Source organism: Ipomoea triloba, chromosome 2 (assembly GCF_003576645.1).
Source record: "Ipomoea triloba cultivar NCNSP0323 chromosome 2, ASM357664v1".
NCBI classification, from domain to species: Eukaryota; Viridiplantae; Streptophyta; class Magnoliopsida; order Solanales; family Convolvulaceae; genus Ipomoea; species Ipomoea triloba.
Window position 1 is genome coordinate 23303761 of NC_044917.1, and position 72089 is coordinate 23375849.

The 72089-nt window shown below is 34.5% G+C and overlaps 5 protein-coding genes and 1 long non-coding RNA gene across 8 annotated transcripts in view; 3 read left to right on the forward strand and 3 right to left on the reverse strand.

Annotated features, from left to right (window-relative positions):
- The window catches only part of LOC116010262, a 3408-nt gene extending 911 nt beyond the window's left edge, over window positions 1-2497 (forward strand). For both annotated transcript variants that reach the window (XM_031249581.1, XM_031249582.1), the window contains exons 2-6: window positions 1-96; window positions 186-359; window positions 466-572; window positions 1095-1420; window positions 1601-2497. The exon at window positions 1-96 is cut by the window's left edge. In XM_031249581.1, the coding sequence (XP_031105441.1) occupies window positions 1-96; window positions 186-359; window positions 466-572; window positions 1095-1420; window positions 1601-2226 (1329 nt within the window). In that variant the 3' untranslated portion in view covers window positions 2227-2497. The remainder of the gene's footprint in view (window positions 97-185; window positions 360-465; window positions 573-1094; window positions 1421-1600) is intronic.
- A 4994-nt stretch (window positions 2498-7491) lies between these two features.
- On the forward strand, window positions 7492-8193 carry LOC116010931. The gene is made up of 3 exons (XM_031250424.1): window positions 7492-7503; window positions 7590-7611; window positions 7733-8193. Exons 1-3 carry the CDS (start codon window positions 7492-7494, stop codon window positions 8191-8193), a joined length of 495 nt encoding a protein of 164 aa, XP_031106284.1.
- Window positions 8194-15084: 6891 nt separating this feature from the next.
- On the forward strand, window positions 15085-18201 carry LOC116010263. 2 transcript variants are annotated; one of them, XM_031249584.1, is made up of 6 exons: window positions 15085-15441; window positions 15832-16113; window positions 16204-16377; window positions 16482-16588; window positions 16754-17079; window positions 17283-18201. In XM_031249584.1, exons 1-6 carry the CDS (start codon window positions 15286-15288, stop codon window positions 17906-17908), a joined length of 1671 nt encoding a protein of 556 aa, XP_031105444.1. In that variant the 5' UTR covers window positions 15085-15285; the 3' UTR covers window positions 17909-18201. The 2 variants fall into 2 exon arrangements, with proteins under 2 accessions (XP_031105444.1, XP_031105445.1); XM_031249585.1 differs by having other exon boundaries at window positions 15100-15441; window positions 15850-16113.
- A 6493-nt stretch (window positions 18202-24694) lies between these two features.
- Window positions 24695-31618, reverse strand: LOC116008182. Its single transcript, XM_031248665.1, has 8 exons — window positions 29957-31618; window positions 27773-29122; window positions 27057-27137; window positions 26523-26744; window positions 26057-26125; window positions 25740-25805; window positions 25429-25644; window positions 24695-25215 (listed from the first exon to the last, which is right to left on the reverse strand). The coding sequence occupies exons 2-8, from the start codon at window positions 29106-29108 to the stop codon at window positions 24995-24997; spliced, it is 2211 nt and encodes a 736-aa protein (XP_031104525.1). The 5' UTR covers window positions 29109-29122; window positions 29957-31618; the 3' UTR covers window positions 24695-24994.
- A 196-nt stretch (window positions 31619-31814) lies between these two features.
- On the reverse strand, window positions 31815-35998 carry LOC116008198 (uncharacterized protein C1450.15-like). Its single transcript, XM_031248666.1, has 9 exons — window positions 35822-35998; window positions 35169-35394; window positions 35022-35087; window positions 34882-34924; window positions 34237-34291; window positions 33798-33846; window positions 33582-33649; window positions 33360-33468; window positions 31815-32207 (listed from the first exon to the last, which is right to left on the reverse strand). The coding sequence occupies exons 2-9, from the start codon at window positions 35367-35369 to the stop codon at window positions 32094-32096; spliced, it is 705 nt and encodes a 234-aa protein (XP_031104526.1). The 5' UTR covers window positions 35370-35394; window positions 35822-35998; the 3' UTR covers window positions 31815-32093.
- A 12118-nt stretch (window positions 35999-48116) lies between these two features.
- Window positions 48117-49326, reverse strand: LOC116006397. Its single transcript, XR_004095127.1, has 2 exons — window positions 49168-49326; window positions 48117-48370 (listed from the first exon to the last, which is right to left on the reverse strand). It is a non-coding gene; the product is annotated as an uncharacterized LOC116006397 (long non-coding RNA).
- Window positions 49327-72089: the final 22763 nt, after the last annotated feature.

The window sequence follows — 72089 nt, forward strand, 5'->3', positions numbered from 1 at the left end:
CCTGGTAAAAAGGAACAGAAGCCCAATTCCAGCGCAACAGAGAAGCTAAAGGCGTCTAATTTCCCTGCAACGATTCTCAAAATTGGTAGCTGGGAGGTATTTGCAGTTTTGTTCTCAGATATTTTTAAATAAACGAGGTACATTTGTTGGCGGGGTACTGAGTGGTGGTTGTGTTGTGTGTGCAGTATAAGTCTAGGTATGAAGGGGATTTAGTGGCGAAATGTTACTTTGCAAAGCACAAGCTGGTTTGGGAAGTTCTCGATGGTGGGCTCAAGAATAAGATTGAAATTCAGTGGTCTGACATTATGGGGATAAAGGCAACTTACCCGGATGATGGACCTGGGACGTTGGATGTGGTGGTACGTGGTGTAACTTCAATCTTGTGTTGTTACAAAATAGAAATACAAGTTCCATTATTGATGTTTCTAATATGGTTTTGGTGATTGCTATCCTTTTTTGTTTCAGTTGGCGAGGCAACCACTTTTCTTTAGGGAGACAAATCCCCAACCGAGGAAACACACATTGTGGCAAGCAACTTCAGATTTTACTGGAGGACAGGCTAGCATGAACAGGTAACTAATTGCCTGGATCATTGTGATCATTGTGATTTTGACCAATTTGGCATCTACTACTATATCATGAATGAAAGCGGAATTCAAGTATCTTGTGTGGAATGGATGTTTTTTCTTTGTGTATCCGTCTTGTTGGGCAACAGAATAGATTCTTTAGCCGGTTACCACTCTTTTGATTTAAAGGTTCAATGCAGCACATGGACAGCTGCTTTAATTGATATTAGCATCCTTGGGGGCGTGAATTGGGAATTTGAGAGGCCATTTTTGCATGCTATGAAATTCCAAGTTAACCTAATTTGCTTTTGATTGGAATTTGGAAGGCATCCTTTTTTGACTGCCAAAAAAGAAAAACAAAAGGAAATTAAATGGTGGGTGGTAGGTTGTTGCAGTTGTTTAGAACTCTTGCAGGTTGTAAGCTGCCTACCGGAAATTAGAAGACTTTTAAGAAGAGAGTATCTTTTACTCTTTTTTTTGGTCCTGTTGGTTCTCTTTTTTTCTAAATAGTATTTTCCTTCACCACAGGCGACATTATCTGCAGTGTCCTCAGGGCTTGTTAGGAAAGCATTTTGAAAAGCTTGTTCAATGTGATCCCCGTCTGAACTTTCTAAGTCAACAAGCGGAGATAAAATTAGATTCTCCTTATTTCGAGTCCAAAATATCAATATTTGAAGATCCCGATGAAAGTGATACTGGGACTGATCTGAATGGTGGAGAAAATTCCTCTTTCCTTGATTTGTGTGATGCCAATTCACCTTCGGGGGCTCACTGTTCTTCCTCACGGAGTGAACAAGATCACATTATTCAGCCTTTGGAATCTATTCGGCGTGAAACATCATCACCAAGCTCAGGTACTACATTTATTCACACTTCAAAGTTGTTATTTGGTGTGCTTGCCATGTATGAAATTTCTTCGGAAATGTGAGTTTCTAAATATATGATGTCTTTGGTTGTTAGAATGAAAACTGCTAGAATAGTGCCATTCGGTACTTTCCTTTTCTAGCACTCTAACTTGACATTCTTATTCTTAGTGATGGACACGCGGGTAATTGAAGATATTAAAAGTATTGGAGTAGAAGAATGGAAGGGACTGAGTAACTGGGATCAGATCAGAGTCCCGGGGCTTCATCCTTCTATGTCGATGGGTGATCTTGTTAGTCATCTTGAACAACGCATGTCGGAGCAAAAAACATCCAAAGATTTCAATCTCTCTAGCCAGGAACGACAAAGTTTAGAAATGCTTGAAGAGATAAACCGTTGCTTGTTTAGCGACACTCAGTATATGCCTGCAGCCTCGGATGAAAAGTCTCTCATGTCCCGGGTCAATTCTCTCTGCTGCCTTCTTCAGAAAGACCCTCCTCCGCCCACCGCCCAAAGAAGAGAGAATTATCACGAGACAGCAATGGGGGACAAGGGAGTTGGAGAGTTCAACTTCACTTCTGCATCAATAGTTAGTGAAAGGAATGTAGAGGAAAATCGTTCTCCCACTCCAGATGACGATGAACTACCTGATGATCTCACATGCTCGAAGCAGAAACCATCGATGTCAAGAAAGGACTCAGTTGGGGATCTATTGCTCAACCTTCCTCGAATAACGTCGCTGCCTCAGTTTTTGTTCAATATCGCCGAAGATTCTGATTATCATCAAGCTAGGTAGAGCGGTTTTATTTTCTTCAACTCATCATCATCATCATCAAAGGGATGGTGAGACCTCTCACTGTAAATATAGCCAACTTGTTATAGATGTGTACTAATTTTGTTCAGTTTAGGAATTCAAATTTGGTGTTCATGAAGCGTTGGTTTCTTATGTGCAGATGTTTTCCTTTGTCATCCCCTCTTATTTTATATTGTTGTATCAAAATCCTTAAAAACATGATATTTGTGGTTTAATGTGTATTTGCAAGTGAACTGCTGTATGTGGATATGAAGAACCTGGTTTTGGAGCATGAACTCAGGATTGCGTTCAGGGTCTAGCAAATTTCCAGACCAGTACTCCCTAATTTTTATGTTTTTTGTGTTTTTAGCTACTAGGCTCTGACATTTGAGAATCATGTGACAATAGAAGAAAAATAGAAAGAAAATCATTATTAGTATGAACTAAAGTATTGAATAGTGGAGGTAACGGTGTAATATCATCAAAATGATCAGATTGTTGATTGTCTACGGATAAAGGACCTGAACGAAGCCAAAGGGTCGAGCTTTAGGCTAAACTGTCCCTGGTTGGGAAAAGATGCTTGAGTTGTGGTGTGGGAAGACTAGCAATTGAATCAGTTGTTGCGCTTTGATAGCTATTGTGCGCGAAGAAAGAAAAGCTTTTAGGAGGGCATGAATTATCATTCGATAAGTCCCTCTTAGGTATTGATAACTATAAGGTTATAAGTTTGATTTTTTTTTTTGTTTGAGTTGATCAATTATGAGTAATATTGTCCGTTTTATCTTATTGTAATCCTTTATTGATTAAGGTTACGACTGTAAATTTTTTGTCACTCCCTTAAAAATAGAGTTTTTTTTAGTACTATTGAATCTTTTGCAATGTAGTATTTGTCTATAAAATTTTAAATAGTAAAAATTGTAATATTGAATTGTTAAAGAGAGCTTGAAAAGACAATTTAAAAATGGTCATACTTATAAGACAATGATTGAATTCGTACTACCCTATAACCCATGAATAAACATGCAATTTACTCTAGAGGGTTCCAGACCGGAGTGGAGTGGAGAACATTAATCTAGGTCTGTTTATCCATTGGTTCGACTTCCCCGACCTCATTTTTCAATCAGGTTAGGAATTCTTATAGATCGAGGCTCTTTGTCTTTTTGTCGAATGGCATTCAAGTGCGTGAAATGATGTCTTACGGCCTTTGACGTGGCAAACCTCTGTATAAATAACTTAGCCAACTCAGTAAAATTCTCGATTGACCCTGGCTCTAGTGATTCCAACCGCTTTGCAGCCCTTCCTTTCAAAGTGGAGAAGAATGTCTAGCAAATGACGGCGTCGGAAACTCCCATCATCAGCATATTATCGTAATAGGAGTTGATATGTTCCTGGTCGATCTTGCCGTTGTAATTTTTTATTTCCAGGTACCTGTAAATCTATCGGGTACTCTTCCTGCATAATCTGTATGATGAATGGGGTAGTTAGTAGGGGAGTACTTGGTTAGCTACTCGGGGCATCTACTCCCGTCTCCATCGGTTGAACTTCTTTCTTACTTGATCTAATCGGGAGCTCAGATCTGTCTTCCCCTTGGGGGTTTCTTCGGTGACGGGGTTTCGAGGCGTTGATCACTTTAGAATCACCCTAGCGTTCCGAGGGTGTTTGATCGACGGACATACGTCTTTCCACTCGCACACCCAATCAATCTTGAACGGGAGACTAAATCTTGTTGAATGCACTTCGACAAGGGCTATCATCTACTCGGTTATCTTCCCATGAATCCAACCGAGTCTGATTCCGACCTCGTCGAAGGCGTACGGTCGATGGACATACGTCCTTCCACTCGCACAACCAATCGATCTCGGACGGGAGGCTAAATCTTGTTGAATGCACTTCGACAATGGCTATCATATGCTCGGCTATCCTCTCCTGAATCCAATCAGGTTTAAGCCGACTGGCGAGGTTAAGAGTGTTAGACATGTATGCCCTAGGAGCCAGCATTTATTATTTTGGACATTAATTTCTTATTAAATAAATATAATAAATAATTGTTTTATTTATTTTATTAAGGCTTAGTTAATATTCGATATTATTCCATGAAATCTTCTTAATTCTTCATTCTTTAAGTGTTAAGAATATGAGTGACGAAGAATTAATAATGAAGTATTGTAAAATGTTCTTAGTCATAGGAATTCTAATTGGGCATTAGAATTCCGATAAGACTAGCACATGTCCTTCTTATGGTGAGTCTCATGCCATTCTGTATGAGATACAGAGAGTGGACATGTGAATGATTTTTAGAGAACAAGTCATTGAACATTGACTGACTACAACGTACCGCATGGTGTTTACCTACGTGTCATCTGTATGTTGTATGTTACAAGTATGCAATAATCCTTTGACTTGAGACGACATGGTTGTCTCATACATATGGTGAACTAGTTTTTGCCAGTATGCGCCTTTTGTTCCTTATGGGACTATAAGTATACTTAGTGGCCTAGTTCAGTATTGTACGGAGACATGTGTGCGTTCAATAGAGGATCCACCGCCTTGAGGTAACAATGATGTTCCAGTCTATTCAATAATCATACAACGAGAATCTCTGGCCAGAGTATAATGAAGTTGAACTTCAGGTTAAGATTATTGAATAGACATATTGACCGGGTTTATGGGTTTGACCAAGTTTGACCATGACTTTTATTTGGTTCGGAACAAGTGTTCTATGGAAGGAATGTTGCATGATATTTGTAACGGAAAGCTTCATTATAATATATTAAAATATATTCATTGTCAACTAGGTAGTCATGAAATACTGCTAGGTGCTACTCATGACTTACGAGTTATTTAATAATGAGTTATTAAATATTACTCGTTGCTAGTTTGACTATGAACCTAGAAAGTCACACCTTAATGGTTCGTGGTAATGCTGAGAACTTTAAAAGAAATCGATAAAGAGTTATCGATATTGAATTAATACATTAATAATTGATTAATGGATTAATTCAATATTGGGTAGTTTTGGGCTTTTAAAGGTTAGCACCTTTGGACACAAACCAGGCTATATATATAGCCTTCCCTATTTCTTAAGAAAAACAGAATAGATACAGAGATTAAGTCAGGAAAATAGTTTTCACGTAGAAATCTCTGGGAGTTCTCGCGTGCCCGACCGATGGACGGACTAGAGATCGGACGAGTGGACGATTTTGATTCTGCCAAATCACGCTTCAAGGGTAAACCTTTCTAACTTCCTTTTTAAACATAGAATCATGAAAAAGTTATTTGATACTTCAGCTACGCATGTATGTTTTTTCTAACAGTGGTATAAGAGCCAGGCTTTTTCTACTATTTTATGTTTAGATTAATTTGTGATTTTTTTGGTTTTTATGAGATATATATTAAATTAAAATATTTTTTTATATAATATATATAAGATATATATTAATCCCGAGTAGGCCTGGCTGCGTGTCGTTTCTCCCCGAGAAGGCGATGAAGTGTTCATCGCCGACGACCCTAGCGAGAGCGCACCGGCGGTCTTGTTTTGCGTCACTCTTGGGATGGCGATGATGTAGGCTGCTGGCCAAAGGTGCAGAGGTGGTGGACGGCATTGCTGGCCGGGAAGAATAGCCGGCGTCCATGGCTACAGTTACGTAAATTTTAGAAAGTAAATAAATATATATTACCAATTAAATTATTAGATAATTATGGTAGTATTATATTTTGAAAAATACATATATATGATAATTAGAATTTTTTGTTACCAAATAAAATATGAGATATTTTTGTGGCATTAATTGTTATCATATTTTGAAAATTATAATATATGATAATTGGAATTTATTACCAAAAAAAATATTAGATATTTTAAGTGGTATTAATTGTTATCATATTTGAAAATATTCTATATTGATAATTGAAAATTAATTACTACTAATTTAAATATGAGATATTTTGGTAGTATTAATTTTTATCATATTGATCATTTTCTATAATTGAAAAATTAATATTTTTGGAAGATTGGATGATAATATATTGTTATTACCATATGAAATATGATTTTTATGGTATTAATAATTATATTATTATAATCTTGAAATATTTATTTTGCTTCTTAAATAGTGATTCTTTTATGTGATAATTGAATGCTATTTTAGGTAAGTTTCCATGATTATAATATTTTAGATTAAAATGTTTAATTTAAAATAATATTATAATAGTAATTAATTGATTACATACAAATTAAATTTTGGTATGAAATTAATTAATTAATGGAAAGTTATGATTTGTTATATGGAAATTGGTTTCCATATAAAGTTTTATTTGGATTGGCCCAAGTTTTTATTGGTATAATTGGATTATATCTTATAAAGCCACAAATGAATGTATTATTTATTTTATGCTATGTACGGATTGCTTAGCATGTCGGTTTGGTCATGGACTTAGGACCCGTTGAATAAATGTGATTTATTTTGGATTTTGCATATATAGTTTTTGGTGATTAATTAAAATTGGGGCCTGCGTGCCTCTTATCTATTATTGTAATGTAAATTCCTTCCTGAAATATGTACCTCTTTTCTAGTAGATAGGAATTGTATGTAAAAAGATCCCAAAGACTTCAAGTGAAGACCCGAAGACTTCAAGAGTTGAAGACTTGAAAATGTATGATGGAAGCTTACATGTAATAGATAGGATTTTAATTTTTCACTATTCACTGTGCACGGTCAAAATTAGCTGGCTCAATTTTGACCATTTAGAAGTCCATGACCGATATCGAGTTTATTTTTCATGCACTTTATATATGTGATTTATGTGAAAATGTTGCATGAGTAAAGTGAAACTTAATAATTCTTAAAATCTTCTATATATTAAAATATTACGGAGTAAGTTGTAAACGGTTAGGCCTCAAGAGTTGAGATTACCTAATCGTGGCTCTCCACCATCGTATGAAATCGAGTATTTTTCTTGATACGGTGTCGACTATGCCAACATAGGGGCAACGTGTTAATTGAAAATATTTTGATTTTCTTACTTTAAACATGTGATGTGGTAGCACTTAGAAACTTTGTTTTTCAAGAAACCACTAAAGGTGAGAAAAGTCAAGGTTCAACTCTACTTGTTATCAGGATGGTGGGTTTGACTTAACTGAGTCCATTGGGCTAATATGCCCCTTAAGGTGAGGTTCAATGGGCCATGGAGCCCAAGTTTAATAAAATCGAATCATGCATGAGATGTATTGGCAAGAGTTGGCCACTTACAAAATTTTCAAATTCCAAGATGCCCCTTAAGGTGATGAATGAGATAAATTTGTAAGACCTCGATTACCCATTAGAAATCTTCCAACGGGATTTCTATTTCTTGCTTGGGAAGTGCAGGATTCGAAAAATTTAGAGGGAGGTACTATTTCATTATATAATCGAAAATCAAATAGTTTAATAAAGAATCGTGTCTAATAATTAAATTTATTTTCTGCAGTTATTTTGAAATGACTTTAAATGTTTATCCAAAATACTCGAAGAAAACAAACTTATTAGACCAAATTTCACTGATTGGCTCCGAAATTTGAGAATCGTTCTCAATTTGGAGAAGATCGGTTATGTTTTGATCCAAGATCCTCTATTGATTGGTATCATACCAGATGATGCTGATGTTGATCAGCTTGCTGTTCATAATGCTGATGTTACAGCATTTGATAAGTGGAAGGACGATGATCTGAGGGCTAAGAGTTATATCCTTGCCTCTATGACCAATGAGTTACAACGTCAGCATGAAAAGATGTCTGACGCAAAATCTATGGTCAATCACCTACAAGAGTTGTACGGTGAGTACAATAGGATTGCACGTTATGAGGTTACTAAGGCCTTATTTCGAGCAAAGCTACAAGAAGGAGGAAATGTAGGAGATCATGTCCTAAATATGATTGGCTTATTACAAAGATTGGAAGAATTAAATATCTCCTTGACACTGAGCTTGAAGTAGACTTAATTCTACAGTTTTTTCCAGATTCTTTTGGCCTTTCATAATGAATTTCCACATGAACAAGCTTCATTGTTCCAAATTTGATCTGCACAATATGTTGTGTACTGCTCATGCTACAATGAAGGGTATGAACACTGATATTGTTCTTTTGGCCTCTTTCAAGTCAAAGAAGAAGAGAAAGAACAAGAAGGTTTCTGAAATGAAACCAACTGGGAGAGTGACCAAAACTAAAGGGAAGGTTGCAAGTAAAGAAAAGTGTTTCCATTGCAACAAAGAAGGGCATTGGAAAAGAAATTGCACAGAATACTTAAAGTCTTTGAAGGTCAAGGGCAATGACAAAGCTTCAGAAGGTATGTCTGTTATGCTCATTATTGAGACTATTTTTTCAAATTGGTCTAAATAAATGCTCATTATTGAGACTATTTTTTCAAATTGGTCTAAATAACTACTTCTTAGATAATATATTTTTTCAAATTGGTCTAAATAACTACTTCTTAGATAATATACTCAGAAGCAACTTCACATGTTTGTGTATCATTGTAGGATCTGAGAAGAAGTAGAATGCTCATTATTGAGACTATTTTTTCAAATTGGTCTAAATAACTACTTCTTAGATAATATACTCAGAAGCAACTTCACATGTTTGTGTATCATTGTAGGATCTGAGAAGAAGTAGAGAGTTGACTGAAGATAAGATTGCTCTAAGGATGGGAAATGGAGCAAGAGTTGCTGCATTAGCTGTTGGAGATTTATCTATTCAGTTTTCATTTAATCATATTTTAAAAGACTAATTATGTCATTCTAGTATTTAAAACATTTTTTTTGAGTACTACTGACTCGGTTACAATGTAGTATCTATTCATAAACTACTTTCTCAACCTACTGAAGCACAAAGAGTCAGCACCACCTCCACTGAGGCTCGAACTTGCCCCCTCCAATATGGGATGCAACCGGATGCCACTAGACCACAAGGTCATTGGCAGTATTTAAAACAGTATTTACATTCATGTTAAGAATAATTATGAATTTTTCTTTTCGGAATAATGTTTATTACATTTATTTCAATAATAAATGCGATGGCACTAGAATATCGTTAAATGGTATTTATTGTTTAAATATGATTGATGATTAATAAATGAGCAATTAATACATGTTGATGTATATATGGTCCATTTAATGGATCTTAGATCCTAAATGAAGTTCCATCTAAGTCTGTTTCTAAGACACCATTTGAGATATGGGAAACCTCGTCTTAAGTATGTTAAGATTTGGGTTACACGACTTATATCAAAAGCCTAAAACAGTCAAATTGGAAACAAGATCTGAAAAGGTAGAAAGATATGACTTGACAAAGAGTTTGTTAATAAATCTTCCTAGCCTAATCAAATTTAAGAATCTGTGCAATATGAACCAAGAGTTATGCCTCCTCTTTCGATAAATGTTAGACATAATAAGACATTAGACATATTATAGTTCTCTTCATGGCGTAAAGAGCGTCTTTGTAATTGGAGATAATGTGTCTAGTGACGATCCTATCATCTACAAAGAGGCGATATTAGATATCAATTTTAGAATGTGGAACATATGTTTTGACAAGGTAGTCAAATTGTTTGACCATACTGTAAAACATTAATGATCCATGTGTATAAAATGGTTAGTGGGAGTGATATCACATTTCTTGTATTATATGTAGACGACATACTAATAACAAGAAATGACTTAAGCATGATAACTCCGATAAAAGTTTGATTATCTAAAATTTTCTATATGATAGATTTGAGATAAGCAGCCTATATCCTTGGGATTCGAGTCTATAGAGATAGATCGAAAAGATTAATAAGATTATCTCAAAGTATATACATAAAATATTGAATCTGTTCAATATGTTAGATTCTAAGAAAGGTTTTATTACTTTTCAAGCATGAAATCTATATCTCTAAAGTTTGTGTCCTGACACAACTGAAGAAAGGGATCACATGAGTAAAATACCATACACTTCAGCTATTGGGTATCTTATATATGTGATATTATGTACAAGTTTTGATGTTTCTCATGTAGTGAGTGTCACTTGTAGACATCAATCAAATCCAAGTGAATAACACTGGACATCAGTTAAGTAACTAAGAGTTTAGTCTTAACTGATAGAAAATAAGTATTAACGATTAAAGGATACACATATTCTGATTTTCTGTCAGACCTATATGGTAGAAAGTCTACATCATGTAATAGTGGTGCAATCAGTTGGAAGAGTTCCAAACAGGAAATGATTGCATATTCAACCACTTAAGCCGAATTTGTTACAGCTATCCTTCCCTAAGAGATTTCGTTGGAAAGGGAGATATAACAATGCAGATAATAGCATTTACGAATAACCTACCAGATCCGTTTTCTATATCACTTATTCAAGAGCAGTTAGATCGGCATCTTGAGAAGATAAGGGTTACCGATTGGCTCTAGTGCAAGTGGGAGAGTGTTCGACATGTATGCACTAGGAGCCAACATTTATTATTTTGGGCATTAATTTCTTATTAAATAAATATAATAAATAATTGTTTTATTTATTTTATTAAGGCTTAGTTAATATTTGATATTATTTCATACAATCTTCTTAATTCTTCATTCTTAAGTGTTAAGAATATGAGTGACGAAGAATTAAATAATGAAATATTGTAAAATGTTCCTAGTCATAGGAATTCTAATTGGGCATTAGAATTCCGATAAAACTAGCACATGTCCTTCTTATGGTGAGTCTCATGCCATTCTGTATGAGATACAGAGAGTGGACATGTGAATGATTGTTAGAGAACAAGTCATTGAACATTGACTGACTATAACGTACCGCATGGTGTTTACCTACGTGTCATCGGTATGTTGTATGTTACAAGTATGCAATAATCCTTTGACTTGAGACGACATGGTTGTCTCGTACATATGGTGGACTAGTTTTTGCCAGTATGCGCCTTTTGTTCCTTATGGGACTATAAGTGTACTTAGTGGCCTAGTTCAGTATTGTACGGAGACATGTGTGCGTTCAATAGAGGATCCACCGCCTTGAGGTAACAATGATGTTCCAGTCTATTCAATAATCATACAACGAGAATCTCTGGCCAGAGTATAATGAAGTTGAACTTCAGGTTAAGAATATTGAATAGACATATTGACCGGGTTTATGGGTTTGACCAAGTTTGACCATGACCTTTATCTGATTCGGAACAAGTGTTCTGTGGAAGGAATGTTGCATGATATTTGTAACGGAAAGCTTCATTATAATATATTAAAATATATTCATTGTTAACTAGGTAGTCATGACATACTGCTAGGTGTCACTCATGGCTTACGAGTTATTTAATAATGAGTTATTAAATATTACTCGTTGCTAGTTTGACTATGAACCTAGAAAGTCACACCTTAATGGTCCGTGGTAATGCTGAGAACTTTAAAAGAAATCGATAAAGAGTTATCGATATTGAATTAATACATTAATAATTGATTAATGGATTAATTTAATATTGGTTAGTTTTGGACTTTTAAAGGCTAGCACCTTTGGGCCCAAACCAAGCTATATATATAGCCTTGCCCTAATTCTTCGGAAAAACAGAATAGATACAGAGATTAAGTCAGGAAAATAGTTTTCACGTAGTAATCTCTGGGAGTTCTCGCATGCCCGACTGGTGGACGGACTAGAGGCCGGACGAGTGGACGGTTTTGATTCTGCCAAAACACGCTTCAAGGGTAAACCTTTCTAACTTCCTCTTTAAACATAAAATCATGAAAAAAGCTATTTGATGCTTCCGCTGCGTATATATGATTTTTCTAACAGGGAAGATGGTCTTTCTTTGTCAAATGACGCTCTTTGCCCCAAATTGGCATGGTGACGCTCGAGCCCAACTACCCCGAGCCCACCTGATACCGGTACCTCGGGCACATCGAGGCTACCGTATAGATAAGCTAGGGGTATGCGGCAGTCATCGGTTGGTATGGGTAAGCCGAAGCGTAAAACTTATGAGAGTTTTGACACCATTGAAATGTTGAGTCTTATGCAGGGACATGGGTCGTTGGAAAGGAATACAGAACTTGTCCCGGGATGTCTAGGAAGGCGTACCCCTAGTTTATCATGTTGACGGGTTCTACAGGGGTCGCCCCTTCCATCGGTGCTTGATTGAAGCCAAAATGATATAGTAAATACAACAGGATATATGAATACACCTAAGTATCGTCTAGGGTTCAAGTATACGAACTCGGATAAACATGATAATGAGTCGGACAATCCCAAGTTTATAGTAGGTTTGAATAAAAGTCCAAAAGTCCCTCCTCAAGGCACTTAATGCGACTTATATAGAGGTTGGAAGGGACACATGCCAGGAACTCGGCATGTTAGCCACGTGTCTCATATGCATTTGGAGAGGTCGAAAGGTGTGCTGATACGTCTACATGCTAGGAAATGCCTGGCGAATTCGAATGTGATGTGACCGGGTATAATATAATTAGTTGCACTGGTCCTTTAGCATAAAAGGTTGTCCGATTGGAATAATAGGTCTAGGCATTAAGGTCGGGAGTTCCAACCCGAGCTCAAAGCGAATTGCGTAATCGATAACCATAAAAGAATGTGTTTATCCACTGGCTTGGCTCGGATCAGAACCAGATAGGGTCGAATGCTGTCGGGAAATATCCTTCATAATATACGGAGTACATACTAAGCAAGTATATAGTTATATGCTCGAGGGATATCTCCTATCAAACCCCTTTTTTATTTCTTGCACGCTTTTGATCTTAGAAATTTTTAGTTTTGGTTGATTAATGCTAAATATAAAAGCTTGCATGTAAAGAGAGGAGGGAGGGAGGGAGGGAGAGAGGGAGAGAGAGAGAGAGAGAGAGAGAGAGAGAGAGATTGCATATTTCACTTTAGTACAATAAAGAGCACTTAAAGCCTTAATCACAAAGTCGGCCTCAAGTTTCAAGTTTTTCACAAGTTTAAATTACTTATTATTACTCCACCTCTTTCTACTCCTCTACGTAGAGATTGTTGGTTGATTACACAAAGTTGATGAATCTCCAACTTGATGTAGACTTGGCTTAAGATCTTCTTGACGATTACTAAACTCTTGAGCTTGATCTTGAATTTGTAACTCTTGAGATTTCTCTCTCACTAGTCGTGGGTTTGAACCTATGACTCATTTTGCTTTTCTTCTCCGAAGCATCTAGGATGATGTAAATCATGGTAACTCAACTGAACACAGAGGCTAGACCTTTGCTCACTACGCACAAGAAGTCTCCCTCACTTTGAGAGGTTACTCTCACACTGCCGCTGGTGAGACTCGACCCCTGGTCTCTTCTCCCAAACTTCACCCCTGTGACCAATTTAGTTACCCATACGGGTCTACGACTCATTTTCCCTTGGTGACATTTTGTGTGCAATAACTGACTTTACGAAATTTTACTATTCGTTTAAAGAATGCCCGAACAGTTGATCTGTAAAGATACTTTGACTTCCCATAAGTAACTTTGATCCATAATGTTACTTTGAATAGTTGATTAGTAAAATTCATTCTCTAAATAAATGAACTTTTCATATTTACAGTGAAAATTTTTCTAAGTCTAAAAAATAAAATAATTGGAGACCAAATTATTGTAACTTGTTTGGTATTATCAAAATCTATCTAACACGTGTTCCTAAAAATTTACAAACATTCACCAAATATGTTTTAATATAACAATAAGAACAATGCTAGATGCCCTTACAAAAGGCACTAATTTTTTTTATCACTACATAATGCAACAATTTTTAATAAATTGTGATTTCAAATAAAAAATAATAATCACACAAAAATAACCACATTAATGAATTGCAAACAAAATGTGTGAATTTTGTAGGGATGGGAGGCATTCCCCGAATAATAATAATAACATTATATTTTAAGTGATACTACATTCCCTTCATGATATTTTTTCATAATATTCAGTTTTTTACATGAGAATATATAATTGTCTATGTTTTTCTTTTATTTGATTAATAAACATATTTCTTTTCTTTACGTGGGATGGATTTGATCAATTAATCGTAGCGAATGACTATTAAAAAAAAAAATTTATTGTCATATCATAATATGAATATTAGGATATAAAATAAGCGAAAAATAATATAGATGGTTAAAAAAGACTCATCTACTCTTAATCAAATGTTAATAGATTGATCATTCACCTTAAATAGGGTGTAGCCATTTAGAAGTGTCTATAAAAAAACTACAAGAAAATCAACAAATGTATACTCTTTTAAAAATAATGGTATAACAATATGCGAATGTATAATCATCAAAAATTATATTAAATCCACCATCTTATCCCATGATAATTAAAGAAGATTAGTACTTTATAGTATGGGAATACGAATAACATGTGTCTTAATCTCAAGTGGATAAGATTTTTTTTATTTTTATTTTTACAAGTGGATAAGATTGAGTACAAGGTTGCAGTAGTTGTTGGCATTTATATATTTTATTAATTATTGGAATAATATAATCTCAAGTTGAAATGGCAAATTGGTGAGGTAAAAAAGAAAAGTAGAGGCTGAGAAAGAATACTAAAAGGGAGAGGGACAGGAGGGTCAAACAACTTGAAGAAGAAGCGGGCGATGATGATTGGTGATGGAGATGAAAAGAGGGCGCGTGGGGTTCAGAGCCGCCGGAATACTGTGAAGATGGGGAGGAGAAGCGCGTAGACGACACGGACGCTAGGCGACAAAAGTGCAATGATGGGAAACATTATCCAGAATAGCAGCAGCCCAGGAAGGGCATCCAATTCAACTTCTTACGTGTCACGTCCACCGCCAGGATCCGAACAAGTGGCGCCACGTCGTCCCATCGCAGCCGTTTCTCCACTGAACCGAAAGCCTCCACTACCGGACGAACACGAACCTTCTGGGTCATATAAAACAGCTCGGAGGCCGAGGTTGTCCGGTAGCAGAAGTGGTGAAATCGAACATTGCTTTCTCTTCTCTCTCTCTCTCTCTCTCCACCGTATCTCTTGCTGCGAATCCCGAGTCGACTCAGCGAGCTCCGGCCCCTTTACTTGGTCTGAATTTGAGATATATTTTTGATGGTTTTCTTGATGAAAAGTGGTGAGATGGCGCCGGAAGTGAACTGGCAGAGAGGTAAAGCGGCGCCGGTGAAGCTGGAAGTGGAAGCCGATGATCCTTTGGAGGAAGAACACGGCCCACTCAACAAACGATCCAAGCTTTCTTCTCCTCTTCAGGTATCTATTATCCTCCCTACGGTCTAATATGCTGGATTTTCTGTCCTTTGTATAAGCTGTTAAGGGATTTCTTGCCCCTTTTTTTGAGAAATGTAGTGGCGATGCATCGATATTGAATAGATCTTAGGTAGAGGATTTATTATAAGCAAAAATGAGTAATTATAGTTTGGGGATTTATAGTGAGTCCTGGTTATTGAAAAAAAGGATTAAAGTTCACATTTTTATGAATAGTTTTATTGGTTTACTGATTCCTATAGTTGTGCATTGACTGATGATGATTTTAGACGACTAGCTTTGAATGTTTGAATTAGTGTACTTTCTGGCTTGCCCTTTTAATTTTAATTTTTTTTTTTTAATTTAATCTCTTGTTGTTGATGTATAATTGGCTAGTTTGTTGCTGTTTTGCAGCATCAGGTTGGAATTGGAGTGAGTGATTTCAGGGAACCTCAGGTGGTGCAGTATAACCCGCTAGAGGAGCCAAGTCCATTGGGATTGAGTTTAAGGAAGAGCCCATCACTTTTGGATTTGATCCAAATGAGGCTTTCTCAAGGGAAGATGTCAAAGGATGGAGGAAATCCTGGTAAAAAGGAACAGAAGCCCAATTCCAGCACAACAGAGAAGCTAAAGGCATCTAATTTCCCTGCAACTATTCTCAAAATTGGTAGCTGGGAGGTATTTGCAGTTTTTTTCTCAGAGTATTTTTAAATAAACGAGGTACATTTGTTGGCTGTATACTAAGTGTTGGTTGTGTTGTGTGTGCAGTATAAGTCTAGGTATGAAGGGGATTTAGTGGCGAAATGTTACTTTGCGAAGCACAAGCTGGTTTGGGAAGTCCTCGATGGTGGGCTCAAGAATAAGATTGAAATTCAGTGGTCTGACATTATGGGGATAAAGGCAACTTACCCGGATGATGGACCTGGGACGTTGGATGTGGTGGTAGGTGGCGTAACTTCAATCTTGTGTTGTTACTAAAATAGAAATACTTTGGTGATTGGTGTTTCTAATATGGTTTTGGTGATTGCTATCCCTTTCTATTTCAGTTGGCGAGGCAACCACTTTTCTTTAGGGAGACAAATCCCCAACCAAGGAAACACACATTGTGGCAAGCGACTTCAGATTTTACCGGGGGACAGGCTAGCATGAACAGGTAACTAATTGCCCGGATCATTGTGATTTTGACCAATTCGGCATCTACTGTTATATCATGAATGAATGAAAGCGGAATTCGAGCGTCTTGTGTGGAATGGATGTTTTTCCTTTGTTTAGACTGTAGTTTCTCTGTTTTTCTAAATAGTTTTTTCCTTCACCACAGGCGACATTATCTGCAGTGTCCTCAGGGCTTGTTAGGGAAGCATTTTGAAAAGCTTGTTCAATGTGATCCCCGTCTGAACTTTCTAAGTCAACAAGCGGAGATAAAATTAGATTCTCCTTATTTTGAGTCCAAAATATCAATTTTTGAAGATCCCGATGAAAGTGATACCGGGACTGATCTGAATGGTGGAGAAAATTCCTCTTTCCTTGATTTGTGTGATGCCAATTCACCTTCGGGGGCTCACTGTTCTTCCTCACGGAGTGAACAAGATCACATTAGTCAGCCTTTGGAATCTATTCGGCGTGAAACATCATCACCGAGCTCAGGTACTTAAGTTCGATATAAAGAAAAACTACATTTATTCACACTTCAAAATTGTTATTTAGTGTGCTTGCCATTTACGAAATTTTTTGGAAATGTGAGTTTCTAAATATATGTTGCTATTGGTTGGTAAGAACGAATAATGCTAGAATAGTGCCATTTGGTACTTTCCTTTTCTAGCGTTCTAACTTGAAATTCTTATTCTTAGTGATGGACACACGGGTAATTGAAGATATTAAAAGTATTGGAGTAGAAGAATGGAAGGGACTGAGTAACTGGGATCAGATCAGAGTCCCGGGGCTTCATCCTTCTATGTCGATGGGTGATCTCGTTAGTCATCTTGAACAACGCATGTCGGAGCAAAAAACATCCAAAGATTTCAATCTCTCTAGCCAGGAACGACAGAGTTTAGAAATGCTTGAAGAGATAAACCGTTGCTTGTTTAGCGACACTCAGTATATGCCTGCAGCCTCGGATGAAAAGTCTCTCATGTCCCGGGTCAATTCTCTCTGCTGCCTTCTTCAGAAAGACCCTTCTCCGCCCACCGCCCAAAGACGAGAGAATTATCACGAGACAGCAATGGGGGACAAGGGAGTTGGAGTGTTCAACTTCGCTTCTGCATCAGTAGTGAGTGAAAGGAATGTAGAGGAAAATCGTCCTCCCACGCCAGATAACGATGAACTACCTGATGATCTCACATGCTCGAAGCAGAAGCCATCTATGTCAAGAAAGGACTCAGTTGGGGATCTATTGCTCAACCTTCCTCGAATAACGTCGCTGCCTCAGTTTTTGTTCAATATTGCAGAAGATTCTGATTATCATCAAGCTAGGTAGAGCGGTTTTATGTTCTTCAACTCATCATCATCATCATCAAAGGGATGGTGAGACCCCTCACTGTAAATATAGCCAACTTGTTATAGATGTGTACTAATTTTGTTCAGTTTAGGAATTCAAATTTGGTGTTCATGAAGCGTTGGTTTCTTATGTGCAGATGTTTCCTTTGATCATCCCCTCTTATTTTATATTGTTGTATCAAAATCCTTAAAAACATGATATTTGTGGTTTGATGTGTATTTGCAAGTGAACTGCTGTATGTGGATATGAAGAACCTGGTTTTGGAGCATGAACTCAGGATTGCGTTCAGGGTTTAGTACTCCCTAATTTTTATGTTTTTGTATTTTTAGCCACTAGGCTCTGAAATTTGAGAGTCATATGACAATAGAAGAAAAATAGAAAGTGAAAATCATTATTAGTATGAACTGAAGTATTGAACAGTGGAGGTAACAGTGTAACACCATCAAAATGATCAGATTGTTGATTGTCTACGGAGAAAGGACTTGAATGAACAAAGCCAAAGGGGATCGAGCTTCAGGCAAAACTGTCCCTGGTTGAGAAAAGATGTTTGAATTGTAGCAATTGAATCAGCTGTTGCGCTTTAATAGCTATTGTGCACGAAGAAGTTTTGATAGCTATTGTGCACGAAGAAGCTCTTTGCGGAAGAAGAGCTCTGCATGAATTTTGATAACGCACCAAACCAAATGATGACATAAAGGGAAAGGGAAATCAATCCTCCAATCAAGTAGCAGAATTCCAGAATACAAACAAGGCATAAATCATGGGATTGTAGCAAAGAATCAGGAGAGGATATTATGCTGTTTACTTTTTTATAACAAATATGAGATTATAAATAGGGAGTCTTCCTTAGAGTTTAGGAGGCTGTAGTAATTGGAAAATAAAAGCTAGTATAGCTGGGCAAGAACCATTTCTTGTTGGAGGATATTTTATATATCCTTGTTTCTTGTTTCTTCTTAAATTCAATTCTCCTTTGTTCCTTCCTCAAAGCTCTTATCTCTAACAAATTGGTCTGACTTGTTGTGCAATGACCAATACGCGAATGGATTTGCGTGTTGACGCAATAGAGAAGAGCCAGGAGGAGATGCGTACAGAGATGGAGGAGATGCGTTCTGAGATAAAGGACTATATGGACGGGGTAGAAGGTACGCTTGCGAAGATGTCCGAGTTACTCTTGTCACTACATGGGAAAAGATCGGCAGAATCTAGTTTTTCTCCGGTAGTTGCGGCGGGCGGAAATTCCTCTTCAGATAATATTAATTCTGCACCGGTACCGTTGCAGCAGGTTCCTTCGGTGCAACAGGTTCCTTCGGTCAATCCTCCACTACAGTCTGGCCGGTTGGAAATTCCAACATTTGATGGCACGAATCCAGTAGGATGGCTTGCTCGGGCGGATTAGTTCTTTGCCATTCAATGCACACGTGAGGATTTGAAACTGCCGACGGCCTTCATCAGTATGGAAGGACCAGCATTCCATTGGCTCCGTTGGCTTCAACAGCAACATCCATCTCTCACGTGGAATTAATTTACAATAGAACTTTTGGAAGAATTCGGTGGTGAACTTCCCGGGCCTCCGATCGAACAGTTAGCCGCACTTCGCTAAACCGGTACGGTAGACGACTTTGCGAATATATTTCACGCTCGTGTTGCCCAAATTCCTGGTTTAGCGCCTCAAATTCAACTAGGGTTGTTTCTCAATGGACTTAAACCCGCAATTCGTGTGCGCCTCCGACCAAACAATGTGACAGACTTACGCATAGCGATAAGGGTTGCTCGTGCTGTGGAACAATAATTGGACTTCCTCTCTTCTGGTCGTATTCCTGGGCGAATGGCTGATGAAGATGACAATTCCTATAAAAAGAAGACTTCTGCTGGGTTTGGATGGCATTCTGGGCCTAGTAAAAAAAATTCAGCGCATTATTCAGCCCATTCTTCTGTACCTACTAATCCTACGCCCAAATCATTATCAAACAACCCTCACCAATCAGAAAAAAATCACAGCACTTCATATTATTCCCAGCCGCGTTCTTCCGCTCCTCCTATTCGCAATTCCAGTATGAACACCACAAAAGCAAGCTCGCCAATACTCCCACCGCGAGTATATTGATATGAGAACCAAAGGTCTTTGCTTTCGTTGTTAGCAACCATACAGTCCTATGCATGTATGTCCGAATAAGTCTCTACGAACACTCATTGCTGCAGAAGATGAGGGGGATTGTGCCGGTGACGAATCAGATGACTGGGAACGCATTGACTCCGAGCACTCGCAACCAGATACAGTGCAATATTCATTTTTGGACCTTCCGTTGACAGCCCTAGGAGTAATCGACGGTCCAAAAACCATGAAGTTTAGAGGCCAAGTTGTAGGTACAGAGGTCATCATTATGGTGGACAGCAGTGCTAGCCACAACTTCATCTCCCATCGATTGTCTAGCAAGTTTCAGTATCCATTAGAACCCACACAACAGTTTGGAGTCAAGCTGGGAGACGGTCGTCGGGTTGAATCCAAAGGCAAATATTCACAGTTACCAGTTAATTTGGGTCCGGTCACAATGGCGCTGGATTGCTTTTCTTCCCATTAGGCGGTGTTGATATGATCCTTGGCGTCGCATGGCTTGAAACTCTGGGAAATATCAAGGCAAATTGGGCAAGAATGACTATGACTTTCAAAGTTGGGGATCGCCTTATACAACTTAGTGGTGACCCGTCCCTGTCTCGACTTCCCGTCTCTATCAATGCATTAGAGAACCCAAACGCTGTTGATTTCAGTTGCATATTGTGGGAAATTACTGCTTTGCCTTCGTCAAACCATGAGGCTAGAGAGATTTCTAGTTCACAACACTCTCAACTCAGTGTGTTATTGCAGCAGCACTGCCAAGTTTTTGGTGAACCGAAGGATTTACCTCCTTCTCGGACTAACGATCATCAGATTGTTTTAAAGACAGGGATAACTCCAGTAAGTGTTAAGCCTTACCGCTATGGTCATCATCAGAAAGACGAAATCGAACGACTAGTTGGTGAAATGCTTGCAGCAGGAATTATCCAACCTAGTTCCAGTCCATTTTCCAGCCCAGTGTTATTGGTGAAGAAGAAAGACGGTAGTTGGCGATTTTGTGTTGACTACTGGGAGCTCAATAAGGTAACGGTAGCAAACAAATACCCAATTCCAGTCATACAAGAGATGCTAGATGAACTTCATGGTGCTCAATACTTCTCCAAAATTGATCTTCGTTCTGGATACCGTCAGATTCGGGTTGCAACACAAGATGTGGCTAAAACTGCTTTTCGAACGCACTCCGGGCACTATGAATTTTTAGTAATGCCCTTTGGGTTGACAAACGCACCAGCCACCTTTCAAGCCATTATGAATGATATCTTCCGTCCCCTCCTTCAACAGTTTGTGTTGGTATTTTTCGACAATATACTAATATATAGCACTACTTGGGAAGACTATCTGAATCATATGTCGTTGGTGTTGGGAATACTATCTTCCCACTAGTTGAAAGCAAATGAAAAGAAATGCCAATTTGGCCGGACAACAGTAGAATACTTGGACATATTGTTTCTCAATATGGGGTGGCTATGGATCCAACAAAAATATCCTACGTACTGCGTTGGCCTCAACCCAAGTCACAAAGGCTGTTCGGGTATTCTTGGGTCTCACAGGCTATTACCGTCGATTCATACAAAACTATGGGAAAATAGCCCAGTCGTTGACTGCACTTCTCAAGAAGGATATGGCGGACAAATTTCATTGGCCCAAAGAGGCGCAACTTGCCTTTGATGCATTGAAGGCTGCTGTGACTTCTGCACCAGTTCTAGCAACACCAGATTTTTCATAAACCTTCATTATTGAGTGAAGCACGTCCGATCGCATTCTTTAGCAAAGCCCTCTCGGGTCAAACCTTGGCAAAATCAGCCTATGAGAAGGAATTGATGGCACTGGTTTTAGCCATTCAACATTGGAGACCATATCTTGGAGGAAGAAAGTTTGTGGTTCGCACCGATCATAGTAGTTTACGTCATCTCTTGCAACAGCGAGTTACCACCCCATCGCAACAAAATTGGGATGCTAAGCTGATGGGTTATGACTTTGAGATCACTTACAAGCCGGGTAAAACAAACAAGGCAGTTGATGCTTTATCCAGACAACAAGAAGAGTTAGAGTTCTCAGCAATATCCTTACCTTTTTGGTTGGATTGGGATGCCCTAGCCGCCGAAATTTCACGAGATGCCAATTTAAAACTCATTATGGATCGACTGGAGCAGGACCCTACTAGCCAACCACCATTTCAGCTTGTTAATGGGCGATTGTTTTACAAAGGCGCATTGTTATACCGGCTACCTCACCGTGGATACCAAAACTATTGGAGGAATTCCATTCTACACCTACAGGAGGTCACTCAGGAGCTTATCGCACTTACCGTAGATTGGCTGCGAGTGTATATTGGCAAGGAAGGATGAGACGTGTCCAGCAGTTTGTAGCAGAATATCTCAGTTGCCAGAAAAATAAGTATGACACCTTGGCTCCTGCTGGTTTACTCCATCCGTTACCTATACAATCAGCGACCTAGGAAGATATCGCTATGGATTTCATCACCGGACTACCTCGATCAAATGGGCTGGATTGCATATGGGTGATAATAGATCGCTTCACTAAATATGCCCATTTTGTGGGGCTAAGACACCCGTTCACCGCCAAATCTCTTGCTGACATCTTTATGAAGGAGATTGTTCGCCTACACGGAGTACCACGTTCCATAGTAAGTGATCGAGACTCGGTATTCTTAAGCAATTTCTAGAAGGAATTCTTTGCTAAGCTCGGAACTAAGCTGCGAATGAGCAGTGCCTACCATTCGCAGACAGATGGACAGACCGAGGTCCTTAATCGCTGTCTGGAACAATATTTGCGATGCCTTGCTTCTGTACAACCCAAACAATGGGGAAGATATCTTCGTTGGGCTGAGTATTGGTACAATACTTCGTTTCAAGGGGCTGTCAAGATGTCACCCTTTTTTGCCGTATATTGGCGACCCCTTCCAACTCTGCATCAGTACTTACCAGGAGAGTTCAAGGTGGCAGCAGTGGCTGAGGAACACATTGATAGAAACGAGCTTCTAAGACAACTTCATTACAATTTGGAGCAAGCACAGAACCGTATGATAAAGGTGGCAAATACTAAACGACGCAATATGGAGTTCGAGGAAGGTGACAATGTCCTACTAAAACTTCGGCCACATCACCAATCATCAGTACAACGTCGCATATACCAGAAACTCGCTCCAAGGTACTATGGGTCATACACTATTCAGAAGAAACTAAGTGCAGTAGCTTACAAACTAGCACTTCCAACTTCAGCGAGAATACATCTAGTGTTTCATGTGTCACAACTTAGGCGTGTCACAGGCCACCACCCTGCAATCACCAAGCTTCCAGCAGACATGGTGGTAGAAGAACAAGGGTATATTCTGAAGGATATTCTAGGTACTCGACTCAAGAATGGGGTGCCACAAGTTTTGGTGCAGTGGGAAAATCTGTCCCAGGATGACGCAACTTGGATGGATAATTTAGATTTTCTAGGTCAGTTTTTTCACACTAGCCTTGTGGACAAGGCTACTTCAGGAGCGGGTGGCAATGATAACGCACCAAACCAGTGGATTGTTTACTCAAGGAGAAAGAAAGGAAATCAAGACATAAAGGGAAAGGGAAATCAATCCTCCAATCAAATAGCAGAATTCCAGAATACAAACAAGGCATAAGTCAAGGGATTGCAGCAAAGAATCAGGAAAGGATATTATGTTGTTTACTTTTTTATAACAAATATGAGATTATAAATAGGGAGTCTTCCTTAGAGTTTAGGAGGCAGTAGTAATTGGAAAATAAAAGCTAGTATAGCTAGGCAAGAACCATTTCTTGCTGGAGGATATTTTATATATCCTTGTTTCTTGTTTCTTCTTAAATTCAATTCTCCTTTGTTCCTTCCTCAAAGCTCTTATCTTTAACAAATTCTCATTCGATTAGTCCCCCTTAGGTATTGATAACTACAATGTTATAAGTTCGATTTATTATTTTTTTTTTTGAATTAATTTGATAACTATAAAAGTATAAAGTTATAAGTTTGATTTTTTTTTTTTGTTTGAGTTGATCAATTATGAGTAATATTGTCTGTTTTACCTTATTGTAGTCCTTTATTGATTAGAGTTACATATTTTTTGTCACTCCCTCAAAAATAGAATTTTTTTTAGTACTATTGAATCTTTTGCAATGTAGTATTTGTCCATAAAATTTTGAATAGTAAAAATTGTAATACTGAATTGTTAAAGAGAGCTTGAAAAGACAACTTAAAAATGATCATACTTATAAGACAATGATTGAATTTGTACTACCCTATAACCCATGAATAAACATGCAATTTACTTCTTTTTATTTTTTTAAACAATTATAATGTCAAGAATTATTACTCCCTTTATTTCATTTTTTATAATATTAAAGTTAAAATTAGTATGAAAATATATGTATAATAAAATGAGACCATTTAAATAAAGAATCTAGTAAACATGGTGCCGGGTTACTACTGTAGTCAAGTGGCATTGTTAACTACTTCAAAAGTTCTCCAGAAGTTTTTATTTTCCATTGAAAAAAAATGTTACAGTTGAAGTATAATTCAATTTATAAACATGACCCTAATCAAGCCTGTATAAACATTAAAATATTCTTGGTGGCTTGGTATAATGAACTAACATTCAATTTCTAAGAAAATAGAGAAAATTCCAATAACTAAACCATCATTCTGGTTTTCAAAAAAACTAAACCATCATTCGATGTCAATTGAATGCAAAAAAAGGGGGTGGGGGTTGGGGCTATATTAGCAATTGTAACTTTACAAATTGGGGTTAGTTGCCAAGCCTGCTTAGTTGCACCTTCTGTACAATTCAACTACTATACCTATTCTGCTGTCACCTTTCCCAATATATTCAATCTTTCTATAAAATTGAAGCTGTTTTTGCCAGCCTCCAAAATTAGCCCCCCCAAAAACCTAAACAAAAAGGAGCAGAGCGGAGCGGAGCTTCATGTTTCACCAATGGCACAAGGAATGCATGGAGGATCATTTGATTGGTTTTCAGGCGTGATGATATGCAAGCAATGGTCATGGAATACATGGCCGCAAGGAAGAACTGCGACAGCTGGCGGAATGGAAGGCTGATGCACCGGCCCATCTGGACTGAATGCCACGTCCCTCTTGCACAACAGGCATTTGTGTCCACTGGGTTTTGGAGGTCCATCACAGCCTGCAGTTTTATAAGCCATCAGTGTTAGACCCACTTTCACACACCTATCAGCAATTGGGTCACCATTCCCAGAAAATATTGGGACTTATAGGGATGATTACATGTTGAATCTTGAGATAGTATACTATAGAGGTCATCTGGTTTTATGCTACTTGTTATAAGTACATAAACGCATCTGAGTAATATTCAACAAAGGGAACTGGTAGGAGATACCTTGCCACTTGACGTGAGGCAATGGAAGAGCAGGAGAGGGTGTGGGAAGTCGAGGTCGAAGGCTCTGTCCTGGGGGGCGAGCAACTGGACGCTGGACTATCTTCTTGCGCTGAGAAATTGGAGGGGGTTCATACGCTTTTCTTTTAAGAGATGGTTGGCCATGAGTTTCAGAAGCCTGCGGAATAGCATTGACCTTTGCAGTAGGAATTCCATGACCTGTATATAGTAAATGTTCTCACTAAATTATCAGAAAAAGGTTGTGGAAGTTATAGATGTATGCATAATCAGACAAAGCATATGCAAAATGGTACCAGTGACAAAATCAGGTCCAGAAGGATTCCTGTTTATCTGTATAGGTACACTGACGCTGCTGGGGCCTAGTTTATCATTAAAAGAAAGTGTGTTAGTATGCCAGAATTAGTACTCGCAAGTTACTCATTTGCTGGTAAAATATCCTGCAATGCATTCCACTGAACCTAAATGGAATATTTAAAGAATCTTGAAATAGTAAACATTATTTACAAATATAACATATAGGTAAAAGTAGGTATAAAATACAATTAGCAAGCTATGGAAGAGCAAAATGAAACAGGTAACTGGTACAGGTGAAAATGTTGGCAGTAGATACCCTTAGCAGACACTGTTGGAAGCTGAGCAGGTCTTCTGTTTTGCGACTGATGTAGCTTACCCGAAAGTACTGATCAACAAAACAAGACTATAATTAGATTAAAGTGAAAGTGAAGAATATTAAATGCTTGAAAGATTCAACACCCAAATGCTCATTGTTCCACCCATTACATTTCTTCTGAAAATGTTATCAGCTGCAGGAAATGAATTATCATCTAAGCTAAATATTTGCAGTAAATCAAGCTTTTTCCTTGAAAATCTCTTGCTTTTTAACACTACCACCATTCCCCACAAGTCCACAACCATCAAAAAAAAAAATTAACAAAGTAACAGAAAACAGAGAGAGTGAATTTAACTATAAGATCATCCATCAACATTACAATTTCCCTTGCAGGAGAAATCTTTAGAAAGAAGAGATGATATGTTTATATGCACACCAATTTGGTTTTATATTCAAATGCTCTTACCATTTTGTGGGGCATGCTCTGCTTCCTTATGCAACACCCATTCTTGACCAGCTTGAGAAATAGCATCACCATTAAGTTGTAATCCTAGTCTCTTAGGAAATTGGTTTCCATTGGCAGGCTGCACAACACTGTTTTCTGCAATATGAACTCCAATTCTTTGTGGAAATAGGCCATTTCCTGCAATACTTGGAGAAGTAATTTGCCCACTAGAAGACTGATAACCTGCAGAAATTTATTCCAAATTAGAGTTATAATTTTAAAGAAATCATCATCAATGAGGAAAAATGCAATCAACTAAGAATGAACTACAAAAAAGAAGAGGATTAGATAAACTACAGATGAGAGAACTTCAGGGATCCAACTATTTTATTAGCTTATCCCAAGTGGATAAGTATTATTGCAATAACCAATAGGTCATTTAATTATATGAAAACTGTACCTTGATTACAGCTTCTCTGAAGCTAATATACTGTCTTAGTGTCTTACTATAACTTGCAAAAATAGTCCCAAAAACAATGAGGTAAATGCACTCACCAATGGGTTGAGCACTAAAAGGAAATAGACCATCTTCGACAGTTTGAGTTTGACTAATCCCTGAAGATGGACCAAGTTTTCCTGCGAATAAGATACAAAGAAAGATACTTATGAAATGTTTTTATGTTTGCATGCACTCAAGCTTAATGAGGTTTCTTTGTCAGCATTATCAACAAGAAAGGTTAAAAAAGAGTCATAACAATTGAAATTGAATCGAGTTAGGCAGTTAGCCAACCTGGAAAGAAAAAATGGCCCCAACAAGATATGAACACTCTAAATGAAAGGTGTATATCTTGTATCCTCAGTAAAGGGGGAAACAAACTTTATTGGACCATGTTTAATACTTCTAATTTTGTCTAGATGAGTCTCTAGCACATTTATCACAAACAAAAGTAGCCAAATCAAGCACATGCATGATTTCAAAATCAACATACCGGGAAATATCAACTTATGCATGTTTAAAAATTACAAGCTTTTAAAAAAACAATCTGTACTTGGAAATACATTATAATAACAGTTTACTGATCACTTGAAAGCAATGTTGGAATTTCTATTGCATGCTAGATAAACAAAACATTCCAGTATGAAGCATACAACGAACAGAAATTCCAGAGCTTTTAAACAAAATGTGAAACTTCTATAAAGATAAGACTACAGAGGCTAATGTAAAACTACAGTAGGCAAGAAATAATAGTGAAATACACAGTTAAACTCACCAAAATGATTTGGCCCGACTGATCCTCCTCTAGCCCTGGGAATACAGAAATTCATTGAAGGTTCTGGTGGCATGTTCTTTACACTATTTGGGTAGCTTTGCAGCTGCTCAGACATTATTTTAGGTGTGACGAATTCATTGTTAAAAGATTCCAATGCTATATCAGACAGCTTAGTAGAACCAAGAGGAGAGGAATTGGTATTGTTAACTGTCAATGATGACAGAACCTGATCACCCATAACACCTCCGGCTCTATCCATTGGTATATACATAGAATTAGTTTTACCAACAAAGTCTGAATTTCTACCATTGTTTGCATAAGAAAGAGGCTGGTTAGCACTTAGTGCAGTCAATGGAAAAGGAAATGAATTTGGACTCGGTTCACTGCTGGCGGACATCAAAACTGCATCATCACTAGCAGACACATTACGGTGGCCCATAATGCAGGCAGTACTAGATACTCCATATGCATCACTACCACCAGCAAAGCTGTGAGGTAGACTTGAGGAATTTCTTCTCATCTGTGGAGAAGGAGAATTGTTGAAGTATGGAGAGACTGTTCCATCTAATTTACTGGCAATCTCTTTGGTACTGAAAGCATTTCTTGATCTCTGCTCTGTGTTACCTCCTATCCCAAGTGTCAGGAAACTCCCATCAATTGTTTTTGGAGTGCAAGACTGAGAATTACTGGCCAGGAAAGCTTTTCTAGTTTCTGTTCCTATAATATTTTGAGCATGCTCAAGCCTAGGTATGATATTCCCCATGTTTGGACATACAGCTGTCTTCAATGTTTTTAAACTATTAGACTTTGTTTCCTCCATGATAACATTGCCTCTTGTTTGCAAGAAATTCATGTCCATCCCAGGATTTTGAAAAACATCATAAAAGACATCTTGGTTCATCAAACTATCCATAGAAAGCATATTACAATCATTTACTGGATGGTGTATTCCTCCTGTGTTTCTTGAAGGATCAAGCATTGTAGGTGGGTTGAAGAAAGAGGGTGCAATGGTACTGACATTGATTGAATTTGGGGCAATATGTTGATCATGCAAGCCACTGAATTTCACTCTACTATCCATCTGAATGTCATTGAACTCTGGCATGAAGGGGTATGACTGAAACGGGGCATTGACATTTTCAAGAGGGGAAGGAGTAATAGGAAAAGATGTTAAGGACAGGGAACCAAGGTCTGCCTTTGAACTAAAACCACCATGTATCATTCCATTACACTGCACATCTCCACTTTGCCTAATGGAAAGTGCAAGCTCATCATGCACTTGAAAAGGAGTAGATGCTAGTGGATGCTGTGTATCATTTGGGTTTTGGAATCCCATTGATTAGCTTCAACCTGAGATAGAGCCAAATATAAAAGGGGGAACTTGTAGTCCTTCAGAACTATGCACATACCAGAGAAAAATAGATTATAAAAGGAAAACAAAGCAAAAACCAAGAATCTCATACAAATCAAATCTTGCACTGGTCAATGGTGAGGCACAAACTTGAAAGATTTTAACAAGAAATTTGTTTGGGCGGGCAAATAAAATTGAAAGTAATTTAATCAGTTCAAAATAGACAAGGAAATTAAATTATTTGAAGGCCAGGGAACATCAGGGTTACCATGAAAGGAGCTTTGAGTACAAAATTGACACCAGGGCAAGTTTTAAACATTCTCCGGGACCAAAGAAACATCTAGCAATCCACAACTACTAAAATGCATTCAGACACAACACCCACTCAAGAGTCACTCACTCACTCCCAGGGGAAAAAAAGGAACCTCTTGTATCTTCATAACCCTCGACCCATAGAATTATATTTCAGGGAACCAATACTTCCCAAAGAACAGATTTTACTAACAAAAAAATAAAACAAATCCTGAATTCCAGGATACACAGTTTTTTTTTTCGACCAATCCAAACCCTAGACGCTCATGAGTACAGATTATGCAAATAGTAAAAAATGAATTAAACAAGACAACGAAATTTTTAATCCGAGACTCTAGAAAACAAAAACAAAAACAAAAAAAGATGAAATGCATAATCGAGTCAATCAATGTAATCAAGCTGGGCCACCATAAACACACAAAAAAACTACAAACACATGCTAGTCAACATGCTCAACATATGCATACACATATACGTACATATAGAAAATGGAAACTCAAAGGGGCGTGTTTTGGGTTTACCGGAGGCTGTACAAGTACTGATAGCAATGATCGGAGAGTTTTTCCAAAGAGACGGAGGTTTAGAGAGAGAAAGTGGCGGAAGCCATGACCGAAGCGCGGTGGCTGGGCGGTTGCGACTTGCGAGCTTTGGTGGGGAGTGGTGTGGTGGTGTGTTTTGGCGCTTTAGGGCTCTACGAGAGTTTTAAAGGGTTCGGTTGTGGGGGCCAGCAGCACCCGGACACGTGGCACCGAGAGAGCTCATTTGAAACGTTAAGCTGCAGGCTGACGTGGCATTTCTGGTTCCCCCATCAGGCGGTGAGGTTTTCTTACGTGACCCACCAATAAAAGCCCAGGAGAAAGGGGGGTTTTTGTCAGTTTAACAAAAGAGCGAGGGTGTTATTGGAATTTCAAGGGCATTGATGATAACATGGCGTGATAAGAACGCTGTCTGATGTCACCGGCATTACGTGCGAGATGATCCTCTCCGTTTTCCCGCCTCCGAAGCTGCCTTGGACGACCCTTCAATCCACCTCGGCTTCACCCTTCACCCAGCTCATCTCAACTGCTTTAACCTAGCGCCCTACCCAAATCAATATACTCCGTATAATTAATTTTATATAAGAAATTATAACTTTTACTATGTATTTTTTTTAATTATAATTTATGCCCCTCCATATGTCAATTATCAATATCACACGTGAATTATTAGTGGTGTCAATTATCAATATCACACGGTACATATATTGCCTTCGTCGGGAGGGACAACATTTACATACTAATAATTTAAGAGTAACATTTATAATTAGCATATTATGGGACATAAATTACAATTTTTTTTTAAAGGATGAAAATAAAATATGAGTAGACAAATACTAGAATATTCCCTGTGAAAATTACAATGAAATTATCAAAATCTGGAAAAGGAAAGTGACAAAATAAAGTGGTGTTTGCACCAAAGAACAAAAGGGAAGGGGAAAAATCAAATGGGTTCCTTAAGGGATAAGAGTTGAGACAAAAGCAATGACATTTTAGTCTACAAAACAGGGCCCCACTCAAAAATAACAAATTGATTATTTTTTGTTTAAGTTGAGAAGAGGACAATAATGTAGTGAGATGGATGTCAACAAGGTTAAAACTTAAAAGATTGATGCCATGCCCCCTTTAATTTCCAATTCTTGGTGGCAAAGAAAAGTTGGCATGGAGAAAGGGAATCTCCTCAAAATTTTAAGTATTCCCAATCCCCAATCAAACCAAGTGTTGGGTTTTTTTTGAGAATGCAATCAAAATCCCCAAACAACTTAGTTGCAACATCTTTTGGTTGTATGCAAAGTGTTTCAGCTGATTTTCCAAGGAGGGTTGAGGTAAAAAGAAACCAGACCCCACATGCTGCCATAACAACAATACATAATATATCTTATCATACATGCAACTGATGCAATAGTCATTTCAATGATGTTTACATGAGAGCATAGTAATATTAATTACTCTAACCTAAACTTTTGCTTTTGTATCTATTCAAATTTATCATCTAAAATCTCAATGTCATCATCTAAATATTGTTAGTCACGTGCATAGATAAAAAGGTATTGGCATACAACTTGGTGAATATTATGATGTTGAATGCGTGGTTAAAACTCAACCAATAATTTTGTAGTTAGGCCAATTTCCACATTCTGAAATTACATAATAATTAATAATTTTGAAAAAAAAAAAAAAAAAAAAACTCTATTCATCATTAGAAATACAGTGTGTTAAGGCCACTATACGTAAAATGGATACTATAGCAGGTTACAAGTATAGAATCATTAACCTGTAAAATTTCAATTGTCACATAATTATTGCCCTTGAAGTTAGCTGCAAGTAAAATTCATCCACAGGCTTATTGGAAAACAATTGTTGATTGAAGTTTACTGCAAGTTTAGAAGCCAATTTCTGTAAGCTAGGCTTAATTTTGGTCTTTTTTATTTTTAACAGCACAAGTCAATAGTCTATTAGTCTCTGTAGTCTGTACCCTCCTACAAAAAGGAAGATCACTCACTACATCAAAGTAAAATGCCAAAGAGAGGAGACGCCGAACATGAAAGAAAACTTGTTTAGAAAGCAGGTGTGCCTATGGTAAGAGTGTTTCTTCCAAGAAGACTCGAGAAATAAAAATGCATTACTCTCCTTTAATGTGTTGCGGGCGGTTATGGAAGAGGATGAAACCCATTGAGACTGCCATTCCCACCAAGTACCCAACCATAGCTCCATAAGTTACACAGATTGGCCATTCCTGCATATAATAAAGATTCTCATAATTTGTTGACCATCATTAGTTTGGGGTGAAAAATGAATGGGCTTAATAATTAAGTAGAGCATTTACTCATCAAAACTCATTGAAAAATCATGTAGATTAGTTTTGATGGTGCTACAAATTTCCAAGCAAAAGATACAAATTTATTTGCATTGAAATGGAAAAAGTAATTGGAAGTCCCTAAAAGAGTAAAAGGTGTGATTTTATTCAATTTAGCCCCTTTACTAGAGTTTTAGACATGTTGTCCCAATATTAATAATTTAATATTAGTATAAATGAGAACAATTACTAATCCAGTTAGACAAAGCAATTTGCAATGTTGATGTGTAAGTGACCTGACATTAACATGTTAGCATCTATTCATGTGGCATTGCTGGGGTCAGCATTTACAATTTCCAATATTAAAAAATGAATAGAATAAAAATATTTATTTTATTTTTTAGCAACGTTAACCATTAACCTGTTAATGACATAGGCCTGACATAGTGACATGTTAAAATATCCTATCACAGCATTTATAATTTTCAATAAAAAAAATTAAATTATATAAAAAATATTCCATTTATTTTAAAAATATTGTAAATTATAAATGTTGACATGGCAATGCTATACCAACATATTATGACATGCCAAAGCCATGTCACTAACCAGTTAGCAAGTTAGCATTGTTGATTGCCCCATCTAATGGATTAATGATTGTCCTCAATTTCATCATTTCAATAATACAATGACAAAACTGACCAAAATCTGTGAAAATGGAATAAATTTTAAAAAGTTGTATACTGCAGGGACTTTTAAAGTACTTTGACTACATTGGGACGTGCCATTTACATATCTATAACTAGGGAAAAGTATTAGAGAATGAGAGCTTATCAAATAAGAGATAAATACAGCAGAACCAATTCTAGTCATTGTCACAAGTGAAATGATAAAAAATTATGTTATTGTCTATGGATAGTACCCAACTACTTTTGACTTAGTTGCAGAGCTACATCATAAATTAAATGAATGTATCTTGCTTAAGTCATTAAGGCAGATTCACCCCCAAATTCACAGATAGACCAATAACAGACAAGACAAGTTTAATTTCTTGGAGTAAACTATCAGAGTAAAATGACAAGGGAATAATACCTGCCATGGCCTTTCCCAATCAAGGGGCATTGGCCAAGCACCAAACCATGCTCCAATAATGGCACCATGGGCAGGAAAGAAGACCATATAATCTATGTTTTTAGCTGGCCTACACACCAGTAACATTAGATATCATTAAATAGCTGTGCAAATATATTCTGTACCAACTACCAAGACTACTACATTAGATATCTAAAGCAGGAATGAAGTTGTAAAGCTTACTTTGTTTGAGCAAATATACGGTGCCAATCAGTCCATGATGAACCAAAAACAGTAGCTGCCGGAACAAACTGTCAGCATAGCAGCAGGAGAAAAGATTAGATCATGTGTAATGCATCTTCAGACATGTACACAATTACACCATTAAGTCATGGCATTGAGTGGCCCCAGCTATCAAAAGAACATCTAAGATGAATAGGCTACATAATATATACTTACAGTGAAGACTGACATAACAAGGGACCAATACAAGGTCATGCCTAAGTACCTGTTAACAGGATGAAAACCTAATTAAATTAAAGAAAAAGGTGATCAAGAACCATTAAATTTCATTGATTCAATCATTATAGACTTATAGAGTTATAGTGAAGCTGTAGTCACAGTTGAGGTTGGACATAAAATTACAAAATGAATCTTGATGGTGGATATCTCAAAACAACCTCAACACTAGACTAAGTTTATAATGTGTTCTTTATTGAAGCAGATATGAAGAAGTAACAAATGGTGACCCTTTTAACAATGAAAAAAATACTCAAGTACCCTGTACCTGATGAATATAGGTATCAGATAGATCAAAGCCAATTTCGTCCAACCTCAACTATGGCATTGGTTTTAAATCACTATGACAGACTAAAAAGATGTTCTTATTGCCACATACTGAAAGCCAACAGGTGCTCCCAAAATAATAGCCCCCACTGCAATCATAGCGGCCCCTACAATTATGAAACAACATAAAGCAATACTAACATCAGTCACCCTAAACAGTTTTGTTTACTGAGGAAGAAATATGATTATGAAACTGACTAAAATTGGTTTTCCAAAAGGTTTTCAAACTTCCAAAGGATAGCCAACTCAAAATATTGTTCTGCTACACACATAGGTTATCTCCAAATAGTAGGACAAAATTCCAAGGTCTCCAAGAAAATGAAGTAGATGAGGTAGATCTAAACATAGGTCCTTCAGAGCATGAAAGTATATATCCGCAATAGCACTTTAAATAAAAAATTTGACATTTGTTTCTAACTTCAAGAATTGTCTGTGTCAATTTTTCTTTTAAGGAAAATCAACAAATATAGAACATTTCTCTGTCTTGTCGAGCAAATCCTAAACAACAGCAAATACATACAGTGTATGGATAAAACTTCCTTTCATGTCATATCAACAGGAAAAAAGCCAGATGAATGTGCATGCACCAGACAAAGGAGCAGCCACATTTATAATGTACATACATACAGTACATGAATTTATTGCTGAAATTGCGTAAGGATAACAAAAATATTTAAAAAATAATTTCATGACTAACCAACTGGAAGACCCAATAAACCTCGTCCCAAAGCTTTGAAGTACTGTTGAACGCCGAAATGGAAAAAAAAATTCAAATATATTCCATATAAATCCAGAAAAAAAAAAGAGTAAATAAGATAGGAAGTCCAGCAAGCTTACAGAGCATCGATCCGAATCATGTCGAAAGAGACTGTAAAGCAGGATCACTACGGGAGACTCAGACGCCTGTGAAACCAAATTCAATTACTAAATTAGAGTGAGAAAACAAAATATAGGAATAAATGCATGAAGTAGTGAAGGTGATACCAAAATCAGACGGAGCGTTTGAGCCGGATTTGAGACGAGATCGGCAGAGTAAATATTGCGAGCGGCCCATAGTGCTGAAGCTAACCCTAGTCCACATATGAGATGTAGAAAACATGCTTTCAATGGAGATACGGACGATATGAAGTTTTTTCTTCCTTTTGGAGCTCCCACGTTGTGCTTTGGCTGTTTCTTCGTCGCCATCGGTCCCCGTCGTCAACGAACGGTGCTACGGATAAGTTTTTCAGTTTGTTCAGTCGGGTCTTATTTGGGTCGCTCAATTGTTTTGGGCTTTTATCTTCGGCCGCATTGGCCTTTGTTACTTGCCCAATTTGGAAAAAGCCCATTTGGTCCGAGCTCGAGCCAACCGCTCGAGCTCGTTAAAAAGTGCCCTGCTCGAGCTCGTTCTCGAGCTTTCAAAGTGGAGCTCGACTTTGAAAAATAGGAAATAGGAAAACAGACCGACAACTACAGCATTTCCTTCTCATTCGTTTTATGCACACCATTTTTAACTAGGAAAAAAATTTAAAAAAACAGAATGCCCATCAGACAAACAGTAGCCATTAACCAAATTACCAAAATAAAAAATATAATAATAAGTAAATATGCAGTTCAATTTCAGCAATTCAATTAAGGAAAATTTAGGCTAAAAGTACCTGAAGTCCTGAACGTCGAAGGGCTGCGTCGCCAGTGGAGTGGTGGCTTGCTGCGTCGTCGGCGGAGTCACGGCTTGCTGCGTCGCCGGCGGACTCGCGGCTTGCTGCGTCGCCGGCAGTGGCTGCAAGAAGGAGCGGGAGGCGTAGTCTGAGAGAGTCGGGAGGAAGCGAGGGCTGTTTGCGATGGAATTAACTGATTTAGGATTTTAGGTTTAGTATTTAGTCAACTTTTTTATTTTTATCTTTCAAAGTTCCAATAAAAAATATATATATTTTATAATATATTAAATTATTAATTAATATCTATATATCTATATTTATATCTATATATCTATATATCTCTATATTCTATATTCTATATATCTATATATATATCTATATATATATATATTAAAACAGAAGTGTTAGCTTTCCAGCTCATTTTAGTCCAAGAATTTTGAAATCGGTCAACATAATTATATAATAATTTCTTATCAAAAATTCTAACATTCCTTATCATTCTTTATCATTCCTTATTTATAGCTAAAATTGACAAAATATTCAAAATATGATTCCATTCCTTATTATTATACACGGAAATTAATGAAATATTTTATTCAATTCCATTCCCGTATGGATTCTTTAAACAAAATAGTTTAACTTGCGTATTTTTAATATATATATATATATATATATATATATATATATATATATTACTATATGATGTATATTATAGTATTGAAAAAAATATTACTATATTATGTTAATGTACGTAATTAAATTCCTCTCATAATAATATTCAAATTACTATATGATGTATATTATAGTATTCAAAAAAAAATATTACTATATTATGTTAATGTACGTAATTAAATTACTCTCATGATAATATTCAAAAAAAATAAAAATTCCAATAATCAAATTACTATGTGATGTATATTATAGTATTACAAAAAATATTACTATATTATGTTAATTTACGTAATTAAATTCCTTTCATGATAATATTCAAAAAAATAAAAATTCCAACAATCAAATTACTATATGATGTATATTATAGTACTAGTATTTCCGTCCGTGCGTTGCACGGAATGGATTTGCTATAATATTTTAAGAATATTTGGATCGATATACAATTATATAAATTATAACATCAAATATTATATAGCGCAATTGATGAAATTTGTTGGACCGATTATGTTTTCTGATGTTTTCCTTACTTGAATTAAAGCAAATAACTGTCCAATTAACCGTGCGATGCACAGATAAATTTTTTATTATATATTTAGATAATAAAAATAAAGAAAAAATTATTAAAAAATTTAATATTGAACATGTACATTTATTTGATTATAAGATTAGTGCAAAAGTATTACTCATTGAATAACATATGACTTGTTTATCTACAACAATTACTTATGTAATTATATTATTACTAAAATAAATATGGGAAAAATTAGAAATCATTTAATTATAATTATTATAAAAATAAATTCAACGACCAATGTTTAGTTTAATTATCATAATAATTATTAGGCAATTATTAATAGTCAATTACGCTAATATATGTGTAATTATACTTTTATAACTTAAGTATATCCATGTTCACTGTATCGCATTTAGTTTTTTCTTCCTCCTCGATATTTGAATGAATAGGAATTGTTTTTATTAATGGTATAGATTGCATTGCAGGGAAATATATGTACTGTATTATTACGATTAGTAATTTTAATCTAGAATTGTATTACGAATAGGAACATACGAAAAAATATATTTTATTACGAATTGTATTACCATATTTTAACTTACAATTGTATTACAAATAGGAATTCTATTAATATATTTTACAATATTACGCAGACCTTAATATTATAAGAGTCTTTTGGGCGGGAAGTTAAAGTTGATGAAATTATTTTTATTAATAGTATAGATTGCATTGCATGGAAATATATGTACTGTATTATTACGATTAGTAATTTTAATCTAGAATTGTATTACGAATAGGAACGTACGAAAGAATATATTTTATTACGAATTGTATTACCATATTTTAACTTACAATTGTATTACAAATAGGAACTCTATTACTATATTTTACAATATTACGCAGACCTTAATATTATAAGAGTCTTTTGGGCGGGAAGTTAAAGTTGAGGAAATTGTTTTCATTAATAGTATAGATTGCATTGTAGGGAAATATATGTACTGTATTATTACGATTAGTAATTTTAATCTAGAATTGTATTACGAATAGGAACGTACGAAAGAATATATTTTATTACGAATTGTATTACCATATTTTAACTTACAATTGTAATACGAATAGGAATTCTATTACTATATTTTACAATATTACACAAATCTTAATAGTATAGGAGACTTTTGGGCGAGAAGTTAAAGTTGATGATATTGTTTTTATTAATAGTATATATTGCATTGAAGGGAAACATAGGTACTGTATTATTACGATTAGTAATTTTAATCTAGAATTGTATTACGAATAGGAACGTACGAAAGAATATATTTTATTACGAATTGTATTACCATATATTTTAACTTACAATTGTAATACGAATAGGAATTCTATTACTATATTTTACAATATTACACAAATCTTAATAGTATAGGAGACTTTTGGGCGAGAAGTTAAAGTTGATGATATTGTTTTTATTAATAGTATATATTGCATTGAAGGGAAACATAGGTACTGTATTATTACGATTAGTAATTTTAATCTAGAATTGTATTACGAATTGGAACGTACGAAAGAATATATTTTATTACGAATTGTATTACCATATTTTAACTTACAATTATATTACGAATAGTATTCTATTACTATATTATACAATATTACGCAGACCTTAATATTATAGGAGTCTTTTGGGCTGGAAGTTAAAGTTGAGGATATTGTTTTTATTAATAGTATAGATTGCATTGCAGCGAAATATATGTACTGTATTATTACGAATAGTAATTTTAATCTAGAATTGTATTACGAATAGGAACGTATGAAAGAATATATTTTATTACGAATTGTATTACGATATTTTAACTTACAATTGTATTACGAATAGGAATTCTATTACTATATTTTACAATATTATGCACACCTTAATATTATAGGAGTCTTTTGGGCAGGAAGTTAAAGTTGATGATATTGTTTTTGTTAATAGTATAGATTAAAAAATATTACTATATTATGTTAATATACGAAATTAAATTCCTCTAATCTATACTATTAATAAAAATAATATCCTCAGTTTTAACTTCCCGCCCAAAACACTCCTATACTATTATGGCTTGCGTAATATTGTAACCAAAACACTCCTATACTATTATGGCTTGCGTAATATTGTAAAATACGGTAATACAATTCCTATTGGCTTGCGTAATATTGTAAAATACGGTAATACAATTCCTATTCGTAATACAATTGTATATTAAAATAGAATCTATACTATTAATAAAAACAATATCCAATAAAAACAATATCCTCAGTTTTAACTTCCCGTCCAAAACACTCCTATACTATTATGGCTTGCGTAATATTGTAACCAAAACACTCCTATACTATTATGGCTTGCGTAATATTGTAAAATACGGTAATACAATTCCTATTGGCTTGCGTAATATTGTAAAATACGGTAATACAATTCCTATTCGTAATACAATTGTATATTAAAATAGAATCTATACTATTAATAAAAACAATATCCTCAGTTTTAACTTCCCGCCCAAAACACTCCTATACTATTATGGTTTGCGTAATATTGAAAAATATGGTAATACAATTCCTATTCGTAATACAATTGTAAATTAAAATAGAATTACTAATAAAATATATATTTTTTCCTACGTTCCTATTCGTATTACAATTCTAGATTACAATTACTAATCGTAATAATACAGTATATATATTTCCCTGCAATGCAATCTATAATATTAATAAAAACAATATTCTCAATTTTAACTTTCCGCCTAAAATATTCCTATACTATTATGGTTTGCGTAGTATTGGAAAATATGGTAATACAATTCATATTCGTAATACAATTGTAAATTAAAATAGAATTCCTAATAAAATATATATTCAAATTGTAAATTAAAATAGAATTCCTAATAAAATATATATTCATTCCTACGTTCCTATTCGAATTCCTAATAAAATATATATTCATTCCTACGTTCCTATTCGTAATACAATTATAGATTAAAATTATTAATCGTAATAATACAGTATATATATTTCTCTGCAATGCAATCTATACTATTAATAATAACTTTCCGCCTAAAATATTCCTATACTATTATGGTTTGCGTAGTATTGGAAAATATGGTAATACAATTCATATTCGTAATATAATTGTAAATTAAAATAGAATTCCTAATAAAATATATATTCAAATTGTAAATTAAAATAGAATTCCTAATAAAATATATATTCATTCCTACGTTCCTATTCGAATTCCTAATAAAATATATATTCATTCCTACGTTCCTATTCGTAATACAATTATAGATTAAAATTATTAATCGTAATAATACAGTATATATATTTCTATGCAATGCAATCTATACTATTAATAAAAACAATATCCTCAGTTTTAACTTCCCGCCCAAAAGACTCCTATACAATTATGATTTGCGTAATATTAGAAAATACGGTAATACAATTCTTATTCGTAATACAATTGTAAATTAAAATAGAATTCCTAATAAAATATATATTCTTTCCTACGTTCTTATTCGTAATACAATTGTACTCCCTACTTGCGCGCGCGAGAGAGCCTCTATGCTATACAATTCAATAAGTTTTAGAAAAACTCTTATATAAGTAGTGTTGCAAACCACTTCTCAAATCAATGTGGGACAAAAGCTACTTGAAAGGTTTTTCTCTCCATTTTTCTAACTAAAATGGGTCAACTTTGAGAACCAATTTTTCATTCACCCATTTTCAGTTTTGAGCGTACAATATATCAATCTTTTCATTTAACTACGAAGAACACGAATCCACTTTGACCCGACCCAAATCGAAAGTGGACCCCAGATATATTTGTACCACAATATTGCCACTAAAATGCCATTTTATGCTAATTTTTTCCAACAGTTATTTGTCCATAGAATATCAACGTGTTAGAGGAAGAAGATGATATATAGTGAAGGGCAATATCATCTTCACAATATATCATCTTCTTCCTCCAACACAACGCTCTACGGTCAACCAACAATCACTCAATTGATTATCCCATTACTCACATGCATACATCTACACATTAGCTATTAATTAAGCAATTATTTGCTGAAATTTAAACAAGGATAGCATTAGAAAACATAATCGATCCAAAACATATCTTCAATTGCACTATATAATATTTGATGTTATAAATTATATAATTATATATCAATCTAAATATTCTTAATATATTATAACAAATCCAAATATTCTTATCACCACAACCCCAAAGATTTGTAGTAATTATTAAACTGGCAATGGCTATAATCCCTGACTTGATGATTTTAGAGCAATTAGTTTTTTTAGCACCTTCCGTTTTAGAGTCTTTTGGGGTATCGAAAGGTAATACCTTTATCGTAGTTTTAATAGGGAGTCTAGTTGTCTTTTTAGTTAATTATATTGTTGCCCCAGTTTTAATTCCTCGCTTCGGGAGACATTGGGTGCTTTGTTTCTCATCGGCATTCATGCTTGTGTTTCAGGTATTTAATTACTTTAATTTAAATATTATTTTTATTATTTATTAGATTAATTTTACTCTTCACATTGCTAGTTTGTTATATCTATTTTTTCTTGAATTACAAAGTGCGATGATTTTAATTTCTCGTATCTCAATGACTACGAGAAATCATCTTCAGTCTCCATTCACTATTATTGCTGGCATAAGCTTTTTAGCTATTTATGCCATGCATGGTATAGTGAGTGGTCCTCATGGATGGACCTCCATTACATATCCGAGGGAGATTGAAAGAGAATGCCGTGCACGGGAATCGGCGTTGAATCTTTTTATCCAGGTCTTCATTACTTCAATGACACCAAAGTTGATTTGTTTACTTCAGAAGTGGATTTTTGTATATATGGCTGTTGTGGCTTTAATTTATATTGTAGCTAGTTTGACTATTGTAAGAAGATAAACTAGTGTTTTACCCGTGCGATGCACGAACAAAATTATATTGTTATGAATTTAAATAAAAATTTTGAAAAATATAAATATTTTAAAATGTACAAAATGTCTTCTAATTCTTGGACATTATTTTTTTCGCACAGGCAACGCACACCCGTGCAGCATCCGTGCGACACCCGCGCAGCGCATGTGCAAAGTTGACTGGTTAACGTTTGGAGTTTAAGAGTCTTGGCCATGATTGGAGGGATGATGAGTGGTTATTCACAACCATTCATAAGTAAGTCATTTAAAATTATATTTTAAAATTTTTTTAGATGTGATATTATGTGCTTGTATGAAACTAAACTTTAACATTTCATTATGATTATTTTTTTGGTGGATTAGTAAACATGCCCCTCTTTGTGTTTAGCCTCTCAAGCTCGGCATATTATAAATCCAACTTGGCAGCAACATCCAACTTCTGTACATTTACGGGGAGCTTGGTGTTTTGGGTACATTTGCTTGTTTTTATTGGGACATTTGTGGGATTAATCTTGGCCAAGAGGCTAAGTGGGCTCAATTTGATTTTTGGGCCTGTACTAGTAGCCACGGGTGCTGTCGTGTCCGCAAATTTTCCACACATAGTTGTCCATGGAGTCATGTATTTCATGACTGGACTAGGTGTTGCAATTATTCGGGAGGCAAAACTATTTTTATTTTCAATCTAATACTTATATTTTGGTGAATTGTTTTTGTATATATACTAATTTGCACACATGTGCAGGTTATTCCAATATGGTTATTGCAAATAGCTCCCGAGGGCGAGAGAGATCGGTTAGACTTTTTGTTTGACCTTTTTAGGTTACTTGCGGCAGTTTTAAGTAATTTAATAAATTTCATTATTTTTAAATACTTTATCAAATTTTGGTGGGTAGGATTTTATGCATTAGTTTGTTTTGCATTTTTATTTTTGTTGGCATCAATAAGGCGGGGAATTTGGGGAAATGAATCACTTTTATCACCACAACCCCAAAGATTTGTAGTAATTATTAAACTGGCAATGGCTATAAATCCTGACTTGATGATTTTAGAGCAATTAGTTTTTTTAGCGCTTTCTGTTTTAGAGTCTTTTGGGGTATCGGAAGATAATACCTTTATCGTAGTTTTAATAGGGAGTCTAGTTGTCTTTTTAGTTAATTATATTGTTGCCCTAGTTTTAATTCCTCGCTTCGGGAGACATTGGGTGCTTTGTTTCTCATCGGCATTCATGCTTGTGTTTCAGGTATTTAATTATTTTATTTTAAATATTATTTTTATTATTTATTAGATTAATTTTACTCTGCACATTGCTAGTTTGTTATATATATTTTTTCTTGAATTACAAAGTGCGATGATTTTAATTTCTCGTATCTCAATGACTACGAGAAATCATCTTTAGTCTCCATTCACTATTATTGCTGGCATAAGCTTTTTAGCTATTTATACCATGCATGGTATAGTGAGTGGTCCTCATGGATGGACCTCCATTGCATATCCGAGGGAGATTGAAAGAGCATGCCGTGCACGGGAATCGGCGTTGAAGCTTTTTATCCAGGTCTTCATTACTTCAATGACACCAAAGTTGATTTGTTTACTTAGAAGTGGATTTTTGTATATATGGCTATTGTGGCTTTAATTTATATTGTAGCTAGTTTGACTATTGTCAGAAGATAAACTAGTGCTTTACCTGTGCGATGCACGAACAAAATTATATTGTTATGAATTTAAATAAAAATTTCGAAATATATAAATAAATATTTTAAAATGTACAAAATGTCTCATAATTCTTGGACATTATTTTTTTCGCACAGGCAACGCACACCCGTGCAGCATCCGTGCGACACCCGTGCAGCGCATGTGCAAAGTTGACTGGTTAATGTATGGAGTTTAAGAGTCTTGCCATGATTGGAGGGATGATGAGTGGTTGGTTATTCACAACCATTCATAAGTAAGTCATTTAAAATTATATTTTAAAATTTTTTTAGATGTGATATTATGTGCTTGTATGAAAATAAACTTTAACATTTCATTATTATTATTTTTTAGGTGGATTAGTTAACATGCCTCTCTTTGTGTTTAGCCTCTCAAGCTCGGCATATTATAAATCAACTTGGCAGCAACATCCAACTTCTGTAGATTTATGTAGAGCTTGGTGTTTTCGGTACATTTGCTTGTTTTTATTGGGACATTTGTGGGATTAATCTTGGCCAAGAGGCTACGTGGGCTCAATTTGATTATTGGGCTTGTACTGGTAGCCTCGGGTGCTGCCGTGTGCCAAATTTTCCACACATAATTGTCCATGGAGTCATGTATTTTATGACTGGACTAGGTGTTGGAATTATTCGGGAGGTAAAACTATTTTTATTTTCAATCTAATACTTATATTTTGGTGAATTGTTTTTGTATATATACTAATTTGCACACATGTGCAGGTTATTCCAATATGGTTATTGCAAATAGCTCCCGAGGGCGAGAGAGATCGGTTAGACTTTTTGTTTGACATTTTTAGTTTACTTGCGGCAGTTTTAAGTAATTTAATAAATTTCATTATTTTTAAATACTTTATCAAATTTTGGTGGGTAGGATTTTATGCATTAGTTTGTTTTGCATTTTTAATTTTGTTGGCATCAATAAGGCGGAGAATTTGGGGAAATGAATCACTTTTATCACCACAACCCCAAAGATTTGTAGTAATTATTAAACTGGCAATGGCTATAAACCCTGACTTGATGATTTTAGAGCAATTAGTATTTTTAGCGCATTCCGTTTTAGAGTCTTTTGGGGTATCGGAAGGTAATACCTTTATTGTAGTTTTAATAGGGAGTCTAGTTTTCCTTTTAGTTAATTATATTGTTGCCCTAGTTTTAATTCCTCGCTTCGGGAGACATTGGGTGCTTTGTTTCTCATCGGCATTCATGCTTGTGATTCAGGTATTTAATTATTTTAGTTTAAATATTATTTTTATTATTTATTAGATTAATTTTACTCTTCACATTGCTAGTTTGTTATATCTATTTTTTCTTGAATTACAGTGTGCGATGATTTTAATTTCTCGTATCTCAATGACTACGAGAAATCATCTTCAGTCACCATTCACTATTATTGCTGGCATAAATATATGAAAATGAAAGAACTGGGGTGATAACTTCATGAATTATTATCAGATTGAAGCGATAAAAACATAAGAAATGGATATATATATATATGTGTGTGTGTGTGTGTGTGTGTATATATATATATATATATAAAAGAAGATGTAAAGAACATATACCTCCACATCTTCCATACAGATTCTAAAGTTTCTCCTCGGTTGTTCTTGACTTTGTAAAGACAAATAAATCGTACTTTGATTGTCCACGCAGTATTGAAGGCGTTTATCTTATTTAGTAAAACAAAAATAGGGGCCATTGTATGTAGATTTTTTCGTGTGTATGAAACTAAAGTGGTAAGATGGAGTGAAGGAAAGATGTGAAATTGGTTGCATGGTTGCATGGTTGCATGATTTATATAGTGGTATGGGAATTTATTAGATAGAAATTTATTTGGAAAACTTTAAAAATAATTGATTAATAATAGTTCTTGATTATTGATTGATTAATATTAATAATAATAATCACTCCTATTATTATTATTATTATTATTATTATTATTATTATTATTATTATTATTATTATTATTATTAATAATTAAGAATTACTCCGTAATAACTTACAATTTGCCTTTTATTAATAATAATCAATCTTGTTATTATTTTAAATCAATTTACCGTAATAATAATAATAATTACTCATGTTATTATCGAATATATTATTATTATTATTATTATTATTATTATTATTATTATTATTAGTATGTTACCCGTGCGATGCACGGATTAAAAATTTAAAATATTATAATTATGCTATGTTATTAAAAATTATTAATGTTATTAAATTTCATATATAAAAAGGAAATATGAGATTTATTCATTTATAAAGTTTTATTATTTAATAATATAATTATGTTGATTTGCTACACCAAAGTTATGAACATAATTATTTGTAGTTAAAATAAGAATTGATATTTAAGGTGGGTAATTACTACAATATATATATATATATATATATATATATATATATATATATATATATATATTATAAGTTTAATAAAAAGTATATTATTCGGTTGCATGATTTATATAGTGGTATTGAAATTTATTAGATAGGAAGTATATTAGGAAAACTTTAAAAATAGGCTAATCAAAAGAGAAAAATGAGGTAAAACTAATATGTAGTATGGAATAGTTTATTAAAAGGTAATAAATAATGGTAATAAAAGGTCACAAATAGCCTAATATATGTAGTAATTTTTCTAATTATTGAATTAATTAGCGTATATAAAAATAGTAATACTATTAATTGTACGTAAAAAAAATTATGGTAATAAAAGGTGATAAAAAGGCTTAATTAATAATATATGTATAGTAATTTGTAATGTAAACTTTGGTTTCTGAGTGTAAGCCTATAGATATAGAATTGATATGAATTGGATATTATTTCGAATACTAATATGTGTATTTTTGGATTTTGTGGCTAAACAGTGAAAATGGTGTAAGAATATTAAATTAATTCAATTATACTAAAATCTATTCAATTAATTCCTTAATTAGCAAAATAATAATTCCTTAATTATACTAAAATCAATTAAACTAATTCCATAATTTCAGAAAATAGTAATAACTATATAGTGATATGAATAATTTTTAGCTTGATTAGAATTATAATTATTAGTGTACTAATCAAACCATTATTAACTTTATTACAATTATTAATTCATTAATTCTAGCAAAATAAGAATTCCTTAATTATACTAAAATATATTCAATTAATTTCGGTTATTAATATGCATATTGTTTTTATTTTGTGTTATTATTTTAAATCAATTTATCGTTTTTCAACGATTAAGAATTATTGCGTAATCAATTCTGTTATTATTTTAATTAAATTACCGTTTTTCACCGATTAAGAATTATTCCCTTTTTATAATGTACGTTAGTATGCAATTTCTATTTTATTGTATGCAATTTGCCTAATAATTATTGATTATTGATTGATTAATATTAATAATAATGATCACTCATGTTATTATCCGATTATTATTATTATTATTATTATTATTATTATTATTATTATTATTAATTAATTAATTAATTAATTAATAATTACTCCGTAATAATTTGCAATTTATCTTTTATTAATAATAATCAATCCTGTTATTATTTTAAATCAATTACCGAAATAATAACAATAATCACCTCTGTTATTATCCGATTATATTATTCTTATTATTATTATTATTAATTAATTAATTAATAATTAATAATTTGCAATTTTCCTTTATTAATAATAATCAATCCTGTTATTATTTTAAATTAATTTACCGTTTTCACCGATTAAGAATTATTGCCTTTTTTATAATGTAATAATAATCAATCCTGTTATTATTTTAAATCAATACTGTAAGCAAATAAAGAAAATAGATATTACTAAGAACACGATAACCTCCATACTATACTCTTAGCTATTAAAATTAATATGTATGAAGGGTAATTATTAAGAACAAAACAAAAAAATAAATATTCCCATGTCGTGCAAGTGGACAACTACTGGTGTGCGTGTTAATATTAACAACATAATATTATATTAGATATATCACAAATTATATATCACCAATCACCAATCAATATTAAGAACACAATATTACCATATTACTTTATGGCATTACATTATTAATAAATATGGATAATTAATAAAATTAATAAAATAATAAATAAATAAATATTAACAATATTGCCATATTAGATATATCACAAATTATATATCACCAATCACCAATTAATATATTATTAATAAATGTGGATAATGGCGTTACATTATTAATAAATATGGATAATGGCATTACATTATTAATAAATATGGATAATTGATAAAATTAATAAAATAATAAATAAATAAATAAATAATATCCATTATGTTGTTACTAAAATGCCCTCCAGTTTTGGGGAGAAAACTTTTGCTAGGGCACTTCTATTTTTTTTAAGGCTTGGGCCTCTTTAGTTTTAAAGACTTGGGTCTTTATTTTGTTTTGAAAGGCTTAGGGCGTAAAATACACTGAAATCAGAATTGGCTTGGCCCAATTGGAGCCACACATATCATCACTAGATCCAATTAAATACATTAAAATCAAAGAAGTCCCTTACATATCATCACTAGATCCAATTAAATACATTAAAATCAAAGATGTCCCTTACCACCACTTTAGCTCTTGTAAATTGTAATAGACTTGTCTTTGAATCAATAACATAAATCTCCTCAAAATCTAGAACGAAATCTGGATCACCTAATCTGCGGTTCCTATAATGCTTGCTCAAGTATACCTGCAAGAAGATCAAGATTACTGCAAATCTGCAACTCCAAGGAGCATTGCATGATTTATTTATTTATATTTAAAAAAAAAAAAACATTTGACCCTCCCGCATGTAGAGTGATTTACAAACTTCTGATGGCATTATGAAGTACTCTAGCTTGAAATTTCATGCAAATAGGTGACAACCCTTAGGGTCCTCCTAACACTTCATATCTTTTATCATTATCAAAGTAGGAAGGGGACCTAAGATTTGATTTATCGTCAATTTTGCAGACTTTGTTTGCTGTTGTCTGTGGTACACTGGTATTTTTTATTTACTTTAAAGATTTTGAATTCCTACGAAAGAAAATCGACCAGATACTTCATATTTGATGCCCTGGTCACCATAAGACTACAGTAAATGAAATATACTTCTGATTAGGTTTGAAACTAAACTAATATATTATCAGAGAACAAATACTCTACTTCATTCAAGTTTTCGTTGAAACCTCATCCTTAATATATTAGGCATGGAAATGTAAGAAAAGTAACAAGGAAAAATCAACTTAAGCGTAAGCTGATTCCATTAAGCATTTCCCATCCCTTATCATCATTACTAACTTTTGAATTCTTATTTCTAATTGGTTGAGATTTTGTTTTCGAAATAATTTATTTTCCGCTTATTCAGATTATAGTGTCCAAATTTTTCTCTTTATCTCTAAATGAATTCTAATTGATCTATTAAAGTAGCAAAAATAGTCCATAATTTTAAATAATTTCAACAATAAAACATAGGGCAAAATAGTTTGGACATCCATGAATCCTTACCTCCATAGCTAAAGCTCCAAAAATCCATCTCTTAATCTTCTCTTCTAAATTCTCCTTTTCTTTTCTCAAGCCAAAACACCACCATAACATCAAACCCTTTCCTCAAACCACAACAAACCCACACAAAATAACATCACAATCCATCCTAATGAGCTAACAAAGGAAAGAAATGGAGAAGAGAAAAGGAAGCTTACCAAGTCTTGGACCTAGGGTTATGGAGGAAGGAGATGAATCTTGAAGAAGATATTGAGAGTGAGAAAGAGACACACGAGAGAGAAATATATACGTGAGAGAGAGAGAGATGAATGTTGGAAATGAGCTAATCACAATACATACATTATATATATATATATATATATATATATATATATATAAAGGATCATGGCTCTAGAAAATTCTAATTTTTCATAATTAGATTATGGGCTAAAAATTGGGCTTAGGAATATTTGGGCTCAAGCAAGACATTGGACTTAGAAGAATAATTACTTGGGCTTAGAAAGTTTGATAGTTATAAAAATGATGTTGGCAGGCTTCTCTCAGATAGATTTTGAATAGAAAATTTTTGGATCATAAAATAATTTATTTAAAGCCTTAAACAAAATAATTTATTTTAATAGCATTTAAGCTAAAAATATTTATGATTGTAAAATAAATTTTATTTTTGAAAGTATTTGTATTAAATAATATCGCTTATTTGGAATAATTTTACGGGGTATTACACCTGTACCCCGAGCCAATGACTAGCGTTGATAAGAGAAAAAGGCCACAAACGACGAGCCAACCAAATAGTAGGGTTGAACAACGAATTGTGGAACCATTGAAAGGAAATTCCTCAAATGGTAACCCGAAGAGTGTCAAGAACACAACTCGGTATAGACCTCGTTCAAATAATTATAATGGTTATTACACTAATGGTCAACCAAGAGGTAATAACCAATCAAAGGTAAATCCTCGAAACAACCAAAGGCAAAATCATTCACAGAGGTGATGCAAAGGTCTACCTTGAGGTAGGACGAACACTTATCCAAATGATAGACGTGGGTATGCTAAACCTTAGAGACCATCTAGTAGGTTAATGAGAGGTGTCGGAAGATTTTTTCCTTCTGATGAGGATCGGTTTATGGACTATGAGCCGATGACAATAGCGCAATTTCAACGTCACCATAGACATAAGCAAACGTCGTATACTAGGGTGCATACCAATATGCCAAGACCTCAATTTCAGAAAATTTATGCACCTAAAAAGTCCCAAAAATTTTACTGCATCCCTTACGATTATAAAGTTTTCAATGGGTATAGAGGACCAAGGATGAGCTTGACTAGCTCTAGATTTGCATGGATGCCCAAACTAACCACTAACCTGGAAGGACCCAAAAATGTATGGGTACCAAAAACAAACTAATCTTTGTTTGTAGGGTAACATGATCATATGGTATGTAGATAGCGGTTGCTCAAGACACATGACGAGAAATAAATCTGAGTTGAGCAACTACAAAGTAGTAAATGGTCCTAAAGTTTTTTTGGGAGGCGAATCCAGTGGCCGAACCAAAGGAGTTGGTGACATAATCACAAACAGATTAACCATTAGTGATGTATCAGATTAAGCCCTTTAAGCATAGCATTTCACATAGCTTCCACCAATAAAGAGATGTTTAACAGTTTAAGCATAGCATTTCACATAGCTTCCACCAATAAAGCAATATATCACACAAACAGATTCACGCATTCATAACATATCACAGTATCACACAAATAGATTCACGTGTTCACGACTTCACAATAAAATCAACAAATAAAAATATAAAACTAGGGTTTTGATTTACTTCTTTCTCCCAAAAATTTCCCGGAGAACTAGGGTCTTCTATGAAGAATAGACGATATTTCTGCTAGGGCTTCCACCAAACCACCATGCCACAGTCGCTAGAGCTTCCACCACTCCACGTGTCCACTATGACCGGAGAGAAATAGATAACAGAGGACGCGCCACCGACCCACCATGTCGCCTATGGTCTTGTTTGGGAAATCAAAAACCCAGATAGAAGTTCGAACTCAAAAGAATCAAAGAGACAAAGAGGTTTCTACAACTCGAAGAAGAAGAATATACGAGATTTAGAGAGACAAAGACAGAGAACGAAGAGGTCTGAAGTTCAGACAATCAGACCTATCTGAACTCTGAAAATATGATTTATGAAATCTGAACGTTGAGAGAAGTAGAAAACGAAGAACGAAGAAGGCAAGAAGGAAGAAGCCTTATATATGTGAGAAGTGAGAGCCGAGAGGTCTGAAGATCTGAAAGTTGAGGGAATGAGGGGTGTGATTGCGCATCCATCTAATCCTCTATATATATGCGAACCCTGAAACCTAACCTTAATACTAACACTACTACACAGACGGCTTTTAACGTCGGCTAAATGGACCCTTTAACGTCGGCTAAAATCCGACGTTGATTTGGCCGACGTTGTAAGGGTACACATACAACGTCGGCTAAATGTTAGCCGACGTTGTAAGGTACACATACAACGTCAGCTAAATGTTAACCGACGTTGTAAGGTAAACATACAACATCGGCTCTTTACAAATAGCCGACGTTGTATGTAATTTGAAAACTACTAAAATACACTACAACGTCGGCTCTTTACAAATAGCCGACGTTGTAGGTAATTTAAAAACTAATAAAATACCCTACAATGTCGGCTCTTTACAAATAGCTGACGTTGTAGGTAATTTGAAAACAAATAAAATACCCTACAACGTCGGCTATTTAAAAATAGTTGACGTTGTAGGTAATTTGAAAACTACTAAAATACCCTACAACGTCGGCTCTTTACAAATACAAATAGCCGACGTTGTAGGTAATTTGAAAACTACTAAAATACCCTACAACGTCGGCTCTTTACAAATAGCCGGCGTTGTAGGTAATTTGAAAACTACTAAAATACCCTACAACGTCGGCTCTTTACAAATAGCCGACGTTGTAGGTAATTTAAAAACTACTAAAATACCCTACAACGTCGGCTCTTTACAAATAGTCGACGTTGTAGGTAATTTAAAAACTACTAAAATACCCTACAACGTCGGCTAATAAGACTAGCCGACGTTGTAGGGTAATTTTTTTTATATTCATTTTATTTTTCTATTTACACCCAAAACCTGCTCAAATATATATAGCTATCACAATCACATTCTAAACCTGTACAATTTATATTTATAATATCAAAATTAATAAAAGCAATAAATATCACAATTGATAATAATTAATAATACAAGTTCATCAAAAATTATCTATATTAATTAATACAAGCCATAATCTTCTCCCAAATTTTGTACCAAAAGCAATAAAAGCAATACATACATCTCACATACTAATGCAATGTATTAATCCATTCATCAATGAAGTTCACATACTAATGCAATGTATTAATCCATTCATCAATGAAGTACACATACTAATGCAATGTATTAATCCATTCATCAATGAAGTACTTGGCCCATGTGTCTCTAACTTCATCAATCTCTTGTTGATTGTAGCTCAATGAAACAACTCTCTCCAGTATCTATAATGTTGAAAAGTAATAAATAATAATTAGTAAGCTAATTTAAGCTAGTATTTTTAAAATTTGAACGAGAAATGTATTTTCTTAAATTACTTGCCTTATCCATTCCTTCGTATGCTTCTTTGGAAAGAATTTCAAACATGTACTTCATCACATGATACCCGCATTCGGTAGCTCCAACTTATTTGGCACACTATATATTTGAATTATAATACAATTAAGAATTCATTTAATTAAAAACAATGAAATATATGTAGTTTTACAAATGTATAAAATACTTACCAAACAATTAATCCATTTTGGTTGACGATTTGTTTTCTTTCCTTTGGAATGTAATGTTGATTTCATACACCTATAAATATAAGAGATATGTATACATAAATACTATATGGCACCGTACTTTATGTATAATAACTATTAATTAGTTATAAGTTTACCGACGTTTCAACTATGTCTTTAATGTCCTGACGTGGTTCGCGTCCAACGGAATCAAACCAATTGATTTCATATAATAGTGGACAAATTGCCATCAACATCCAATGTTCCCTACAAACAAATAATTTATTAGTTGTAAGTAAATATAATATGTAATAAAAGCACATTGTATTTAATTTATTTTATTTAAAGCAATTAAAACTTATAAATATAAGGGGCTAAATAACATTTTTTCTGTCTGTATTGCATGGTGACATTTATATACCCTGTTCGTTGTGATTTAGTCATCAATTTTGGTTGAATGTAAGATGGATCTATAAAGCCATACGTGGTCTTTGATTCCAAATGAAATTCGTTATACAGACACCTATTACAAAAATACATCCATTCATATATATATCTAATAAATGAAATGAGAAATACTATAAACAAATAATAGCAAAGAACTTATACCTTATAAAGAACTGCAAACAAGAAATATCCATCGTCTCCATATTCAAAAACCGCATGATCTCCAACTTCTCAAGATATACATCATATTCAATGTCGCCCACAATACCACGAGACATATGCACCACAAGATTTTGTTCTAGTTTTCGAGCAACTTTATATGCCTTTTGACATAAAGGACTCAAAGAAGTCGGATCAACTATAATCATATCAACAGAAGATTTTTGCACAGCGGATTCAATCGTTAATTTGGACATTCTTTTTAACTGTTCAATATAAGTAACAATTACTATTTTGTAAAAAGTAAATTAAATACTTTTTAAGAACCAAAAGTTTTGAGAATGCATACCTCATCAGCTTGAGTGCATAACTCTACCAGCTTCTTTGACCAAATAACAAATTGATGCATTGCAGCTCCTACTAGCTTAACCTCATCGGTAGGGAATGGTACCTTTGCTCTTGGATCAATAACTTTATCCACACTTACTTTCACTTGATCTGCATTTAATTCTACCCCGTGAACCGTTTCACCCTTGTACGCTATCCCAAATGCCACTGCACGTCTAACGGGATCTTCCAAATACAACTGGCATCGTGCTCCTAACTACATGATTTCATATTTAAAAATCAGCAAAACTGTGTTTTAACATATAATAATAAGATTAACTATAAACGATTACTTACAGCCGGTAAATCAGCAAAAGGGTCTGGAGAACTAGCTTTTTCACTGTGATGAGATTGTGGCTCGACATCTACATATATGTCATCCTCCCGCCTTGATTGTGCAGGTTGACAAATGGGAGTCTGCATCAAACCAAATTGCTTCCTCATCTCATCCATGCTTACTTGAAGTTGTTTAGAAAACTCCTCTTACATTTCCCTTTTTTGACTGTCTAATGACTTAGTAACTGCAACTTTAATCATTTGTTTAACTTCTAGCGTAGGCGTCTGGCTCTGACAGCGTTTTGCATGACCAAAGTAGCTTTTTAAGCCATGCCCTCTTCCCATAGCTCTAACACGTCCACAATGCTCATCAGTACCTATGGCATTAGACAATATATCTTGTCTACCTGTCTCAACAAATTCTCCTTGAGAAGCTTGCAAAGTGAGAGTATATGCATGTTTATAATACTCCACCTCTTTTTGGTTTATTGTATACTGAGAGTATATGCATGTTTGTAAATTGTGATTTCTTGCTTTGATTGATCCCTTATAGAGCTAAGTGCTCAAACACCCCAAGTGGAAGCTTCCTTTGACTCGTATATAACCCACCCAAATCACTGAGATGGATTTAATCCTCTGCCAAATCAAATGAATATTCTAGCCAGCTTAGGCTTGCTTTTATGTGTTTTTAAGACAGTAGTGTGTATTACAGATTGCTTAAGTTTATCTTTGTGGATGAGTTTCATCAAGTTGCATTATCTTGACTGTGATGGCCTCTTCGATAATGAGGTGTGAGAGAAAGATGTTTTTGTATTTAATGCAGAGATGAAGCAGCCTGTGGATATCAAATGCAGCTGATGCAGCCTATGGATATTAATGATTTTTTTTTTGTTTTTGTTTTACTCAGTATTTTTCTGACCACCAAAAGTGGTCTGGAATTCCGAATTTTTTTAAAATAAAAATTGGTGGCTTTTTCCGACCACAAACTAGGCAACTCAACACTTTTTCCACCGACCAAATTTTTCGACCACTTTGTAAAAGTAGTCGCTATTTCAACTCAACACTCATTCACATTTCAAAATATATCAAACCTAAAGTATGATGTGAAACTTAAGAATAATTGTTTTTCAAATGTACGGTAAATGTATTAATATAGTAAATGGAAAGTGTTACGTGTAAACATCTCGAAAAAATCAGTTAGGGATCGCTTTCGGTTAACTCTGATAACCCCACTCTCTCTATATATATATGTGTATGAATCATTGGATCAAACCATTAATCCAGATTCAAGATTTTCCCATAGTCGACGCGACGACTCTCCGACGTCCTCTATTCCTCTCACCTAATCTCAGCCTCACTGACTCGCTGCCATTTAGCCCTCTACTAAGTACTGACTACTGCTCGCCCTCGCTACTTTGTTAGGTGCTCCGTGAGGTCCATCACCCATCGCCGGTCTAGTGCCCAGCCTAGCCAGTCAGCCACAGCTTGTCCGTCGGCCGCTGCCACACCCAATTTGTGAGTTGCTTTACCCTTTGTTCCTATACTATACCATTCATGTGTATTATAATTCTCATTAAAAAAAAAAGAATTATCTGAAAGCATGCAAGAATATTGATAACTATGTTAGAGAATTGTAAACCAATTAATGTTCTGGTTCTTGATTAACTTTGACTAATAAAAACTTATTATTAACTTTTTTTATATTCAAATTTTAGACGGGTTAACGTATGGAGTTTAAGAGTCTTGGCCATGATTGGAGGGATGATGAGTGGTTATTCACAACCATTCATAAGTAAGTCATTTAAAATTATATTTTAAAATTTTTTTAGATGTGATATTATGTGCTTGTATGAAATTAAACTTTAACATTTCATTATGATTATTTTTTAGGTGGATTAGTAAGCATGCCTCTCTTTGTGTTTAGCCTCTCAAGCTCGGCATATTATAAATCCAACTTGGCAGCAACATCCAACTTTTGTAGATTTACAGGGAGCTTGGTGTTTTGGGTACATTTGCTTGTTCTTATTGGGACACTTGTGGGATTAATCTTGGCCAAGAGGCTACGTGAGCTCAATTTGATTATTCCTATAATATACCTTTCATGTGTATTATAATTCTCATTACAAACACAAAATGAACTATCTGAAAGCATGCAAGAATATTGATAACTATGTTAGAGAATTGTAATCCAATTAATGTTCTGGTTCTTGATTAACTTTGACTAATAAAAACTTATTATTAACTTTTTTTATATTCAAATTTTAGACGGGTTAACGTATGGAGTTTAAGAGTCTTGGCCATGATTGGAGGGATGATGAGTGGTTATTCACAACCATTCATAAGTAAGTCATTTAAAATTATATTTTAAATTTTTTTTAGATGTGATATTATGTGCTTGTATGAAATTAAACTTTAACATTTCATTATGATTATATTTTAGGTGGATTAGTAAGCATGCCCCTCTTTGTGTTTAGCCTCTCAAGCTCGGCATATTATAAATCCAACTTGGCAGCAACATCCAACTTCTGTAGATTTATAGGGAGCTTGGTGTTTTGGGTACATTTGCTTGTTCTTATTGGGACATTTGTGGGATTAATCTTGGCCAAGAGGCTACGTGGGCTCAATTTGATTATTGGGCCTGTACTGGTAGCCTCAGGTGCTGTCGTGTGCGCAAATTTTCCACACATAGTTGTCCATGGATTCATGTATTTCATTACTGGACTAGGTGTTGAAATTATTTGGGAGGTAAAACTATTTTTATTTTCAATCTAATACTTATATTTTGGTGAATTGTTTTTGTATATATACTAATTTGCACACATGTGCAGATTATTCCAATATGGTTATTGCAAATAGCTCCCGAGGGCGAGAGAGATCAGTTAGACTTTTTGTTTGACCTTTTTAGTTTACTTGGGGCAGTTTTAAGTAATTTAATAAATTTCATTATTTTTAAATACTTTCTCAAATTTTGGTGGGTAGGATTTTATGTATTAGTTTGTTTTGGAGTTAATACTCAATATAGTCCTCGACTATAGTGGTTTTACTCAATTTAGTCCTACAGGATTTTTTCTACTTAATTTAGTCATCGACTTTGATTGTTTTACTCAATTTAATCCTCCGTTAGCAATTTCGTTTGTTGACCGTTAAAAGAAGGGTCAACATGGTAATTTCTCCCCCTCTTATTGTTGCTGATGCTCATCAGGTTTAAACATTGAAGTATGGAAGGCTAAGCTAATGACCGGCTCTAACAGGGAGAAACTATAAAGTTGATAGAAAGCATTATTATAAAACAAACTCAATGTCGTACACTCTCTCCTAATCAGTAATCATCATCAGAGAAGAAGAAGATATGTCAATGAGATCTTTGGCTTTGCGCACTGGACTTCGTATGGTTTGATGAAAAGCACACCATATGGAGCTGGACGATCATCTGTCTCAGGGCTCCGATACTTCAGTGACAGCAGGGTCAGATCCTCAGCGAAGAGGAGCATGCTAAAGAGAACATCTATATCCAGAAAATATATGGAGAGGGAGAGGCTGAAGAAGAAGAAGCAAGTCGAAATAGAAAAGGCTGAGTGCGAGAAATCAGGGAAGATAGCTGAAGAAGAGGCTCAGAAGATCTGATGTGGGTTGCTTACTTACCTGACTTGTCAAACTCTTTTCAAGAACTCATAACAAAATAAAATGTATTATGCAAATGCATAAAACTTCAAAAAGGGTTGTGCCCTTGTACAGAATGTTGTGGATATTGTTAATATCTTAGATGCATCCGTGTTTCGCTGAATAAAACAAACTCAATAGTTTACACCATTGGAGAGGAGGTAATCTGACAAAAAGAGAGGAGAAATTACTATGTTGACCATTCTTTTAACAGTCAACAAATGGAATTGCTAACGGAGGACTAAACTGAGTAAAACCATCAAAGTCGAGGACTAAATTAAATAGAAAAAGTAATTTAGGACTAAATTGAGTAAAACCACTATTGTCGAGGACTATATCGAGTATTAACTCGTTTGTTTTGCATTTTTAATTTTGTTGGCATCAATAAGGTGGGGAATTTGGGAAAATGAATCACTTATATCATCACAACCCCAAAGATTTGTAGTAATTATTAAACTGACAATGGCTATAATCCCTGACTTGATGATTTTAGAGTAATTAGTTTTTTTAGCACCTCCTGTTTTAGAGTCTTTTGGGGTATCGAAAGGTAATACCTTTATCGTAGTTTTAATAGGGAGTCTAGTTGTCTTTTTAGTTAATTATATTGTTGCCTCAGTTTTAATTCCTCGCTTCGGGAGACATTGGTGTATCCCAAAATCTATACATATGATTCTATAATTTTGGTAGCAGTTCATAAGAAAGAAAAAACAGTAAAGATGTAACTATTAAAAAAACTTCCGTACTTTAACAACCACTAACCTCTTGATCATGAAATAGGCATTCAATAGTCTTAATGGACTTTGATTTGTGATTTTCAGGTACATTATAGCAGCGAACCAGACGTACTCTAACAGCCTTGGTGGTAAAACCGGCCTTAAGTTGAGAACCAAGAAGGAATTGACCAACCATGGCAACAGTAGTATTACAAAGTTGTAGTATATTTGGGTGCACCGGTTGCTTATGTAGATGTCGAAGGGGATTGTATGAATATATATACCAAGAAATTAGCATAGATGAGAGCAATGTAATCATCACAGAGGAGCTATAGCCGGTAACCTATTTAGGATTAAACACCTAGAATCGGTTTCAAATGAACAACAAAAATGATATATTTTCTAGAAAATAGTTCATTTTTTTCAAATTTCACGCGCTCTCTTTTTCAAATATCTCAAATGTGAAAGAAAATTTGCAAAATTTTTAACTATTCGAACCACCGTTGATGGTAGTACTGTCAAAGTGGGTCGGTCCGCCCCACCGCGGGCCTAATTTTTGGCGCGCTTTTGTGGGCCGGCCCATTAGGCCCGCGGATTAGGATTCATACAACCCTAGCCCACCCCAAGCGTATTTGCGGGCCCCGCGGGCTTTTGGTTTTGTTTGTTTGTTTTTTTTTTTGTTTTTATAATTATATTGTGTACAATACTGTACACATGAATATATATTCACGTGTATAGTACTTGTACACATGAATATATATATTTATATTCATGTGTAATGTATAAATATATGTTTTATTATTATTATTATTATTATTTTTTAATTATGGCGGGTTGCGGGTCAGCCCGCAACCCACATGGGTTAGCCCGCGCGGGTCGCGGGTCTTAACGGGCTAGACCCTTTAGGCCCGCTCCTTCGCGGGCCATTTTTTTTGTAGTCCTAACCCGCGCCACGGCGGGCACGGATAATGGATATGGGCAAGGCCGCGGGCTTCGGTCCAATTTTACAGTATTAGTTGATGGTGGTTACAAAAAACTTGTGTTTTTATTTTTTATATATTTTTTTATTTTTAATATATAGTGATTGATGGAGAAAGGAGAAAAGAGTAACAAAAACAAAGAGTAGAAGGAAATTCTTGGAATTAGTAGGGGGATTTCCATGGTTTCAAGCGAGTTTTGTCGTTAAGTCAAATTCAATATGCCCAAAAACGCTCTGACTGTGTCGGGTAATAAGAGTTGATTTGATTAGTCTACTATTTGACTGTTCAAAATATTAGTTGAATACTACACAATTAAATAAATATTATTGGGAACAATATATAATATATTTCATCTGGCCATATGTATTCTACTATTGAATTAGTTCAACGCATGTACTCATTTGATCAATGAAATATTGAAGTTTAATTAATAATAGGTTCAACTGCCACCAAATTGAAAAAAAAAAATAAATTCAATCCACCTTGTTAAATTGACAAAAAATTATAATTGAATTATATTTTAACGTATTTAGTAGGTTATAGTTGATTTGGTTCATGTTTGTGTGGTTTTCACTTTTGCATGTTGCAATGATTTAGAACGACGAGTTGGATAATTTTAAACAAAAATTTTAAAAATAATATTAAATATTTTTAGTAATTCTTAAAATCTTGATAATAAATGAAAATATATTTTAAAAATCCTAATATCACCTAAAGTACATATGGCCATCAACAAACAGCCGTACCTGTGCCAAAACTATCCAATAATAATAATAATAATAATAATAATAATAATAATAATAATAATAATAATCTATACTCTATACTATATATAAAAGTAAAATACTCCTCCCAAATTTTCCCGCTCAAACTTTTGTTAATATTAATTATTACATAAAATAATTAGTAAAATAATTTATAAACTTTAATCGGTAAAAAAATGTTATATGGAAATCAAATAATATTTATTAATTTGTAATACTGTTCCCAATAAATCTACACCAATAAGGAAATAATAATTTATTTTATTATTCTTTGCAAATTCACGTTAATAACATCAATAATGCGTTATTAACACACACACATCAAGTTCCAATAAATTATTATGTAGAATAATTATAATATTTTAAGAATATATATGCTAGGGGATCACGACCAAGCAAATGATATATGAACAATAAATATTGAATATATCCATTCTTAAATGGTGTCTATTAAAAATATCAAAAAATAAAATAGGATGAGGTATGAAAATTAATTTTGAGGAAATATATTTAATATTTAATAATTTTATAATATTTAATATTTAATAAATTTAGTATACAGTAATAAATTAATTAATCTATATATTCTATTCTATTGATATTAATTCTATTCTCTTATTATTAATCTGTCTATACTATATATAAAAAGTAAAATCCTCCACCCAAATTTTTCCGCTCAAACTTTTGTTAATATTAATTATTACATAATTTATTGGTAAAATAATTAATAAAGCTTAATTGGTAAAAAATATTATATGAAAATTAAATAATATCTATTAATTGGTAATATTGTTTCCAATAAGTCTACACCAATAAGGAAATAATTATTTATTTTATTCATTACAAATTCACGCTAATAACATCAATAATACGTTATTAACACACGCACATCAAGTTCCAATAAATTATTATGTGCAAAAATTATAATATTTTAAGAATATGTTAGGGGATCACGATCAAGCAATTGATATTGATATATGAACAATAAATATAGAATATATTCATTCTTAAATGTTGTCTATTAAAAATATCAATAAATAAAATAGGATAACGAATGAAAATCAATTTTGAGGAATTTTTTAATAAATTTAGTATACAATAATAAATTAATTAATCTATATATTCTATTCTATTAATATTAATTATATTCTCTTATTATATTAATCTATACTATATATAAAAGTAAAATCTTCCTCCCAAAGTTTTGTTAATATTAATTACGAAGTACATAATTTATTGGTAAAATAATTAATAAAGCTTAATTGGTAAAAAAACTGTTAATATGAAAATTAAATAATATCTATTAATTGGTAATATTGTTTCCAATAAGTCTACACAAATAAAGAAATAATCATTTATTTTATGCTTTGAAAATTCACGTTAATAACATCAATAATATGTTATTAACACGCGCACATCCAGTTCCAATAAATTATTATGTGCAATAATTATAATATTTTAAGAACATGCTAGGGGATCACGGCCAAGCAATTGATATATGAACAATAAATATAGAATATATTCATTCTTTAATGGTGTCTATTAAAAGTATCAATAAATATATACCTACTTTAGAAATATCTATATATACCTACTTTAGAAATATCTTGTAATCAATGAAATACATACTAGCAAGGTGGGCAAGGAATGCATGTAGACATGAATAAATAACAGTTTTTTAATGCTTATTATAATCGTGTGTCATACTTAAAAGAACTGTGTGCCATACTTATAATAATAACGTGTGTCATACTTATAATTAATGTGTGCCATACTTATAATAGTCGTGTGACATACTTAAAAAGAAATGTGTGTCATATTTATAATAAACGTATGCCATACAGTACAATGAATGGTCTTATATGATGTCTAGGTTGCAAGTTGGGGAGGGGATTTACTAGATTGTGGGATTCTTGCGGTTTCTCTTGCACTGAGAGATAACCATGAGGCCTAGGTTCAGTTTTTTTTGGAGCGTGGAATTCCTGCAATTCTTGGAATCATTTCGACACAACGCCTTCCTTTCCCTTCAAGTTCTTTTGACATGACTCATTACTCAAGATGTCTCATTTTATGGACTGAATTTGCTAATTCAACTGTCTTATCCAAAATTTCATTTCTACTTACCTGTGCAGATTGAATAAATTGAATATGCAGCTATACTTTTTAGCCAAAATTAAAATACCTAAAACACTTACAGAGTCATTTTTTTTTATTGAACTAAATATACATACACAAAGCTAACATTTTTCAAAATAGAAAACTAGAAATTATTTATCCACTAGTACAGAAAACACTTTTAACGTCGGTTATTTGGATCCTACAACGTCAGTTTTTAACCGTCGTTATATATTGTTTTTTATTTATTAATTATAACTTACAATGTCGGTTGTTAATACACAACCGACGTCGTTTATATATATAATTATATAATTATATATATAATTATATATATATATAGATATATATATATGCCTTCATGCAAAACATGCAACATGTCTGACTCATGGTAAAACACGAAAAGGAATAGGCCTTGCTGCACTTCCGAGACCTGCATCCCCTTTACCGGCTGCCATACCGAGGCCATAACCTGGCGCATGTACTCCAACTTAACAAGCTTGGTAGTCAAGAATCGCCCCACAACCGCCCATGACTGCACCACCTCCGCATCGGCTATTGCTTCCTCAACCCCCACCGGCTCAAACGCCGCTTCCTCATCTTCTATAACCAAATATGCCCAACGGGCGGTTAGCCCTACTACACCACCTGTCGAAGCCTCCGTTGCCATCAGAACCAGAAAAACGAAAAGAAACCGATAAAAACCGGAGGAAAACTATGGAAAATAATGAACGAAACCCTAGCAAACCCTAGGAGAAGAGAGAACCCTAGACGTTGCTAGAGAGATATCGTTGGGAACTCCACTCAACGATAATATCTTTGGAATACATAATATTTTAAAATTTTAAATTTTTATTAGTTTATTTAATCTTTTTCTATAAACTAGGGATTTCTTTATCCACAATAACTCATTCAACAATAATGGTTGAACCAAATGAACCCCAAGCAGAACACCTAATGGAAAGCTCCATAGCTCTTATATCATAATCTCATTGCATGACGTTGTTATCTTTGCTACCAACAATAACCGAATTGCAAATAACACACTACCAACAAAAAGGAAGAGAACAAATAGTAAAGATGAAGACAATGACAATGTTACTCAAAAGAGAATTAAGAACACTTAGAGAAATTCAAATTAAAAGTAGTATTTATTTAGACTATCATTTTTAGACCAAATATTTAGACTATCGATTTTACAAGGTTGCAAACATTTATTTTAGTAATAATTATAATGAATTTTCTATATTATTTTAGATTCATATCCTTTGAGTTAGATTTTTAAATAAAAATATTCAACATTCAATTACCCATGTATAAACTTCTCCTATATAATCTTGCATTGATATACTTTCAAATATTTATTTAAATATAAACATTGGGCATTAACTTATTCGCGCAATGCGCGTATAAAACTAGTATTTATGAATAAGAAGGATAAAATGTAAACTCGGTAGATTATCTAAGTCAAAAAGTGAATAATAATCATATATTCATCTTTGCCTTGATGTTTTCCTTTATTCTTTCATCTTCACTCTAAAAACACATAACAAATGACTTAGTTAACCAGTCCCATTGATGTCATAGATACAAAAGCATAATAAAGATCCCAAATTAACAACAAACATTAGGTTTAAAGATAGGCATAGTCCAAAAATATGAGCTTGTGAAGTGATAGGATACTGAAAGAGAATCGGGTATGAGAAATCACAGATGCTAAGAAACACCTACCTAGAATTCTGGAAGTGAATCCTCGTTGGCTGTCACAGGGGAGAAGAGTCCTCGTCGGCTATGATAAATGCAATTTTATGCTTTATTTTATAATGTTAGATTTAATAATTTTGATTTGTTATAAATAATTTTATTAAGTTTTTATTTTATTTACATTCTCCTATAATAATAATAATAATAATAATAGTAATAATAATAATAATAATAATAATAATAATAATAGTATGTAGTACGGAGTAATAATTTACTGTTATTTAGCCCTTTTTTGTAGAATTTTCCTTTCCTTTAACCCTTTGGCCAGTCAACAAAAGGAAGCGAGAATGCAGATCTCGATCGGTCATGGTGGATGAGCGCAAAAATTGGAGAAGAATCCGTTAGCAAGTATACTCTCGATGCGGACTTCCTTTCATCAAGACTAACGGCTACGATGATTATGGGAAAGAGTTGTTCGTCGAGTACTATAAATAGAGTTATCGCACGACGAATCGAGGAGCACCTGAACACCAAAAACTTTCTTTGGCGAAATCTGTCCGGTCAGAGTTCGATATTGGAAGCTCCGGGCAGCGTCAGATTCAGCAGCTTCGTACATCGGCTTCGTCAACAATTTTTCAATAATTATTTCCGGTTGGCTTCAGCAATTTAATTTCGTAACTCGTACTTTTAGGTTTGGGAGTTTCATTTTTTTTTTTTTGTTTAGCAATTTCAGTTCATTCCCCTACGTGGCAGCAACACTAGCTTACAAATTCTTTATTCATTCTTTCACTTTGTTAATTTCTTTTAAGTTCATTCTTGGGAATATGATACTTTTACTTTGCATTCATGGATTTAATTTGCCTATTGATTATGGTTTATCTTATGATTTTATACTTAGATTAATTGTGGTTTAGTTTGGCTAGTTTTGACATAATTAGTTCGTTGAGGGAATTATTTATTTAGTTCTAATTCGGGTAGTGGTTATTGATTCATAACCGTAGGCTTTTCCAAGTTAATTGTTATTAAATGTCCTGGTTCTTTTTAATTGTTACTTGCCTAAGTTTTGATTCAATTATTTTACATTTGCGTTTATTCTTATCTTTGATATTTGTTCTGAGTATTTTGAATTGTAAGTTCGGTATTTTATTTTCAAGTCATTATATTGCATTGTCTAAATTGCATCGTATTAATTCTCTGTGGGTTCGACCCTTGCCTTTGCACACTATCACTACAACTGATTCGTGCACTTGCGATGACATATATTAAAATTGTCCATCAGACTACTTCTAGAGTCGAAGGGGAGAGGATCGGAGTAGTCGCCGGCGACCTCGTTGCTTGCTTCGAAAGTCACAAGGAAGGGGATTCAGAGAGGTAATTGTTAAAGGCTTTTAAGGTTTGAAGGGTGAATGGTAATTGTTAAAGGCTTAAAGCTCTATGAGAGAGAGAGGCGGGAGGAGGGGTGTTAGGGATGAACTGAACCGTAGAGAAGGAGGAATGACGCTGTTTAATCCTAAAAAACCAAAAAAAAAAAAAAAAGAATTTGCAACCACCTAACGTAGTTGGAAATAAAAATCAATTTAAAATATTTAACCGGTAGAAAAAATTTTCGATCACCCTTCAAGAGTGGTCGGACATACCGACCTCTAAAGAAAATGTGGTCGGAATTTTTGATCTTTTTTCATCTAGTTTACCCGTTCACAAAAAATTAAAAAAAATATCATTTTTCCTGCCATTTTGTAGGTGGTCGGAAAATTGAGCATTTCCTGCCGTGTTTAATTTTAGACGCAGATTTGACATTTTTTTTAAAATTTTTTTTATTAATTTTAATTGATGCGTAAGATCAATTGCAATAATATTAATATATTTTCAATTTGAAGATGATAATTGATTGTGATCGTAGAATATAATATGCACAAAAAGACAACCTATACACTACATTCAAAGTCATAGGATGGTATTACCGAAATTAAGATACAAAATTGCTTTTCCAACATAAATTGGATTACCATCCTAAATATTGAGTTTACATTTACTATAGATTTCAGATTATTACTTTTGTTTTTTTTTTTTTTCTTAAACTTAGCTGATCTAGCTTTGCCAGATTAGTTCTAAGTCGCTAAAGTCTCTATGGAAGTAAATTACAAGTTACAATCAGCCCATTGAAATGATTTAGTCTGCACAAGGGATACAGACCTTCCACCATTATTGTACGTTATATTACTTGTCAAAGCTATGTGTATATATGGCTGTTATTCAACTGGCGGGTATGGCGGAGGCGGTGGCCCCACCGAAGGCGGTCTCGTATAACCACCGGTGGCCGCCACATACTGGTCGCCGTCAATCTGTCTGCCCGGAGTGTTCGCCGTCGGGGGTGGAGGGGATTTCGGGCTCTCGCGGCCGTACCAATTATTACTATCAATAATAGTAGGTGGAAAGATAAGTGGTAGCGGCCAGGACAAAGACCGTGATGCGGGTGTCCTATAACCACCGTTCGCCGCCACATTCTGGTCGCCGTCGATCTGCCTGTCCGGAGGGTTCGGGTCCGGAGAAGGCGGTTTTGGCGGATTACTGCGCCCACAACAGCCGCCGTTTTTATCAGCAAAAACGAACAAATTCCTCAAACTCTTAGGCAACACTACGTTAGTACTACGAAAGACAAACGCTGTGAATTTGTAAAAGTCATCTGTGGTTGCAGACCACAAAAATGGATTCATGGCTTGTCTTGGTGGTGGAGATGGAGGTGGCGAGAGTGCAGGCCGGTCGACCATTATCGCTTCATTACGAGGTACGAGGATTCTTGACTGAGCAGATCCTAAGAGAGAAGAGAAAATCAGGATCATGGTAGTAGTGATACTGAGGAGGATGACACTGATCTCCATGTTCGTTGAACGTTGAACTAAACTACTTTAAATGTTGAAGTAGTTTAGTTTGAGTGGAGTGAGAAGGAAGCTAAGGCATTGGGCATTTTATAGACTACTGTTGCACAATTAAGTTGGTGCAGTGTGAATCTATTGGGGATTAATTATAATATGTATTCCATTTCTAGGCATATAGTCAAAGTCCTCCCTTTCATTTGCCCGCGTTAGATTGCACCCGTCCAAATTTCACTAAAGGTTCTCCAAATTTTGAAGCATTAACAACTTTGGTCTTTAACAAACGGTTCTTCTTCGGACAGTGTAGTTTGTTTCTTGCCTGACTTAAATTTTATGACTAGGAGTGATAGTGTGGGGGGTTCCCACAGCTTGAAGCATGCATGGGAAAAAGACTCAATGATGCTAGACTCATTATGCACATATAAAAATTAGGATTTGACAGATAAACTGATTGTACGACTCGCGATTTATCTCGAAATTAACTCTATAACCACCTAAGTATTAAAAGAAAAAGGTCAAAGAATCTATGTACATTATATTAGTACATATATTTAGGATTAGGGTTGAGTGGACAAAAAGTGTTGGTCAAGAGATGTTTGCTCACACGCAATTGGAAGACGAGTCAGTGTGTGGATGTAAGAATTCCCAACTACCAAACTAACCAAAGGCAATTGGCCTGGCCTGCATGAATTTGAACAATTCTTGAATTGCGCTTTGAATGAAGATTTTAGTACAAATCATTCAAAGTAAATAATGTTAGGTTGCGAAGGATTGGAGGATTAAGTCCACTATTTTGTCACTTAATATGAATTTGAAATGTGATGTTGATTATTATATACCTATAAAGAAAAAATAAATTTACATTTTAAGAGTAACTTTGATTCTGTCAAATTGGTTGGAGTGTTGACTTCTACATGAGATCTTGTAACCACTACTCCAGGATGATATAATTGCGCTAGCTTAAACCACACAAGGAAGAACTTGTACAACGGGGTTGACCAGGAAGGTACGATGTCTACCAGAATTGAACTTGTGACTTTTCAATACAAGAATCATGCATCACCCACTTAGCCACCTTCTTTTAGGAGATGTGAGAATTATTTTTGTATACAGTAAGGACGCTTGGCTTATGAATTTTAAATTTTACTGCCAAATAAAAGGTTTTAAACTCTACTATCAGATTCAAAATTAATTACCTTGTTTGTTTACCCATTTTTGTGCCTTGTGAATGAAGAAAAAAGAAAAAGAGTAATTCTCATACCCATATGGAATCCTACATCTGCTTGGAAGGGAAAATGAGGAATGAAAAATAAATGAAAATGGAAAAATAATTGCTCGAATCCAAAATAATCATTTTTATAATAAAGCCACAACTTTTAGAAAAAAAAAATATTTTTCGTTTTCCCGCCCAATAAAAACTAAGTAGTTTTGATACATTTGTACACATTTATGGGTGTTTAGTTGGATGAAAAATATTTCCCTAGAAGTGAAGGAAAACGTTATTTTATATGTTGTTTGATTGGTTGGAATTGAAAATATTTTCCATTGGAAAAGCACTTCCTAAAGTGAGAAAACAAAATATTAGCAAAACAGTGGTATTTTAATTTGTTTTCAATAGAACTTGGGAAGAAAATATAACGTAATTGGACTATTTTACTCTAAAAAAAGTTTATTTATTTATTTTTTTGAAAGCAAAAGATAAGCTATATTAAACTGATAGTAATGAAAAAATACAATCAGGGGGATAAGTATCCCAAGAGTGAGACTCGGACGGAAAGCCTGCAGCTTTAGCTAAGGTATGGGCTAGCAAGTTCACTGAGCTATTAATAAAACGACAAATAAGAAATTGAAAGGAAGACATGGTATTAAACCAATGACTTGAAATGTGCCTAGTAAGGGAGAAGTCCACTGTTTTTTTAGAGAAAATTGTCATTTTGGTCTACTAACTATAGGGGTCCTCTTAATTGCAGTCCACGACTTTTAAAAGTGTTAATTGCATGCCTTGACTATTCAATTTTTGTCAATTTTGGTCACTCCAGCTAAATTACCGGTCAAATTCGCCGAAAAATTCAAAATCCTAAAATAATGAGGGTATTTTAGTCATTTCACGCCCCTTTTCTTCTTTTCCGGCCAACCCATCTTTTTTTTTTCTTCTTTTCTGGCGAACCAAAATTGTTTCTCTGGTAAGGGGAGAGGAGAGCGACCATGTTCAACTGAGCACTAAGAGGAATTTATATTATTTTTGCTACGTTCTCACATGGCTGCCACGGAAGTGGATTCACGATGCCGCAAACGCCGCACGAGTTGAACGCTGGCCGACGGAGCCAAGTTGCCCATCTTGACCATGGCGGCCGCGAAGTGGAAGAGGAAAGCGCCGGTGCGATTCATGATGCTGCTCGCGGATTTCGAGCTGGATGCCAGTCGACGGAGCCAAGTTGCCCATCTTGACCATGGCGGCCGCGAAGTCGAAGAGGAAAGTGTCGGTGTGATTCACGATGGTGCTCGCGAATTTCGAGCTGGATGCCAGTCGATGGAGCCAAGTTGCCCATCTTGACCATGGCGATGGCGAAATCGAAGAGGAAAGTGCTGGTGTCGTCCCTGTATCTCTTCACGGCGGCGGTTATGGTTCATTCATTATCTCCGACATCTCAAGCTTCACTGCCTGGTCGCTCTCCCCTTACCGGAGAAGCAATTTTGGTTCGCCGGAAAAGTAGAAAAAAAGATGGGTTGGTCGGAGAAGAAGAAAAGGGGCGTGAAATGACTAAAATGCTCTCATTATTTTAGAATTTTGAATTTTCCATTGAATTTGATCGGTAATTTGGCCGGAATGACCAAAATTGACAAAAATTGAATAGTCAGGATATGCAATTAACACTTTTGAAAGTCATGGACTGCAATTAAGAGGACCCCTATAGTTAGTTGACCAAAATGGCAATTTGCTCCTTTTTTTATGAGTCAATGCTGATACCACATTGGCATAATCTGACTCTAGTCTAACTGTGGTTGTACCCCTATTTTTAAGCCATGAAAAGGCTTCTCTACAGGCTATAACTTCTACCATATAAGGATAGATAGCTATATGAAGTCTTCTATTGGTGACTACTATAAAAGAACTTGCATTAGCGAGGAGGATTGCTCTAAACGAAGCTAACGTTGGTGAGACCCATGAAGCATCCACTTGACAATCTAGTTACTAATGGGGGGTCTGGTTCAAGAGGCTTCACCATTTGTTCAAGATTGGAGTGTTTGTTACCGAGATGTTTCCATGCAAGCCGTTGAGCATCTGCTTCCTTCATAATTTCAGAGATGGGCAACCTTTTATTGTTCCACAACATCTGATTACGTGTGTGCCACACTGCATCAAGCCTAAATATTGTGTCAATAATGTCCTCTTTGGTGGCAGATGTCATGAGATTTTGTAGCCAAACTTCCAGTGAGATGTTGTCCAGTAACGGCCATCGAAAAGTGGACCAGAAGATGGAGCTGCACGTAAGAAAAGCATGCACGTCAGTTTCCTCTTCGCTACATCCTAAGCAGCTGCAGTCAAGGTCAATACCCTTTGTGCGAAGCTCTGATTTAGTAGGTAAAAAACCTTTCGCAAGGCGCCACATGAAGGATTTCAGCTAGGGGGTATATGTCTAAATTCCAGAGCAGATTCCACTGATTGAAAAGGTTGTTTGACGAATTAGCTAGCTTCAATTCACCTCTTAAGAAACGATAGTCACTCTTCATAGTGTAGCACCCCCTTATATCCCATCTCCAGTACCAACTGTCTTTTTCCCCTTGACAAATAGGAACTTGCGTAATCTTGCTAATATCCTCATCCTCGAGATACTGTTGTAGCTTTTCCATATGCCAATAACCTGTTTTTGTAGCATTCATCAAGGTGGCCACATGCAGATTAATAGCTTTAGGAGGGGGAGGAGTTGAAAGAAAATGTTGATTTTTGTTTGCTAACCAAGGGGAATTCCATACACGCCTACTTTGGCCATCATTAATTCTCACACTTAGGCCTGCTAAAAGTGTTTCTCTACTAGCTAGAATACTTCTCCAACAGAAACTTGGGGGTGTTGCCATTAGTAGCTTCTAGAAAGGTGGAGTGAGAGAAATATCGTGCCTTGTATATCTTTCTTACTAAACTATCTGGAGTTGTAAGTAGACGCCAACCTTGTTTAGCTAGAAGTGTTTTGTTGTACTCATTTAAGTTTCCCAAGCCTAGGTTGCCTATTTTCTTTGGTTGACTTAAATTTTGCCAAGATTATCCGTGAATGCCAGTTCCATTATGGCCACCAGATCTCTAACAGAATTTGTTCATTAAAGTTTCTAACTTGTGACATGTTGAGATTGGGAGTAGAAAAATGCTTATAGTGTAGGTGGGGAGAGCCTGACAACCATTTTAAAAAAAGTTTCTTAATTACACATATATATATTACCACTATTATTATTAATAGTATATTGATCTTTATATTCAATGGCGGATCCAGCATGGGGGCATTAGGGGTAACTGCCCCCGCTCACCCCACCTCCACCCCCCATATAGCCCTTATATATATATATATATATATATATATATATATATATATATATATATATATATATATATATATATATATACTAGTCTTTTTCATGCGCGATGCGCAAAAACATATGCCCAATATTTATATTTTTAAAAAAAAAATTAATAAATTCTTACTAATTAAAATCTAAATAAAAAAATATTTATTATATTAATCCAATATATAATGTATACAAATATTATTGTAAATAATATAAGAAAAGATATGGTGGATGCATGTGCATGGTAAAGTTAATGGAAAAGTTAACGGAAGTTATAACGGTAAGGGTATTTTTGTCCAAAAATTTGTATAATACAACTCTAAAAGCATAATGTACAAAATGGTTAGCACTAAAAACATGGACATAAATTAGGGATATAACTTTGATTGAGACTTATTATGTTTTATATATATATATATATATATATATATATATATATATATATATATATATA

Excerpts from the sequence above, each read along its gene's own strand:
- LOC116008182 (XM_031248665.1), bottom strand. The coding sequence starts at position 29,108 with ATGGGATTCCAAAACCCAAATGATACACAGCATCCACTAGCATCTACT. Across the intron at positions 27,138-27,772 it reads AGTCGGGCCAAATCATTTTG|GAAAACTTGGTCCATCTTCA; the intron begins GTGAGTTTAACT and ends TCTTATTCGCAG. Across the intron at positions 26,745-27,056 it reads TTTTAGTGCTCAACCCATTG|GTTATCAGTCTTCTAGTGGG; the intron begins GTGAGTGCATTT and ends AAATTTCTGCAG.
- LOC116010263 (XM_031249584.1), top strand. The coding sequence starts at position 15,286 with ATGGTTTTCTTGATGAAAAGTGGTGAGATGGCGCCGGAAGTGAACTGG. Across the intron at positions 15,442-15,831 it reads AGCTTTCTTCTCCTCTTCAG|TTTGTTGCTGTTTTGCAGCA; the intron begins GTATCTATTATC and ends ATAATTGGCTAG. Across the intron at positions 16,114-16,203 it reads TCAAAATTGGTAGCTGGGAG|TATAAGTCTAGGTATGAAGG; the intron begins GTATTTGCAGTT and ends TTGTGTGTGCAG.
- LOC116010931 (XM_031250424.1), top strand. Across the intron at positions 7,612-7,732 it reads TTCGAAAAATTTAGAGGGAG|AAAACAAACTTATTAGACCA; the intron begins GTACTATTTCAT and ends AAATACTCGAAG.
- LOC116008198 (XM_031248666.1), bottom strand. The coding sequence starts at position 35,369 with ATGGCGACGAAGAAACAGCCAAAGCACAACGTGGGAGCTCCAAAAGGA. Across the intron at positions 33,469-33,581 it reads CGTATATTTGCTCAAACAAA|GCCAGCTAAAAACATAGATT; the intron begins GTAAGCTTTACA and ends ACTGGTGTGTAG. Across the intron at positions 32,208-33,359 it reads ATTGGGAAAGGCCATGGCAG|GAATGGCCAATCTGTGTAAC; the intron begins GTATTATTCCCT and ends TATTATATGCAG.